Raw genomic sequence first — 72,089 nt, forward strand, 5'->3', positions numbered from 1 at the left:
TGCATGAAAGGGGTAACTTGGGTATCATAGACGATAGTTGTGATTAAGGAGGAGTGTTAAACATAATCACCAACTACCCCATTTACTGCACTTACTCCTCTACTATAGATAGACTTTCTGCCATAACTCACAGTCATTTTTGACCTCACCTTGTCTTCTCACTCAGTATGCATAGGACAAATTTTAATTAAAAATTTTGATTGCAATTCTCTTAAGATCTTTCATGTGGTATATTTTTAAATGCATTATTATTATTCTTTTTACTTTTTTGCTCTTGTCTTTATTTTGTTGGGCAATATACTAGTAGAATAGATAAGTTTTTCTTGTATGAAGAGAAATGTGTTAATTAGAAGATAGAGAAAATAAGTATAGTTGTTACACCAACAGATAAAAGCTAGTTCAATCAAAACAGGTGTTTATTTATTTTTTATTTCATGTGTTGAGAAGTAGGTCTACTTTATATCATTGAACTTTAAATATTTTGAAATACATATATGAAATATAATTATTTTCAGTTATCCCTATTACATTTATGTTATTTTCACTCTATCTTATTCTTTGCTTATCCTCTACCTCTTCCCATCAAATATGAAGAGACAAGGAGAAGAAGAAAGGAATAGCCATGACTGTTGAACTTCACATCCTCAACATTTTCCTTGATCAGACATCTCTAGTTATATTAGAAGAATTGTTTTGAATATTAAATTCACTTTGAGAGCTCATGTAGTACCCTTCCTCGTGTGAACTCGTTAGACTCATATTTTATTATTGTTTGTTTTCAGTGGATACATTACCATGATGTGTTATTTAAATTTATATGACATTATTTCATGCTTTATCTAGATATGAGATGCATAATTTATTTGCACTATTTCAGTACTTGTGAATTAAGGTATTTTATGGATTATTGCTATGTACTCACACTTTACTTTATCTATGCAATGTGTAATTATATGTTGTGTGTTTGTGAGTGTATTGGATGCAAGGGGATGATTTTCCTTCACTCATTTCCGTGAGACAGGGAACGTCGCAATTCTCTCTCATCGGTGTGTATGCCATGTTTTCTATATTGTATATATGCATGTGTGGTTTGGTGATGTAGGATATTGCAGGTACAAGTACCGGGTAGGTATGGGGTATAGTCTCCACGTGGCTTCATAGGTCTGAGCATGCCTTATATTTTTTGATGGAAGTGGAGGATATAGTAGTTGACCCTATTTTACTCATTTACACTCGTGCGAGTGTCATCATTTGGTCATCTTGTCAGTTAGTTTGGCCTTCGTATTTTGTCATTTGATCTTTTTAAGAGTATTTATTTCAGATATGTTTAGTTTGTGTGTTTTAGTGGATTTGATTAATTAATTAAGTTTATGGAGTTATCTCATAGTTTATTTATGTATGCATTGAGATTATAAATTTAATTAATTAAAAGAAGTTATTAAATTAAGTTGCAAGCTGCATGATATTAGAAATATATTTTATTTAAATTTTAGTGAAAAATAAATTAGATGAATTGCATTTATTGTTTCCTAGAATTTTAAATAAATAAAAGAATAAATTAAAAAAATAAAAAAAAGAATAAAACAATAAATAAATAAATGAATAAAATAATTAATTAGAAATTAAAGTATTGCTTTAATTTCTTTATTTAGAAAATTAATTTGCATGAGAAAAGAAAAGAAAGAATAATGATTTTTAATTATTGCATGTTAACTTATCCCTTTGTTAGAAAATTAGAAAAGAAAATAAAATTGCTTTTATTCTAAATTTAGGTTTTTGGAGAAAAAGATATTCAACCTAGAATTTTAGTTTAAAAGAGGAATAGGTCATTATTTTAGGATACACAGGAAACAGGTCAGAGATTTAGGTGAAGAAAATTATTTGGAAGCTTGTTGAAGGATTGGTTCTCTTCTACAAATTTCTTCCAGGAAAGCTATACCAGGTTGGGTGGCTTCTTTTGATTGTTTCTTTTAAAGAAAATATTTTTATTTCTTCTATCTTCTGAATGATGTGTGTTTGTCATATCCTGTCTGATTATTTCTTGTTCTTGGCTAAAGTCCATTCCTGAAGTTAATTTCTAGTTTATGGAAAGAAGTTATTTCCTGGGTCTTTGTAGATTAAATTTTGAGAAAATTGGGAAAAGTTATTATGGCAAATTTTGCCAAGATTTTTGTTGTGCATGGAAACTTGCAAGATTTGGGAGAAATAGGGTTTACCAAAGAAATCATTCCCTCTTGTTTGATTTTGTTTCGATATTTTGCTATGGTTGTTCTATCAATATTTGTACATCTCTGTGTAATTATTTAGTTACTATGGTAATGAATTTAATTTTAATTAAATTTATTAGGTTATTAAAAGTTATGGAGAAATTATTTTATTTTAGTATTTTGGAGAAAATATGTATTAATTAGATTCCATGGAAATAAAATTTAATGTTTTTTTAGGTTATTGGAATTTAAAAATAAAAATAAATAAAATAAAATTAAAAAAAATTAATAATAATAATATTATATATATACATATATATGTATATAGTATTTTCTGTGGTTTTAATTATGTTATTTTGGAAATGAAAGATATTTCAAAATTAAATCTTCTTTTTATTATATATTTTAATGTGGCATAATTATATAATATTATATTCATAGAATATATATATTTATGTAATTATATTATATTATTATATATAATTTAGGATTTGGAATTCAATTCAGATTATTAATATAATCTAATTGGGTTTATTTGTAAAATTAATCATGAACATATAATTAGGGGGTTAATTTTTATATGATTTTATTTAACTTTATTGGACAAATGACATATTGATTTTTTTGTATTAAAATAGTTGTATTTTCTTATTGTCTGGAAAATCTTTAATTGCAAGTTATTTATGTTCTTGGTTGTTTTAAGAAAAGATTACTTGTATTAGGATCTTGTGTAAATGGTGTTTGCAGTCAAGCTTAATTCTGTTGCAATTCAGGTGTTGTTGTATCTCCTTGGTCAGGTGTTGTTGTATCTCCGTCGAAACTCAGTTAAAATACGATAACCTAATAATTGATTAGGGGGTGGGTAGAATAAATATTAATTAAGATAATGTACCTCGTGCATAGGTGTAATGCTTGTACAGGGCTCATAATGCTACGAGAAGGCCTAGAATGGAAAACCTACCACCTTGTCTTCACGAAAGGATTGGTAGGGTCCGCATGAGACTTAGTTGGAGCCAGAAGTCGGGAGAGGCTACCAGGACAGAGAGTCAGGACCTAGGAGGCCTACCATGGTAACCATTAAGCTATGCGATGACACTCTCTCCTTAGAGTCACTAGTGTTGTGTGAGTTGAGTCACATGGATGTTTGCGGAGTCTTGTAGTTCTTTCATACTTGTCATACTTTTCTTGCTTGAGGGTTTTCTATTATCTCCTAGCATGGTGGGGTGGTTCCATTTTGGGATCACATGGTCGGGTGGTAGTGCCACTTCCCATCGGATGTTCTGGATTGTATCTTCAGGCAAGGAAAGGCTTCGTTGGTATTTCTTGGTTCGTGGTTCATGTACCAACTTTTGTTCATGATCATTGTTCAGTTGAGACCTTGTGGTCATTGTATCGAACTTTTATGTAACTTTGATATTGCAACTTTGCAATCCGTGGTATTATTGTAAGCCATGTATTTATGGATATTATAATAGTATGTCAGTGGAATTTACGTTAATTTAGTTGCTTTGATCATGTGTATAAATGATTTATGGAAAATTGAATGCATTGGAATACTTGATTCTTTCGTTATGGAATTTAGATGTATGTGTAGTTTTAAACTTAAGCATTTACTATATCTAATTAAATGGACAATTGGATTAACCATGGTGTTAAAATGATCTACGATTAATATTCATTGGTAACCCTTAGGAAATCATGTGTTAGCCTTCCGTTGTGTTATTATACGTGCAATGGTTGTAGTCAATGCACTTGATCTTTAAAAAAAAATTATTTCACCCTTTAGTTGCCTAGTTGTGTTTTTTTCCTTTAGGGTTCTTGGCGAGGCATTACAGCTCATACTAGTGATCAATTTACTAGCCATGGTTGCATGAAATAAATGTATGGATACTCAGTGATGATACCTCCTAGATTTGACTACATAAATATAATGACCATAGTCGAGGGTAGTGGTCTCATACTTGTGAGTTCAAGAATATTAGTTCTTTCATTACTACTTCATATACAAGTAGATATACCTATAGATCTATCACTACTACTCAACCATATTTTTGGAATAAGAAATCTATAGATCTATCACTACTACTCAACCATATTTCTAGAATAAGAGATCTCTATTGATTGGATCCTTGAAGAGAATATCAGACCAAATATATTATGGAGACTAAAAACTTCACATTCTACATTCCAGAAGTCAAGATTCGCTTTACATAGTAGAATTTATATCAGACCTTTATTTGGCAAATTAGAAGCTACATCATCAATCCTATCATCTTTAATATAAGGAGAATTACATTAATATATAATAGTACCATATTAATACACTCTAATACTCTTCTATGTTACCCTTTAAACAAGAGTTATAACAATTCTAGTTAAATTTATTTTGGTTTACTTAGAGGATTATATAACTTATATCATTCTGATTAGGGTCTTAACACAATATTAACAATTGGCTCCTTTTGTATAAACAAGTTGACAACACATCTCAACCAATCATAGGCAAAAAAACCTAAGAGGATCCATAAGGGTTATTACAAACTGTAAGATGGCACCATTAAACATCCTTCCACTACGAAGGAAACACATAAAGACAAGAGCCATAGTGGCACATAGAAGAAATAAACATCTACACCAGAAAGGGATCCCCTCAAAGCTTCAAGAAAAATGTTTACATTATCATTAACCCCATTTACTAATGATTAAATTAATGAATGTGTTGCATTTTTATATGAGATTTGTAAAGCCTCATAATACAATACAAAAACTAATTTTAAAACAAATTGTAACAACATTCATGTGAATACTCTTGAATAAAAATGATTGATTTATAATTGAATCAATTTCTGAATGCATTGCACATTATAGCATTAGATAAAAGTTCAAAATAAAATGTTAACACTATTATTAACCCCTTATTACTAATGTTTAAGTTATTGAATGTGTTACTATGTTATGTAAATTTTATAGGGATTATAAAAAATGAAAAAGGTAATTTTCAAATGTATTGCAACAACATTCTCACAAATTAGTCTTGGATCCAAATGATAGATCTTCTTTAAACTAACTAATTTATACATTATGAATTGTTGTAGTATACAAGAGTTCAATACAAAATATTTACACTATTATGAACCCCATATTACTAGTTTTCAAAAGAATGAATGTGGTAAATTATTTTATTTTCTTTACAAGGTTTATTTACCATACTCAAATGAATTTCAAACATATTGTAATGACATTTTTGTGAAGCCTCTTGTATATTGATTTTGTAAGTGAATTTACTACTTAAGAACTATGAATTCTTTCATAACTTTAGACTTTTAAATTAAAATATTAAGACCTTGCCCTGAGATTTATACCCTTGTTGTGCAGGAATTTGTTGATTTTCACATCGGAAAAAATCCGGGTTTGGATTGGCCGTATTCTTCAGCAAGGGCTTGGTCGCCCACTTCCGGGGGGAAGTTTAAGTGAGCTCCAGCGCCTCTCATTTTCATGGCGGCTTTGTCGTACGCCATGATGGTATTAAAAGAGTAAACCCGCGTGGATTCATTGGATGTGACCTTCGTTGGACGAGGAACTCTTGCAGGCCAAGCAACTGGAGATATTCAACCGTACTTGATGTACAAAACAACAAAATGCCAGTAAACACATCCCCACTATACCAATAAGGTGGAAAAGCTACATAGGTTATTCTAATCTCTCAGGAGGCACATCTAAATTTTCAAACATTAATTAGTTGGCATTTGTCGCTTGTTCATATAATATTTACTTGGAACATTTGTTGGATGAAACAATGCACAGGAGTATCCTTTTGATAAACTAGGCTATGATTTAAGTGCACAAACCTATGCCACGTTAGTATGTTGTCGAATAAGAAAAGGCGGCACGCTAGGCAATGATAATAATTTTATCCACTTGAAACCAAATTGCTTACCTGTTCCACTTCATTCATCCTGTCTTATAAAAATATCAAGATAAGATAAACCAAACGACGACTTGTAAAAATTCCGAACCATGTACAAGAATACATTCAATAGGTGCCGTAAAATGATCGACCAGATTTCAATTGGGCCACGTAACCGCAAATAATTGAGGTCGATAAAATTGTAAAAGAAAACACTTGAGATCGATAATATTGTAAAAGAAGGAACATACTCCTAATAATAACAGTCTAAACAAATAAGCATTAAGAACTATAAATTTTACGATTGTTTAGATAAATTTAAATATATCTTCTTAAAAGTAAAAATAATAAAAAATATTTTTAATAAGAAATGAATATATTTTTAAAAGTAAAAGTTAAAATTTATATACAAAAGTAATGTAGATATTGTTTTCTATTTTTGGATTTTTTAATGAATACTATAGAACATTCAATAGTGATTGACTTTAAGATTTCTTCTTATTTAAGAAAATTTTATTTATATTATCTATAGATGGTTGACCTAAAGATAGTTTGCCTAAAGTGTCAATTGTTCTTTCATCTATTCTTAAGGACTAACATTGATGTTCTCTAGCCGCAAATGGAAAAGCTTGAGCCTTTCTCTAATCTATTCTTAAGGATCAACCTTGATGTTCTCTAGAGGGAAACCATGCTTTTACTTACAACTATGAATCTTGCACGCTGATTTAGAGGAAGAGGTAAATATGTAATTTCATGTGTACTACATTACAAAGGATAAAAAGATATTAGTTTGTAAGTTGAAATTCATTTACGCTCTCAAATATTATCCTATAACGTACTATGATCTTAAGAAATACTATTCTTCTCTTAATTATGGTGATAGAGCTAACAAAATTTTTTAGTAGTGAGATATTATATGTTGACTTCATTTTACAACATTTGAGCATCATAGATTAGAAATTGATAGAAGTTCTTATTTCAATGCTTACAAAGCTTTTAGTTAAGTAGTATTATTCAAAATTTAGAGAGATGGAGGCATGCATCATGTACCAAATACTAGTGTGTTTGGAAACCTTAGATATGCAATGGTATATACTAGACATCCTATACCAATAATAAATTGGAGGGTTTTGAGCTATTTCATTATTAATGCTTGTGAAAATAACTTCACAATGAAATTCATGTATTAATGGGGTACTATGGATTACTCTATTTACTATAAGAGAGACTGTTGGATTGTCGGGGAGATTGTTGGATTTGGTTATTGTCATTGTTGCTGCTAGGATATGTTGTTGTCATTGATGTCAACATATTCCTATGATTTATTCTGGTGAGTTTGGATAGAGTTTCTGATCCGGTTTTGAAGTTTGGTTTTTCTAATCATTGTTTTGCAGAGTCTGGTATTTCCTCCGGTATATTTCAGTGTGATTAGATCTTGTGTTGATACTTTGGTATATTGTTTGGGATGATCTTGTGTATCTTCATTTCTGATGGTTCATGATTTGGTGCTCTGCAAGTTATCTTTCTTCGTGACAGTTGCCTATTGGTTGTGTTCTTGAACTTTCTAGATGTTGATCAATGAAGATTTGGAAAGTGGTGGTGGTGCAATTGTTTCAGATGGTTCTAACATGCTTGATGGTGTTTCCTATTCGTGTCCCATTTGTTTTGGTGAATTTGTGAACGGATGATGATTTTCGTGTTATGCGGTATTTTTGGTGGCGTAGCATGTTGCGGTTGATCTTGGTGTGTTTTCCGATGGATGTGATCATTTGGGAATTTGAATTAGGTCCATGTTATGTAATGTAAATCATTATTTTGGTTCGGTGACTGATCTTTATATCATGTATTATATTTTTTATAATTATGGGTTGAGGGTTTAGCCGAACTTGTTATCAACATTGATGATTTATATTTATAGATGAGATACTTATGTAATTTAGAGGTTAGTATTGTGTCTGCATTATAAGAGAGAGGTTATTGTGCGAACAAGAGACTTATCATTTAGTGTAGTGTTGAGGTTAGATTGGTGTTGCAGAGCAGACAATTCTGCTTAACCGAAACTGTCATTGAGCATTTGTAGATGCTATCATTGCAGTTCATTTATTTTGGATTGTAGTTCAAATCATATTGTAAGTCAGTGAGACTTTATTGAGGGTTGTAGCCTTCAAAGCATATATCTTTTGAGCAGTGAGCTCTAGGAAGTGTGCCTGAATGCATGTGCATTCCCCAATGTAATATTTTCACATACTATTGCAAAATATCATCTTATTGTGGGTAGGTTACCACCGTGGTTTTTCTCTTAACTGTGTTTTCCACATCAAAATCTTGGTGTTGTGTGTTGTGTTGTTAATTTTCTTATCTAATTCATTGCTACACTTTATCAGTTTATGTTTTGAATTTTAATTTGTTTTGATCCAGTGAAGACCAGTTCACCCACCCACACCCCCCCCTCTCAGTCTTCCTTCTTGATTGCTGATAACAATTGGTATCAGAGATAGATCCTCCGGTAGAAGCTTAATGGCTTGAGGAGATTTGGGATGGTAGCTCAAGGTATTATTTTCAAAAAGGATAGTGTAAGGTTTGATGGAAGTAACTATACTATATGGAAGAGATGGATGGAGGTGCATTTAAAATTTCTTGGAGAAGATTACTGGAAGATAGCTAAGAGTGTCTATGTTGTTCCTCAAAATGGACCATCCACTCCTGATGAGGTTAAGGAAGCAGAATATAACATCATAGCGAAGGAAGCATTGCTTAGTACCCTGAATGATTTTGAAATGATAAATGTTATGGAACTTCAGACCACACATGATATTTGGGAGAAGCTTGAGATCATGTAGGAAGGTGATAGCCAAGTGAAAGTTGCTAAGTTGCAGAGCTTGAAAGGAAAGTATGAGACATTGAAGGTGGGAGATGATGATAACATACATTCATAAATGGCTAAAGTGAATGAACTTGTCCTTGGTATCAGGAATGTTGGTGGAAAGATTGAGGAAGATGAGATTATTGCTAAGGTGTTGAGATATTCACCTCCTTCTTATAAACATAAGGTTGCTGCTATCGATGAGATCCAAAGTATGACTACAGTGACAAGAGATGTGTTGGTTGGAAAACTTGATGCATTTGAGCTAAATGAATTTGGAGAATCACATGGAAAGTTTGAGACTATATTTAGAGCATCAAAATCTGTATTTGGTAAGCAGAAGTATGATCCTGATGAGTGTAGGATATCTAGATATGAAAGAGAAAGTAGAGAGATTGCATAGCAAGAAAAAGAGCTTGATGAGCTCGAAGAACTGATTGCTCAGAGATTGCCTGAAGGTGTCGATAACTATGATGGAAAGTTGCCCGTGAAATGTTTTTCTTGTAATATGATATGAATTTTTCTTCTAGATATCCGAAGAGAATGGCTAAGTATGACAAACATGATAAGTTTGATAAGTATGATAGGAATGATAGATATGAGAAGAATGAAAAGTATGATAAGCCTTACAAGTCTAACTGGAAGTTTGGGAACCTGAAGAACTGTTATTATGTTGCAGATGAAGGTGTTATAGATGATGAATCAGAAGGAGATGAAGTTGTGTTTATTGCCATTAAAGAAGATAGGCCTATACTTGGTGATTCCACAAGCTGTTATGTTATGGAGAAAGCTTTGGCTTCTAAAATAGAAGAAAAGGGTGTATGGGTGATTGACATCGGTTGTTCACATCATATGACAGGTGACAAAAGCAAATTTGTAAGCACGGAAAGATATGATGGAAAAATAGTTAGATTTGGAGATGACAAAGCCTATGTAATCTATGGGAGAGGTTCTATTTCTTTTGATGGTAAGCATAATACTAATGATGTCTTCTATGTTGAAGGTTTGAATCATAATATTTTGAGTGTTGGATAGATGGTTGATAAGGGTTATGATCTACAATTCAAGGATGGTAAATGCAAGATCTTGAATGCCTCTGGTATAGATATTGCATCTGAGATTAAGATTGAAGGTAACATTTTTTATTTGAATACTGGTGAGAAAAGTTGTTTGATTGCTAAGATAGATGAGAGTTGGTTGTAGCTTAGAAGGATGTGTCATGTAAACTTTGATTCAATGATTAAGATAATTTCTACACAAACTATTAGAGATCTACCTAAAATTGTTAAACCTATTAATCTAGTATGTAAGGAGTGTCAATTGGGTAAGAAAACAAGGATTTATTTCAAGAGAAAACCTTATACATCTGATGGATTGCTAGATATTGTGCATAGTCGCCTATGTGGACCTATAAATTTTAGAAGTGTGTAGGGTATAAATACTTTATGCTGCTAATTGATGAATATTCCAAAATGATGTGGGTTGTCTTTTTTAAGGAAAAATTAGAAGCATTTGAGAAATTTAAGATATTCAAAGCTAAAGTTGAAACTAAGTCCAAATTGAAGCTAAAGTGTCTGAGATCTGATAGAGATGGAGAATTTTGTTCTGGTGAATTCAATTCATTTTATGAGATGCATAGAATCAAAAGACAACTATCTGCTCCTAGGACTCCACAACAGGATGGGATTGTTGAAAGGAAGAGTCGTATTGTTTTGGATGCTACAAGAACCGTGTTGATTGAAGATAATGTTCCGAAGGTCTAGTGGAGAGAGGTTATTAGCACTATAGTTTATACATTCCACATAGTTCATATCAAAGGTGATACTGGTAAGACCCATTACGAGCTTTGGTTTGGTCATATGCCTATTGTGAAATATTTTAAAGCTTTTTGGTAGCAAATATTATATTAAGAGAGATGAGGATCTTGGAAATTTTGATGCTAGAAGTGATGAAGGTATCCTTTTGGGATATTCCACAAAGAGTAAAGGCTATCGGTGCTATAACAAGAGACTGAGAAAGATAGTTGAGAGTGCAAATGTGAAGGTGGATGAGAACCTTGTGAAGGAGATCAAAGGTTATGATGATGGTCAACATGTTGTTTTAACTCCTATTCAACCTGAAGAGCCTAAGAAGAATGATCCGGTACAAACTCTTAACCCAAATGTTGTTGTTGTTGGTGATGATGTGCAAGAACCTGAGCATCAGAATAATCAGAAGACTTTGAGGTATGTTAGATTAAATCATTCTGAGAATCAGATTATTGGTGATAAGAGTAAAGGTGTGATGACTAGAAGAAGGTTAGATGCAGAAGAAGTATGTTTGATTTCTAAAGTTGAACCTAAAGATGTCGTTGAAGCCTGTAAAGATGAAAACTGGATAAGAGTCATAGAAGAAGAGTTGGATCTGATTGAAATGAAAAACACTTGGGAACTCGTGCCTAGACCTAAGGATAAAAATTTAATTGGTACTAAGTGGGTTTTTAGGAACAAACTGAATGAAGTTGGTGAAGTAGTCAGAGACAAAGCTAGACTAGTCTGCAAAGGGTATTCATAGCATGAAGGGACTGATTATGAAAACACTTTTGCCCCGGTTACTAGAATTGAAGCTATTAGACTGTTACTTGCTTATGCTACTTATAAAGATTTCAAGGTATATCAAATGGATGTCAAATCTATATTTTTGAATGGTGATCTAGAGGAAGAAGTTTACATTTAGCAACCTGATGGATTTTCTCTATCAGATGATGGAGACATGGTATGTAAGTTTGAATAAAAGCACTTTATGGACTGAAACAAGCTCCTAAAGCCTAATATGCTAGATTAGAAAAATATTTGTTGAAATTGGGATTTACCAAAGGTGTTGCTGACAATAATCTGTACTTTAAAATTAAAAATGATAACATTTTGATTGTTGAAGTCTTTGTTGATGACATTATCTTTGGTGGTTATGATGATATGAGTATGAAGTTTGTCGGTGATATGCAAAAATAATTTGAGATGTCTATGATTGGTGAGATGAAGTTTTTCTTAGGTCTATACATTGAACAGATAGGAAAAGGTATCTTTATATCTCAAACTAAGTATGTGAAGGAACTGTTGAAGAAGTTTGGACTAGATGATTCAAAACTGGTTGGAACTCCTATGGTGACTAGTTGTAAACTGTCCAAAAATGATGAATCTCCTAAAGCTAGTCAGAGTTTGTAGAGATCTATGGTTGGTGGACTGCTATATCTTACTCAGACTAGGCCCGACATTATGCATGTTGTGTGTATGGTTGCTAGATATCAAGTTGATCCAAAGGAGATTCATGTCACTGTTGTTAAGAGGATATTCAAATATCTAAAAGAAACTATGGATTATGGTTTATGGTATCTAAAGAATGATGATTTATGTGCTTAGGGCAAGTGCAAGGTAATGAGTCACAAATTCGCGGAAGTCCATGCATTGGAAAATGCGCTCTTATAAACAGGGGCCCGTTTTAAAAAAACGGGGGCCCGTTTGTGCTTCAGGCTCCCGAGCCGAAAGGTAACGGGGGTCCAAAGCAAAAAAAAATGGGCCCCCGTTTTGTTCTAAAATGGGGGCCCGCTTTTAAACAAAACCGGGGCCCGTTTTTAGAAACGGGCCCCTGTTTCTAAAAAACGGGCCCCCGTTTTGTTTAAAAGCGGGCCCCCATTTCTAAATGGCATTTTTCCTTTTTTTTCCACAAGGCGCCCTTGTTTGAAAACGGGGGCCCGTTTTGTGGAAGTTGATTCCACAACCTGCCACTTGGCTCGGGATTAGGCCCGGGATAGGCCTGGGATGGCCACACCTGAGACATGGACCTGCAAATTCAAATTTCCATGAATGAAAGCACAAATATGAACTTCAGAAATAGTTTATGCGCCTCTAATCAGAGAATTTTTATACGAAATTAAAACCCATTTCAGATTATACTGTCTAGATTCTAAATATGTAAATTTATTTAAAAATTGATTATTTTAACTATTTTTCATTTAATTTATACTAAATCGGGTCCATAAATTTGAAATATTAACTAATTTTGTTAATTTAATAACTTTTTTATTTTAAAGAATTTTGGAAAAAAAATTATATGTCATCAATCTACACAAAATTATTTTGTATTTAAAATAAATAAAAACAAAAAAATGTTAAGTTTACATCAAATTATGTGGGGCGTACATGTCAAATTTTTAAAACAATAATTATGGCCATTAAAAAATTAACTAAAAAAAAAATATTAGAAAAAAAAATACAGAAAAATATGCTCATCAATCTTCAATGTGTTACAAACCATTTCCCAAAACGGTTTGAGAAAATAATTTTAATTGTGTCAAAAAGTGTGGGTCGTACACATGCATGGTATGGTCCTGAAACAGGCATTTTTAAAACATAGTTTTCAGAACTCCATTTAAAAAGTTACTTTTTATTATGTGGGTATTAAAATAAATTATATATTTGGAAAGTACACTCAGAGGGCTATCTTTTATATCACTGACTTTTTCCAAGATTCAATATCTAAGTGTTTCAAAATTTAAGCTCAAATGAGACAAAATCGGAAAATCAGGGAAAACACTTCCACTTTTTGGCCAAAAAGTGGACTCATCTTCTTGCACTGACCCCTTACACTAATGCAAATTGGGCTGGTGATGTTGATCTCTGGAAGAGTACTACCGATGGAGCAATTTTTTAGGTAAGAATTTGGTTTCATGGGCTAGCAAGAAACAAAATTCGGTATCTTTATCTACTGCTAAAGTTGAGTGCATTGTTGTTGCTAGTAATTGCACTCAAATAGTTTGGATGAAGCAAATATTGAAAGATATCAGTTATTCATGATGAGCCTACTATTATATACTGTGATAATTTTAGTGCTATAAACATGTCAAAAGATCCAGTGCAACATTCAAAGTCTAAGAATATATCAATCAAATATAACTACTTGAGAGAGCAAGTCAATGAAGGGAAGATGAAGTTGGAGTATGTATCTACAAAGGGAACAAATTTCTGATATTTTCAATAAACCTTTGCCTATAGATACATTTGTCTATTTGAGAGACAAGTTAGGGGTATCCACCCCTCTTGATGAGAATTAGATGCATTGATTTGCATCGATCTAGTGGAATTAAAAGCCTTATTCTTTTATCTGGATTGATGAGTTGATGCTTCTCCTCTACTGGAGTAGTCTGTTGATTTGGTTGTGTATCCCAGGGGGAGAGAGTCATGATTTTATATTGAGAGAGAGTTTGATTTTTTGTTTTGGAGATATTTGACATTGTTGTCAAAGGAGGAGAGAGATCATGTCAAAAAATGCTTCATCTATTTTGATCTTAGGGGGATTTTGCTGGTGATATATTTTCTTTGCATTGACTATTTTTCACATTCATATGTTGCCATCAATGTCAAAGGGGGATATTGTTGGATTGTTGGGGAGATTGTTGGATTTGGTTGTTGTCATTGCTATTGATAGGATATGTTGTTGTCATTGATGTCAATATATTCCTATGATTTATTTTGGTGAGTTTGGACAGAGTTTTTGATCCGGTTTTGAAGTTTGGTTTTGTTGATCACTATTTTGCAGAATCCGGTATTTCCTCTAGTATATTCTAGTGTGATCAGATCTTGTGCTAAGACTTTGGAATATTGTTTGGGATTATCTTGTGTATCTTCATTTCTGATGGTTTGTGATTTGGTGCTCCACAAGTTATCTTAGATTTGTGACAGTTGCCGATTGTTTGTGTTCTTGAGCTTTCTAGATGTTGATTGATGAAGATTTGAAAAAGTGGTGTTGGTGCAACTATTGTGGATGGTTCTAATATACTTGATGGTGTTTCCTATTCATGTGCTATTTTTTTTTGGTGATCCACATTGATTGGTGTGCGATTTTTTGGTGATTTCTATGAACCGGTGATGATTTTCGTGTTATGTCATATTTCTGGTGGTGTAGTGTGTTGCGGTTGATCTTGGCATTTTTTCCAGTGGATGTGATCATTTGGGATTTTGAATTAGGTCCATGTTATGTAATGTAAATCATTATTGGTTCGATGACCGATCTTTGTATCGTGTAATATAATTTTTAAATTATGGGTTGAGGGTTGAAGGTTTAGTCGACCTTGTTATCAAGGTTGATGATTTGTATTTATAGGTGAGATACTTATATAATTTAGGGGTTGGTATTGTGTCTGCATTATCAAAGAGAGGTGATTGTGCAAACAAGATACTTATCATTCAGTGTAGTGTTGAGGTGAGATTGGTGTTGCGAAGCAGACAATTGTGCTTAACCGATATTTTCATCAGGCATTTGTAGATACTATCATTGCAGTTCATTTCTTCTGGATTGTAGTTCGAATCATATTATAAGTAAGTGAGACTTCCCTAAGGGTTATATCCTTCCAAGCATATATCTTTTGAACAGTGAGCTCGAGGTAGTGTGCCTGAATGCATGTGCATTCCCCATTGTAATATTTTTACATACTACCATAGAGTATTATCTTACTGTGGGTAGGTTCCCACCATACTTTTTCCCTTAACCAGGTTTTCCACATCAAAATCTTGGTGTTGTGTTGTGTTGTTAATTTTCTTATCTGATTCATTGCTACAGTTTATTAGTTTATATTTTGAAGATTAATTTGTTTTGATCTGATGAAGACCGATTCATGCCCCACCCCCCTTCTCAGTCTTCCTTCTTGATTGCTGCTAACAAAGACACTATCGTTAAAAAAAAATGGAATGATAGGGGAGTATTAAATTTTTTTTTGATTCATTTTTGTAAGTGATATTGATAATAGGAGGTTTAACAATGGCTATATGTTTGGTATATTTGATGGTGTAGTTAATTTGATGAGTAAATGATGGATTGGTCTTTCCTTATATAATGTAGAGTTATATAACGTTATATCTTCTTATGGCTATAAGGAGTGAATTTGGTGTAGTGAATCATCCCCCTATTTTGTTCAGGGACATAAATGTGAAAGGACTATTTTTGTGTAGTGAATCATCCCTAAGGGAGAAGTTATCTCAAGATGATAAACCTCCTCCTACCTCCATTTACCTCTAGCCTAAGATCTAATTTGGTTACACTATCCATTTGATGACTCATGGGAGTCTTTAGAGGCTTCATTAGACATAGCAAAGATAGCCCCAAAAGTAAAACTATTTCAACATCCATTCAAACCTTTAAAGGTGTAAATTGTAGCATAGATGACTCCAAAAACACAAGCGCAAAAATGATATATGTGTAGCCATGATAGAATAATGTTAACCAATGATAGACCTGTAGCGTCCTAGATTGCACCCCCTTACAATTTAGAACACATCTGGGGCCCTTACCTTAGGGTTTACATCTCTTTTCTTGACTAAGACCTATTTATCCTTGAATCATACAATTATGGCCTTAATATTGCATTTTACCTTGCATTGCTCCTTTATCCTAGCCCCATATTAGGGTAGGACTAGGGCATGGTGCCTTGGTCCTCATTAGGACCATGGAACCATGCCATGGTCCTCCCTAATTGGGACCCAATTTTAACCCTTCTCCCCATCTAAAATTTGAGTAGGAAACCTTTCTCTATATCAACCTACGTTGGAAAATTAACATGATTTCCTGACGAGAAAGTATATAAGTATGTCTTCCCCTCTCATTCTGATATACAAATACATTCATTCATTCATGATAAGTGAAATTGGGAGCAATCAAGCATAAATCATCAAGCATTTCTAGAGGTCTTCGAGGCTACATATTCTTTATCTATCTATTGTGGAGCAAATTTACATCATTCCTATGCAAGCATGTGGGTGTGTTTAGGGTTTTTTCATGTTCATGCCATTTCATACAACATATGTGATTACATTCAAGAAACAAAGAATCATTATTAGTAATTGCAGATCTAAGGTATATCTTTCCATCATTTATTTCAGTATTTGTAACATTGTATTCAAGGATTTTTCCTCAACCGAGGTTTGACTTAGGCAAACCCCTATTCCCAACCTATTTTCCCTTCCTTTTGTGTGTAGGAAAAATGTATGGAGCTACGATCTTCTAGATAAGCTTTATTTACAAAGAAAAATTAATCCCCCCTCAGTGTGTGGAATTTCAGATCTAAAGTCTTCTCAAATTTGAAATTCTCATATTTTCACATTTTTCCAAATCTTAATTTCAAAATACAAACAAAAAAAAATATTAAAGTAAAAAATTAAAAATATATATTAAAAAAAAAAATACATCAAATTCATGGGTTGTTTGTTTTTCCATTCATAGATCTTATAAATTTACATAAATTAAGAGGTTTAATTTACAAAACTCTAATTTATTTTTGATTAATTTGATTGGACCTAAATTTAAATATTCATCATGGCAATTAATGGATTTGATTTGTTTGCTATTTCACATATGATTACATTGCTTTTTGCCTACATTTATTATAATCATGTGTCATATAATGGCTTCTTTCACTTGATGTTACTTCTTTTCATTCATAGAACCTGGACATATTGCATTTTTAGGCTTTCCAACTTGCTTCCTTTTCATCCATTACATTTCAAAGCCTTAATCTATCATGTATATTGTGTTGTGGTGATGTTTTGGGGAAAATGTATTCCATACGTAAATCACCTAAAAGCTTTTGTAGATCCCAATCCTAGAGATGTTAATGGAAAACCTAACACTTGTACCTCTCCTGAGGTATCTATTGGGATTGACGAGAGAGCTAATAATCTTATCCATGATCTCTGTAATGGAGAGAAAGCATTGAAGACCAAAATAGTCCCACTTCTTCTCATACACATACTCTAGCACAAGGGGGGCAAAATTAAAATATTGACATTTGTATCTCTCTAGATTCTCCTTACTCTTCTAGAGCCTATCTTATTCATCAAAAAAATTGTAGAGAAGATGATTTTATGCATTTAATTCATGATATCTCTCCCCATACAACTTTAATTATAGGACCTGAGGCCTTAGATGATAAGGATCTTCTCTCTCAATCTACCAAAGAGGATATGCATGATGAAAGAAAGGAAAATCCTCCTCCATAAGATATTCCTTCTTCATCTACTAATCCCTTCATTCCTTCTAAAAATCCATACACCACAGACTTGAAATAAATTTATTATAATGCTCCTTCACCTTATCAATTAAAAGATTCTTATACGAGTGACTTTAACATAATATCAAAACAAGGTTTTAGAGGACAAAGACTTTGAAAATTTGAACAAGAAATTAGAGTCCCTATAAAACCTCCTACACAAAATAGTACATAAGGCCTAGGAATTGTTAATAAATATCCTATGGATGATCTCCTTAGGATTCAAGACTTCAAAGATCATCTCACAAGACAACAAGTCATTCGTTCTCGTAAAAGCACTTCTTCAAAAATCCTTTTTGTTCATTTCATAAAACACATGACCATCATGCTAATGATTGTCCTAATTTTTAAAATAAAATGAAAGAGCTTATTGATAGTGGCAAAATTAAAATCATAGATGACAATCCTTCTTCTTCTAATAATAACTCTTGTCCTAAATCTCAAAAGAATAAGCCTACACATATTTATGATCAAGAAAGATTAGCAACTAGAATCTTTTGGAAATTCAAGTATGACAAGAATGTTGTTTTTCCCTTTGTGAAGTTTAGTACTAAGAATAAAGAAGGAATTGGATATTGCCTTTTTCATCATGGTGGTTCTCATTCTTTTGGAAAGTGTAAAGAATTTTTAAGAAATTTGTTCAAGAACAATATGATCGTGCTTGTATTTGTCTTTCAACCAATCTTGATCTCTTTTTAGGTGAAAAGGTAGTTCCTTAGCACTCCTTTCACCCTCATGTTGCTCCTCACCCTTTGAAAAAATTAGTTAACTTTATTGGGGGCTCTTTGTCAATAGAGGTGGTGCTTTTTCAGTTTCAAATGTTTTGGGGTAGCAACATGATTCTCCTCTTTCCTTTAAAGTTTCACCATTTCCTTTCAGGATTGCATTCTTCATCACTTGATGTCCTTTCTTGCATAGAGTTATCCTCCATAAAAGGAATATGTAGGATATAATATGTATACAAACATACATAATACATATATGCATACATAGATATGTACATACATGCATATATATATATACACACATAATTATATAGACACAAAAATTTATATATATGTACATACACACACACACACATTTACCCATATGTATATAGATATATGTGTATTCATATACATAAAAGTATACGTACATATATACACATATACATATACATATACATATACATATACATATACATATACATATACATATATACATACATATACGTATACGTATACACATGTACACATACACATACACATACACATACACATACACCTACATATACACATGCACATACACATATACATACACATACACATACACACACACACATACACATACACATAAACATACACATACACATACACATACAAATACACATACACATACACATACACATACACATACACATACACATACACATACACATGCACATGCACATGCACATGCACATGCACATGCACATGCACATGCACATGCACATGCACATGCACATGCATATACACACACACACATACACATATACATATAAATATAAGCAATAGATTTAAGAAACAACAATTTTTTGTGTTAAAATTATAATATGAATCTCGTAGCATATTTTAGAGGAGATATACAATGAGAAGAAAAAATTGTTTGATTAATAAAAAGCGGTATAAGTGCATACATTTGCATATCCACTAAAAATAACCACCTAGGGTTCATGAGAAGTGCACACCTAGCAAAGAATTCCAAAATAGAAAATAACAAAAGATCACTAAACACAAAAAGGACCAGAGATAGAACTAGTCAAAAAACCTACCTAGAACTAAACTAGATGCAACCAACCACGATTGACACAAAGAGATGGCCTACTAGTTGGTTGCATTACTTTCTTCCTAATCATTACATAAACTAAGGACTTTATCAAAAAAGTGTTCTTTTGTTTGAATCATTAGTAGAGATTGGGGTACCCGGATTAGGAGTATCATTAACCATAGAGATAGGGGAATCCATATAAGTAGAAGGGAAAAGAGCATGTCACTTTTGTTTTACTTTCCTATAATCGATCTCCTCTTATATAGCCTTTAGTGGGGCCAATTTTTTAAGGACTATCTCCTAGCTTTGATTGTACATTTCCTCATTTTTTCCTTTTAGGACCTCTATATTTTCCTTTAAATCCAAAACCATCCTATCCTCATTCTTTTGTAGCACCCTTTATGAGAGCTCCTTTATCTTATCTTCCACCTTCTCCCAATTTTCTATTTTTTTGGTCATATTATTGGCTACTTTCCAAACATGTTCATCTTGTAGGTCCATTAGCCATTTGTCTACTCTAGCCCCATCCTTAGCCATAGCCTTGAGTTTGTTAGTTTTTCTCATAACCACATCAAATTGTGAAGGAAGTCATTTCATAATCAATTCTTTCCATTCTACATTATCTTCTAGATTTAAGACAATGGTCTCCAAATTAATAGGGCTATTTTCATGGTTAGGAAATTCTAGGCTAGGGGGGAAAGGTCTATTTTCATTAGAAACCTCCTTAAAAGCCTTAGGGGACCATTTAGAATTCAAATAATAGAAAGACCGATCCATTCACCTCCTCCTCATCACTCGACTCCACCACCTCCACATTCTTAGAAGGGTGACTAGAGGGATTTTTCTTTGCTTCTCTTTAGGGATTAAAATGGATGGGGATGAAATTTAGTTTAGCAGAGGAACCAAAAAATATATTTTTCACTATGGGATCTCTAGAAATATCAATGACCAAATTTGGGTTTGGTAGAGGGTTAGGAAGAATTGGAAGGGACCCACTAGGAGGGGTTAAGGCAAGGTGGAAAATTTAAAGCATAATAATCAAACCCTGATGAAGGGGTAGAGAGTTTCAAGCCTTAGACCTAGCCATAGATTGAGATAAAGAAGAGAAAACCTAGTAAGTAAAGTTCATTCAGATACCATACCTTAGGTGGTTTTGCAAACAAAAAATGTGGGTGTGAAATATTCTAAATTATATTTCATTAACAGAAGGGCCACAAATTTCCAATTGACAAGGAGCTCCTCATGATTGTATCTACTTTGTAGTCTTGACACTCCTTCACCGGCCTTGAAGAAACATTTGAATTCCTCCTTATATGATCCTTTCAACATCTTAGGGAAGGTTATACCATCCTATGAAATCCTATTAATGGTGCCAATCAAGTCTTGGGTGAATTTGAAGGCAACCTTTCCAATGTTCACTTCTCTTTTTTGACAAGCCCGAGAAAAGATATTTGAAATCTCTGGGTTGAAACCCTGCATACCCTCAACATGGCTATCTAGATTACCTTTAACTATCTTCTAAAAAATATTTATCTTCCTCCTAAACTCTTTGTAGTTATTTGGTTCCATTTGAATTAAATCTCCCTCATTTCAAGCACAAAGAGCTTTGAAGAATAAACTAGGTAGGAAATGCAAAACTTTAAAGCCAGTTGTTTCAAAATAATTGTACTTTTGAGGAAGAAGGATAGTGATACTACTTTTTGAGAAGGACATTTGTCACCTTAGCAATAAATTACTAGTCATAAAGATGACTAAAAAGGTGACAAAGGTTATTTTTAAATTATTCTCCATCATTAACCTTTTTTTTTTCAAAGATTGCCACATAAACCAAATGTGGTAAATCATAGATATTCACTTAAATTTTTAAATCCTTGGAAAATGGACCTATAGATGTTAGCATATTTGCAACCTTGTTGTCCTCCCTTCTTGTGTGACATAGGCTAATGTGATTAATTCCATAAATGAGGAACTTATACTTGGCCACCATGTCTTCACACTTCTTATCCAGCATCGCTTCATTCTTTCAGAATAGAATCATATTCTATGAATCATCTTCTATAATGATACGATTGTACATTTTTTCTTTAATAATGATTAGACCATAGTAGGTGATGTTACTATTTAGTAAGTTGTCATTAGTTTTATGTCCAAAGTCATCCTATATACTCTAGTCGGTTAATACTACCAAAATATTCAGTCGGTAAGTACTAAGGTTGTCGGTTACAAAAGAAAGGCTAGTCACCGAGATGAGTAGTACCGAGCTTCCTACCAAGTAAAGTTCCTATGCCTACCAAGCAACAAAGAAGGTATACCAAGTTAATCTAAACCAAGTGGAAACGTATTACCAGATTCAATGAAACTGGACACATATGTGGAAACGTGTTGCAAGAATCGAGGAACAGGGAACCGTTATTACATAGGAAATTGTATTCAAAGATTTTGTATGATTTTGAGGAAGTTTATCCAATGAAATAATTTCTATGTTCATTCATTCAATAAAACATGTTTGTATGATCGATGTATGAACAAGATCACTGTCTCCGAGATCTATATATACGGAGTAATTTGAGTATCTAAGAGAAGAGGGAAGATTGATGATTTGAAAATGAAAATCATAAGAGAAGAGTGACAGAGATATTCAGAGGTCACCGAGAAGGTTTTTCAGGAAACAATTTAAGGGACGGAGTATACAGAAAAGGTCACTGAGTTGATTTATCAATTACCGAGGGATGCTATGAGCAAGGTAATTTCATATTGAGCCCATAGAGTTTGCTATAACATTTCAGATGTAAAGTTGCAAATATTTTGTAAATATTTTTGATTGAATCATTTGAGTTGTAATAGAAACCTTTAACAGGGTAAAAGACTCTAACAAAGTCTATAAACTATAGAGCCTTTAACCAGGTACAACATTTTGTAAAAGTTTTAGTAAAATCCTTTAGCAAGGTAGATCTAAATATCTTAATACTCCTAACAGGGTAAGCTATCAGAAATAGCTAAACATGTAGCTCTAACCGAGCAACTTTTATTATTGCAGTAGTGAAGTTGTGGGTGAAATCTCCACTGCAGTTTTTCTCTCTAACAAAGAGTTTATGCGTAACCAAAATATTTGTGTTATGGAGTGAGATGTGTATGGATTTTATTTCTATGATTATGTTTTAGCTTTATATATTATGAGATAAGCTTTACACAGTTTATGTTTATTAGTAATATTGTTTTTGAAGAAAAGTTTTGAAGTATTGATTCACCCCTCCCCTCTCAGTACATTCGCTTTCCTAGTTAGGCCTAACAATTGGTATCAGAGCTCTACTCTTGGAAAAGGGTTTTATAGCCTAAAGAGAAAGATCCTATCAATGGAATACTATAAACAATCACACAAAATTATGAATCTTCAAGAAGAATTGGATCATGCTAATCAAGTGATTGTAGACATGTAGAGACAAATGCAAAAATCACTGAAATTTAAAAGAAGATTGTCTGATGATTTACAGGACTCACAAGAGTTGGTGGAACAAATTGAGACATCATCTGAGAATAGCATATTAGAAGAGTTTGAAGAAATAATTATAGAATTGAAAGAAAAAACAAAGCACTAAAGGATCAACTAAAAGCAATGAAAAGGGAACATGAGTACTTCAGCAAACAGATGACTGAAAATGTTTATGCATTGAGAACAACTGAAGATAACATAAGAGATATAGAAAGAGAGAAACAACAACTAGAAGCATTGGTGTCTGAAAAGAATGATGAAATCACAAGGATGACTAGAATTCAACATAATCTGTCTGATCAGTTGGGTTATGCACATCGTGAAGCAAATCTAAAAGAAAATGAGAATCAAGAATTGAAACTTGAATTATCAAGATTGACCAATGAACTTGAAGCAAAAAAGAAATCAAAAGAAACATTGAAGAAAAGTTATGAAGCGTCAAGAATGTTGGATGAGCAACTAAACATAAGATCACCCAACAAATCTGTCAGACTCGGTTACAAAAGAAACAACTCTACCGACAAAGGAATCAACATCATTGAGAAAGGAGGATCGTCAAAGAAGGTTGGAAACAAAGACAAGATGAAAGGCAAGAAGCCTATTTGCAATTACTGTGGAAATAAGGACATACTACCAACATGTGTCGAATCAGAAAAGGTAAGCAGCCAAATGTCACTAGGTCTGATGGTTATTGTTACAATTGCATTAAGTATGGTCACACATCTAATCAATGTAGGACAAAGTCTGTTAGCAATTATTAGAAGGCAAAATTCAAGGGGTTTTGCAAAAACTGCAATAGATATGGACACAATACCAAGAAGTGTTGGTTTAAGCAGAAAAACTATATGTGGTCTCCACACTGAGAAAATTCTAGAAGCTACCGAATTCACATAGATCTTAACCGACAATATACTGCAGTACCATGGGATTACAATACAAGGATATGGTGTGAATGTTGTGGAAGATATGGACATATAAGTGCCAACTGCATGATAAGGTTTGGAATGAACAACCGGAGATCATGGAGAAATCCTGGAATGGCATGTTTTCATTGTCACAAAGTTGGACACTTGGCTAAAGATTACAAAGATCAACCCAGAGAAGATACTGAGGAAATAAGAAGCAAATTACAGAAAATTTGGAAAAAGAAGGAAAATGGGTCAACTAATGAAGAAAGCACCTTACCTACTGAGTTAAGTGCATCTACTTCTAATTAATCATTAAAGGTATGAAGGGACTGCATTTTCTCAAAGTTAAACCTTAACAGTTCCTATTTAATCATGAACATACTTCCAAAATCTGCATACCTAAGATACAATAACATTTTTAAATACTATCTAGTCTTTTAACATACCAGATAAGTCAATAAGTGTAGGAAACCTGTCTAGTCGGTAAAAGTATAGAAGGAAGATAATCGGTTTAGTGGAACTAAGTGCATTTAATGCTTTTCTTACCTAACTACACGAAGCCCGATAAGGTAAAAGGTGTACTTAAAGTTCTCTGTGCAGTCATTTTACACTTACCAGTTTTCAAAGAGCAGAGTTAAGCGAATCAAAGGCAATCAAACATTTCCCAAGCGAATTTCAAGGTATTTTCACAACAATCTTAAACGCATTTTCAAGCAAGTTAACCGGTCAATATCAGTTGTGAATATTTGCATTATATTTACTAAGTTGAAAGCATTTTTTGGTTAAGTTGAAACCCTAAGCTATTTCGTTAGTAGAAATCCAAGTTTGAAATGGCTCCCAAGTTGTAAAAACCTATTGTAGTTGAGACTATTGAGAAGCACTCACTAAAGTATTCCTTACCTCCCAAAGTGGCATCTGAACCCGATGAGAAAATTGCATTTTCTCTTATTCCGGATAGGCTTCTATTGGTTGAAGATGTCAGATTTTATACTAGGTGCCATGTTGAAGAGCTAGATCATACCAAAATTAAGGACATGTATGATGAATTATGCACCGATGGAATCCTAGATAGTAAGTTTGAGCATATCAAAGTTAAGGGATTGACCGAAGCCCTAACCTATCCTTGATTTTTCAAACCCCAATGGGTCAAATTTTTCTTGAGTAGAGTACATGATGACTTTATGTGGTTAGAGGAGCAACCATTCAAAATCACCAAGGAGATTATTCACATAATAACCAGATACCCTATATTCGACCATGCCTGAGCACAGAAGATGATTTCACAGAAGGAATTGATAACTTTAACCCAAGTTGAGTCTGATTGCAGAGGTCTTAAGTTCAATAATTTAATAGATGCTGAGCTAAAATTTGCAATTAGAGTCATTAGTTATTGTTTCTTTCAATCGCAAGAGAAAATAGTGTACTGTGTGCAGATGTAGATTTGGCCTATAAAATTGTGAAAAAGGGTATGAAAGTTGATTTATGTGAAGTACTGTTGAAGAATCTATTTGAAAATCTCAACACAATAAGGAAACCTAAGAAGAATAACACTGCTAACACACTAAAGTTTGGGTCACTCTTAGTGTGTATGTTCTTCTATTTTTAGTTCTTTCCTTTAGTCGGTAACATCATTTGGGAATTATACCGACCAATCACCCATCAAATAAATGACTTTATGAATCAGCTAGGTGATAACTTCAATGAGATAATGGATGATTACTTTAACAAATTTGAGGAAAAGATGCATAATAGGTACAGGATCCCACCTCACTTAGTGGAAAAATATAAGGATGCTATATGTTTTGAAGTGGACACCGACTACTGTTATGTCAATGCAGTAGAACCCAGAACTCAATCTTTACCACCTATGGGTTATGAGATTGATTTTGATATTACTCAACAACAGATAGATGCCTTTTTGGCACTTCCAAGACACTCAACCGAGATCAGGTATGGTACCTATGAAGAGGTAAAAGAAAAAGTAAAATTGAGCATAGTAGTACCAAAGGCTACCAGGAAAGCCACTAAAATGATCAAAGTATTAACTGATAAATTTGGAGAAGGTTCTACCTCCATACCTAATAAGCTAGTAGGTAGGAAAAATGATCAACTTACAATCGAGGAAGAATCTGAAGCTCAAGAAGCAACAATTACACTGAGCGCCGAATTGCCAAAGAGCAAAATCTTGAAAAGAAAGAAATAGGATACTACTAAGGTATCACCGACTCCTCTAGTTAAGAGACCTAACACTGGATCATCTGCAGTGTCACTTGGTAAGAGGCAGAAAAATATTGAATTGCCTAAAGTTACAAAGACTTATAGAAAGTCAACCAGAAGACTCATTTGTAATAAGGAGTCAAGTGACACAGAATCTGAAGATGCAAATAAATTTCAGATTGTTAAAAGCACAAAGGAAGATGTACATAGTGTTGACAATTTTTGTGCAAATGTGAAACAATATGGAGGATTTGGATCATTTAGGTATGTAAAATATGACTCTCGAATAGCAAAAGAGAAGAAGCAAATAGAAGAGTCAGTAGTGTGTACACTTCTCAAATTCTGAGTAGTTCCATTGGAAGTAACTGATTTTCTTCCAAAAGCATTGTACTCTCAAATTGACAACAGATGGAAATATGCTATGGACTTGGAGAAATAGGTAGGAGAAAGAGTTTTGGTACATCTCTTTCCAGACATGTCGGTAGATGATATAAGAAAACATTTGAAGAACTACTAGAAAAATTTTCAAGTAAAGCAAAGGGCCTTGAAAATGATGAATGGTCTTTATCTTGAAGTAGAGAAGGAAACTAAAGAAAAATGGGAAGACATATTCAAAATTTAGACTAAAGAGCCACAAGGTGAAGTGGAAATAGTTGACATCACCGAGCAAGATCCTGCTTCAACTATTCAACTAGATGAGGATGTCATGGACACTAAGGCACAGGAAGAAGAGATGATAGAAGGAAATGCCTATGCCAAACTGATATCAAGTGAATCAATTTTGGAACAGGATAAGTCCTATCCTCCGGTAACTCAACAAGTGTCAACCGAGAAACCTCAGGACACAGAACAAGGCAAAGAGGATCAAAATGCTACACAAGGTGAATCTATCTCTCAGGCCACAGGTGAGAAAACTTCTCAGGCACCTACAAACACTGAAACTGTTGCCACTGAGACCCCAAGCAAGGAAACACCGAAGGATACATCAGAGGCTATAGGAACCGAAAAAAGTGTTGCTTCCACCGAGCAACAAACCGTGGAAGAACAAGCGTCTAAAGAAGTTGTACTCATTCAACCGGTGAAGGCATCATCATCCAAAGAGAAGCAAGTAAAGAAGCACAGATTTAAGATAGATCTGTCAAAGCCTATTTTGTTGCCAAATGTTGACATTTCAAAACTAAAAGGGCAAGCATTTATTGAACTCAGAGAGCTATGTAAAGCCAAAGCAGAACAAGAAAAATAGATAGTTATTTAGAAGAAGAACCGAGTACTTCAGAAGGTCAAAGCCTTATTGACAAACATGCTACCTAAAGCTACCATGAATAAAGATGTTGCCATCCATATGCAACTGGATGAACTAATCACTCAATTAGAAGCATCAGGAGTAGACGCATCAGAATACCTTAGCAAATTAAAAGACAAAGAGCTAACTGCCAAGATGATTGAAGAAGTGCATAAAGCAATTTCTATAGGTAAAGTCAAGCTTGTTGGATTCATTGCTGAGTTCTCCCCTCAACTCAAGAATATTATTTATTTATTCCAGAAGTTATGTACATTTTCATTCTTTATTAAAGATATCAAGCATAAGACCGAAGTCATTGAAAAAAAGATTACAGATCTCTCCAATAACCTGACTACCAAGCCCAATTCTATTCAGCATTTTTATACAAAATTACAAACTCTTATGGCTCAGCAGTTAGAACTTCAGAATGAAGAGCACAAAATAAGGATGGATATCATGACTCTTCAAACATTATTTATTCACCATTTATCATTCGTTCAAGAGCAGATCAACTGAGCTACCTAATTGTCCACTCAAATAGAGGGAAGCACTTTAGATGGTTTGATTTTACTGTTAGCTGATATTATAGCTCAGAATTCTTTAATGGAAATTGTCAAGGATGCACTTACCAATGCTCTCAACGACGCTCTTTCTAAGTATAAATCTATTTTTGACCAGTTGCCCCCATCTAATGGTAACTAGTTTTGATATTTGTCAAAAAGGGGGAGTGTACCGAGTGTACAGAGTTTTATACTATCTACCGAGTGTACAAGTGACATTGACAGGGGGAGCTTGGAACATCAGGAGCATGCAAATCAAGTTATATACAACATATTGATAAGGGGAGTGTGTATTTGAAGTATGTATTTGAACAAATGTATATACTGTCATTTCAGTCAAATTTTGTAAGTATATAAATTTTGTGTTATGACTTTTAAAGGAGTTTTGTCAAACATACCAAACTAATGTCAAAAGGAGAGATTGTTACTATTTACTAAGTTGTCATTATTTTTATGTCCAAAGTCATCCTATATACTCTAGTCGGTTAATACTACCAAAATATTCAATTGGTAAGTACTAAGGTTGTCGGTTATAGAAGAAAGGCTAGTCACCGAGATGAGTAATACCAAGCTGCCTACTGAGTAAAGTTCCTATGCCTACCGAGCAACAAAGAAGGTATACCGAGTTAATCTGAACTGAGTGGAAACGTGTTACCAGATTAAATGAACATGGACACATGTGGAAACGTGTTACAAGAATCGAGGAACAAGGAACCGTTATTACATAGGAAATTGCATTCAAAGATTTTGTATGATTTTGAGGAAGTTTATCCAATGAAATAATTTCTATGTTTATTCATTCGATAAAACATGTTTGTATGATCGATGTATGAACAAGATCATTGTCTCAAAGATCTATATATACGGAGTAATTTGAGTGTCTAAGAGAAGAGGGAAGATTGATGATTTGACAATGAAAATCATAAGAGAAGAGTGACAGAGATATTCAAAGGTCACCGAGAAGGTTTTTTAGGAAACAGTTTAAGGGACAGAGTATATAGAAGAGGTCACTGAGTTGATTTATCAATTATTGAGGGATGCTATGAGCAAGGTAATTTCATATTGAGCACATAGAGTCTACTATAACATTTCAGATGTAAAGTTGCAGATATTTTGTAAAGATTTTTGATTGAATCATTTGAGTTGTAATAGAAACCTTTAATAGGGTAAAAGACTCTAACAAAGTCTATAAACTCTAAAGCCTTTAACTAGGTACAACATTTTGTAAAAGTGTTTGTAAAATCCTTTAGCAAGGTAGATCTAAAGATCTTGATACTCCTAATAGGGTAAGCTATCAGAAATAGCTAAACATGTAGCTCTAACCGAGCAACCTTTATTATTGCAATAGTGAAGTTGTGGGTGCCATCCCCACCGCAGTTTTTCTCTCTAACAAAGAGTTTATGCGTAACCAAAATATTTGTGTTATGGAGTGAAATGTGTATGGATGTTATTTCTATGACTATGTTTTAGCTTTATATATTATGAGATCAGCTATACATAGTTTATGTTTATCAATAAGATTGTTTTTGAAGAAAAGTTTTGAAGTACTGATTAACCCCTCCCCTCTCAGTACATTAGCTTTCCTAGTTGGACCTAATAGATGAATGTCGCTTTCACAAAACTATACATTTGCAAGCCCAAGTTGACCATGCAAGATAACACAAAATTATCTCTATCGTCTCGAACCACACCACTCCCACCCACCCAACCTGGGTTTTCTTTAGGTGAGTTTTCAAATTTTGATTTCAACCAACTAGAATCGAATAGGGGGGTGACAATTTAAGAGCATTGTTAGCTAAATTAATATTTTTCAAAAATTATTGATTTATAATGGACCATAAGATGAATTGATTAAATTATAAAATTATTTAATTAACATTGGAAGAAAGTAGAAAATTGATTGAATAATTAAAAATTATTTAATTAATTAAGAAAATGTTATCTTCATTAAATAATTAAAAAAGATTTAATTATAATGCATAGAAGAATTTATTTGAAGGTGATGAAAAGACAAGATTAAAATGTATTAGCCATTTTCACATGTCTACAATATTATCATTAGGTCCTTCACAAGAAAAACTTATGTATTTAGTATTCACCATTAATATTATTTAAGATCATCTAGTGATGAGAAAGTAGTAACATGTATGGATCAAACTATGATGATCATGCACCTCCATACATTCTAAAAATTGCATGCATTACTACATTAAAATTGTAAATTATCTAGATTTTTTATCTAAATATAGGTCTTAGGCCAAGAAAACAACCTTAGTAAGACCATAAATTGATTTTGTTTCAAGGAAATAGCTACATTTTATAATAAAGCTAAGATATTGAGTAAATATTGTAGAAGAAATTAGATTCTCATGATGAAATTGGCCAAGCTTCACAACCAAATAATAACAAATCACACAAAAGAGAATGTTTTAGCTAAGTAATGAACACCAAATGAGATTAAAATTTTGAATTGAATAATGAATTGATGATTAAACATGTACAAGATGTCATTCTTATGTAGGCAATTGAGATGGAGTAGGTACAACTACCCTCATGATAATATTAAATGCAAGACACTAGATTGAAACTAACATGATGACACCTAAGATAACTAACATGAACAATATTGAATAATTGTTCCATGTGATAAATAAAGATATTCTAAGTAAACTTAACATGTGTGAATAGGTGCTAATAAAAAAGTAGTTAGTAAATGTCCTTATTTACACCAACAAATACCAAAGAAAATCTCTCACCAACTAGTTACATATATCATGAATGTTATTGGTTTACATGATAACATGCTTGTCTATTGCATACCTTTCTAATATTGACATACAAGTAAACTTCCATATATAAGTATTATGATAAAAAATAGTGAAATTCAATCATTATTAAAAAATAATGATCATGCACAACTAAAAATCTAAGATAATTGAATGTCTAATGTGATGGCACACATACTTGGTTATTTGATTTCCTCTCATAATAGAACCAAGTATATAATGTGGAAGGAAATTACATTCGATAAAATATATTGGTAAATTTTGTTTAATAGTAATTAATGAAACATCATCTAAAATAGTAAGTCATATTTAAGAAATAATAATTATTAAACTCACATTATCAAATGGACTAAGATCCCCTAAATTAATTGTAATTCTAATTAGACTATGTAATTTCATAATTGAACCTATAAAAATCTATTGTTTCAAAGACCTATAAAATTGAATGCAACATCATAATTTCTCTATCTATATAGATTAATAGCTCAACAATATTTTCTATTAAACAAAAAGTAAATTTTAAATATAAATATATTAATTTAACATATCATATATATTGTGATGATTTATATTCACATCTTAAATTTAAATAACACATTGAATCATCTCATAAATGCTTTAGTACTTATATATTTCAGTGGATTTCTACATAAAATTAGATATTATAAGTTTATTTTTTAATCTACTAAACCTTTTTACTTTGCTTCAAGTATTTATCTATATGCATTTCTATCTATTTAAATAGGTTATATGTATTCATAAAGGTTGGTTGAATACTTGGTATCTATATTTATATTGTTTTACCATACTTGGATCCCATGCTCATGTTCTCTTGTAGTCTATGAACCATACCATTACATGAACGTTAAGTAACGAAATTACTTTTGCTAGTCCATGCTTATTAGTTACATCTTATGTGGGTGTAGAGTAAATCTTACGTAAGTGTAGAGTAAATTCATTATATCATTTTATTCCACAAGGAGTCACCATCCTTCTCGTATACATGATCATAGTTATATTATCGTCCTAGAGCTATCCTTTTAAATTGCAAGCACATTGCTCCCCTCATTCTTTATTGTTCTTAAAAATATCTATTGTATTCGAGGACATTGTATTCCCTCCGCATATTCCACTATGTACTTAAAAGTCGCATCGGATACACCATAACCTTCCACCCATTATTGACTGTCATTCATCTAAATCCATTTCACCGCTGAAGACTTTTTGTGATACCTTCACTATTGTGTGTTTCGGCTGTCGGATGCTAAAATGATAACATATATCCAACATACTGTCATACGTACTTCTAGATAAATCAAACCCATTGCCTCAGACTAGTTCGACGATATATTAGGTTCGATTCTACACCACGTAGATTAACATAACATGTGTTGCGCATTCGAACTGGTCTTAATTACTCAAAGTTGATTCATGCTTAGATAAACCTCAGAGAAAATATTATCGTCTACAAACCCGGATGCTTGTTATTACGTGGAGCAATTGAAATCGTGTTTGATCATTTTACGGCACTTATAAATGGATTACAGGAACATGGTTTCCACTTTTGACAAGCTATAATATGGTTGACATAAAACGAGTTTAACGAAACGCAACACATGTCTTCATTGCCCAGCGGATCGGTTTTGCTTAATCGAAGAGCAGTCGAACGTGACTAAACATAACAGGTAACTTCATTACAATTCCCTAGGTAAACTTCCTTGGAGTTCGTACATACCATGGGGATTTGTTTAATGACATATTGTTGTTTTGTACCTCAAGTACTGATGAATATCTTTGCTATTGCGTAGCCTGGAAGAGTTCCTTTTCAAGAAAGCTCAAGTTCAATGGATCCACTCGGACCTCGTCTTTAAAAACCATAATCAGCCTCTCCATTGTTCAACAAAAATTATTTATCTAAGAATAAAATCAAATCATGGAAAGCTTGGGATCCTCGTCCATGGCTCTGGAGAACATTTGGGCCACTCTCGCTGCACAGGAAAACCCTTTCCCAGATTCTCAACTTCAAGGCAGAGTATGCCCAGTCCAAGCCTGTAATTCCTCCGTTATGAAAATAAACATACGGTTGCACAATAAAGGTGTAAATTGCAGGACATGGTTTTGATGATGGAGTGAAGATTTTTTAGTGTCTCTCTCTCTATATATATTCTTGAATTAGAAAGTTGGAGCATACAAATTGAGAGTGCATGTTACTTTTAAAAATGATAGGTCATGGGTATTTGTTCTTATCTTGATGATATATTGCTGAGTGCAAATAGAAACATTTCTAAAAGTATATACAGTTTTTTTCATAAACAAATTGTACTCATACTACATGGATGAAGGAAAACTCATGCCTACTATGCTCTTATCTTCAAACCAAATAATTAGAATTACAATAGGTTATACATTTTGAAGGAGGTAGTCGAAATCATTATACAAAGTCTAGAACTTTTTTAATTTGTGCTCTTATCTATAAACCAAACTATTGGAATTATATTGGGCTATACATTTTGATGGAGGTAGTTAAAATGATTATACAAAGTCTAGATGTTTAAGTTCTTGTAGTTTTAAGTTGGGTGTAAAGAAATTAATGATGAAAAAACAAGAAAAATATTAAGAATCAATAAAAGACAAGATTCCAAAACCTTTTTCATCATCTAATAAGTTGTACATGAATGAAATTTCCCACAAAGACCTAAGAAGATAAGATATAAAGAAGTATAATTGTTATAGATTGTATATAGAGAAATTGAAAACTTGATTAAATTTCAAAAGAAATTTTAAAAAACATATTTACAAAAGAATCTAAACCTATGCAATAGTTCTTCACTTGTGACAAGTTTAATTAATCAAATAATATCTTATACAGAAAACTTTACTAATTAGAAGATTGTAGTCAAAATTATTAATCAAATTATATCTTTTATACGAAACTTTACTAATTAGAAGATTGTAGTCAAAAGTTTAAGGCCATTGCATTTGTTCATTGACATTACATTGTTGGTCATAAATTAAAAAAGCATGTCATATAATCATTATAATTTGTACAAACTTATAAAAAAATTTAACTAAATTATGATTGTACAATTCAATATGGTATACATTTGACACGATCATTTCTTATATAATAAAAATTGTAAATTCAATTTTTGAGTTTTATGATCAAATACAATATTTTATCCAAATATAATCACTGAAGTAAAGATTTTAAATATTGTAACTTGTAATAATTTCATTTAATTATTATCATTACTAATAAATAGACATATTAATCAAACATCAATATATTGTTTGGCATAGTTAAAAAATATAAGTAAATGTTTTTCTATATAAAATATGACTTTGTATATTGATATTTTTGTTACAACATAAAATAACAATAAGTTGAGCTTCACAAGAATAATTATGTATTATGAGAAAATATACAAGAAATACTACGAATGTCAAAAGACATATTGATAATTATCTATTTTTGAAAGATCACAAATTGATGCTATTTTAGTTGAATTATGTATGATAAGAAAAGGTGCTCATGAAAAATAAGTTAGAAATTCAGGCATTTAACAATGAATATTTCCTAAAAAATTTGTGACATGGATCAATAAGATAATAACTTTATTCTAGAAGGTTGGTATCTTTAAGGTTAGATTTAGGCATAGAAGGCACATTTCCTAATGAACATGTGTTACTTAGATGATAGAAATAGTTGAATGGCATATCAATTTTTAAGTTTTTGAAAATGGGATGCTAGCACTGACTTATTTTCTAAAGAATCTTTCTCAAATTTGACATGTAGTCTTAGGTTAGTGGATAGAATATAAACATGAAGTAGAAACTTGATAGTCTAGTGAGCAAAAAATATGCTAAGGACAAGCTCAAGTGATTCTTTAAACATATTTATATAATGAATGCCAAAGCACATTAAAAATGTAATTTGAAATAAAAAAGAACTATACAATTGTCTACATTACAATATATTATATAAAAGAACTATTAAAAGTTTAATTAAAATAAAATAGACAATAAAAAAGAATAATTTTATTTAATGAAATATCATGACAGAAAAATGTAAATAAAAAAATAAAAATAAAAATAAAAAAATAGAAAATATAATTTATGATCCCATTAAAAAGGATTATGTACTATATCGTTTTCTCTTTTCCAAAAATAATTCATCATAGTAATTAAATGTAAGACAACAAACAAGAATAGTAGATGTCAAATTTGTATGTAAGACTTAGGTCAATTTATAGGTACGCAACAACAAAGATATTGATCTGCACTTGAGGTACAAAACAACAATATGTCATTGAACAAATCCCCATGGTATGAATCTAAGTCACAAGGTTCGAATTCGAATTCGAATTTGACAGCTATGAAATTCGGATGAAATTCGACAAGGGAAAAATTTGAAAAAAAATTCGGATAAAATTCGCTTTCTATAATTTTGTTTATTTTTAAATATATGTATACTTCTAATAAATTATCAGAATAACGATCCTTGTTGGAGAAAATCCGAGGGAGACCCAGCAGTTGCAAACAGCCATGACCCAATAGATACAAAGCATATACAAAGAATACCCACGACCAGCTGAATTGTGTTTAGAGATGGATATCAATGATTTATAGAAGAAATTCGATTAAATTCGATTAAATTTGAACCTCATCCATGAAAATCGCCGTATCCTGTGACTTATGAATAATGCAGAAAAACTAGCTATGTAGCTTTTTCTTAATCTCTGAAGAGGTGCATCCTGCTAATAATTTAAACGACGATTTAACCCTGCGAACTTCTAGGATCCCAATCTTTCCATTTCTTGCCATTATTTTTCACCGGAGAAATGGAGAAGCTAATGATGGGATTGAAAGATGAGCAAAGTTTTGCTTGCTGAACAGCTGTAAAGATATTCAACCTTACTTGATGTAGTAAAAATCAAAATACTATTAAACATATCCCCACGCTATAATAAAATCTAAAGCCCAATCTCGTATTAGAGATATGCACCCTTTTTGAGCTCCTCCCAACTTACACTAACTCTCAATTTGACTATTTAATCCCAATGACTATGGTGCTCAAGTGTAAATCCAATCACTCAATACGAATGTCACTATCCACTATCGGGCTCTTACATATCTCTTAAAACTGACTAAATATAGTTGGTGAAATCTAGTAAACACAATCCAAACTTTAACCCATAATTAAATGACTTCTCCAACTATCATTTAAGACCATTGGCATATTGTAGATAGTACCAAAAAACAGTATGAAGATTCCCTACATATATTGTGCCCTATAGCATGATGGCCCAACATTTATAATATATTACAAATATGTGATACTTCAACAATATTAGGACTTGGAAGGTTTGAAATATATAAATCCCTAACCTATCATACTTATTTATTTTTACATAATGCTTATTCTTAGCTTATGATTAATTATGTAATGTGATACAACCAAATAGGAGAATTTATAATTTCTACATTAAACAAAGATTTAGATGACTTGATCAACTTAAATGGCATTATGAAATTACTGTATCATGTTCTGTAGCCTTAGAATAAGGTACGACATCCTAATTTTAGGTGCCATAGTTTGAATGGTGTGACTCAATTTATTATCAACACAACATGTTTGTGTCCTTTATTCTTGTCACTAAGAACTGGTTGTGTCGAAAATATGAATAGATCCAATTTTATAGGTGTGTGCATACATACACCAATACACATATGTATGTATATACATAAATAAATAAGTAAAAAATTACCTTGACTTGATTTTTAGTGAGTATAAATTTAATTCAAAATGAAGACTCTCATCTTATATAAGATATAGTAGATGTATTTTGGAAGGCTTTTGTCACTAGAGACTGTAACTTTTATATACTCTATAATGAATGTAAAAAAATAATTTTTTAAAATCTAAAAAATTTCTCTCTCTCTCTCTCTCTCTCTCTCTCTCTCTCTCTCTCTCTCTCTCTCTCTCTCTCTCTCTCTCTCTCTCTCTCTCTCTCTCTCTCTCTCTCTCTCTCTCTCTCTCTCTCTCTCTCTCTCTCTCTCTCTCTCTCTCTCTCTCTCTCTCTCTCTCTCTCTCTCTCCATATTGTTGGTTGACAGGATTTTCTACCTAACTCTATATTCCAGAAGTAACAATTTGACCAACAGTTGAAATAGGTATGAGGTCCTTCTATACCCACACTTTGCTTCTTTTACAAGGTGTGGCTACCTTCTAATGATCAACAATGAATTTAAAAATTATGAATTCTTTTGAACAAAAAGAAAATAAGGTAGAGCTTTTAACTAGAAATATTTTAAAGGTAGAAAAACGTAATAAAAATAAGAAAGAGAATGCAAAGATGGTCTTTTTATGTGGCAAATTACTAAACATATCACTGCATTACTATATCATTTGTTCAAAGCCAACTTTTACACAATAATATACATGGCTTCATCATAAAAACTTTAAATAGATATAAATAATAATCATTCAAGAGGCAATGTATCTGCCATAAGAAGACTAAAAATCCATTAATCAGAGCACAAAGTCTTCGATTCATAGAATTGCATCCAAATAATCTTATTCACGTCTACCAAAAACTTGTTGAATTCCTTCTAAAACCAAGTTCCTTTTAAAGCCTCTAACAAAAAGCCACTATCACTATTGATTTTATAAAATATATAAATACTTGATGATAATTGTCTCAAAAAATAACGATTTCTTAAAAATGACTATTTTTACAAAGAAAATTGAAACATAACACATCATAGCACATGTGGCCCACCAAAAACAATAATTCAAGATGTCAAAGACTCTTAAGCCTAGGCTACTTACACTAGCTCTGAATTAATAATATCAATTATTAAGGGGTGATGGATCTCCTTTGGATTCAAGTACCAGTTGGGGTTGTGCATTAAGTAATTATTCTTTTCCCTCTTTCGCTAGCATAGAGTCACTCTCATATACTTGACAAAGCTCATTTTACATTTCCATGCTATAATTGTTAACCTAGAGAGGATTTCTTCTTGTGGAGCTTTTGTGAATTTGATGCTAGGTTGAACTACTAGAGCAATACCATCCCTTTATAGCACCATCCTTGAACTTTATTTCCATAGAAGAATATACTCTATCTCAATAATATACCATCGAATAGACACTAAAGTGAATTGCCTCAAGTTGGGTTTCTTGTTGTGATAATCTTTTCTTGTAGATGTTGGCAACAATAATGAAGGAAAACTGAGAGGGGGGGGGGGTGAATTAGTTTGCTACCGAATCCATAAACTCAACCACAAATACAATCTGATAAACTGCAGAGATGACAAAGATAAGAAAATTGATAACACAACATACAACATCAATATTTTGATGTGGAAAACCCGGTTAAGGGGAAAACCACGGTGGGAACCTACCCACAATAAGATGATACTCTGCAGTAGTATGTGAAAATATTACAATGGGGAATGCACATACATTCAGGCACACTGCCTAGAGCTCGTTGCTCAAAAGATAATGACCTGGAAGGATACAACCCTTAGGGAAGTCTCACTAACATACAAAAAAATTTGGATTACAATCCAGAAGGAGTGAAATGAAAGAATAGCATTTACAAATACCTAATGAAAGTCCTGGTTAAGCACAATTGTCTGCTCTACAACTCCAATCTCCACTCAATCACAATGCCAAAGGATGAATCACTTGTCCGCACATACACCACTCTTTGATAATGCAAACACAACCTTGATACCCAAATTACATGACAATATCACCTATTTATACAATTCATCAAACTTGACAACAAGATCGGCTAGACTCTCAACTCACAATTACAAAATTACATCAAACGATAAAAAGATCAACCATCGAACCAATATAATGATATACATGATATAAAATAAACTTGAATCAAATCTCTAAACACTCAACACCATTGGAAATCACGCCAAGATGAACCGCAACATGCTACACCACTAGGAAAACTGCATAACATAAAGAACATCAACTGATCATGAAAATCACCAAAAACACAAACAAAAATCAATGCAGATCGTAAAAAAAAATAGGACACAATAAGGAAACATCAGCAAGCACATTAGAATCATCAATAATAGCTACACCAACACCACTTATCAAATCTTCATCGATCAACATCTGAACCTCAAGAATAATAAAACAACAACAACTATCACGAATAAAGATATCTTGTGGAGCACCAAATCATGAGCCATCTGTAATGAAGATACATAGGATCATCACCAACAATCTCCCAAAATCTCAACTCAAGATCTAATCACACAAGAATATACCAGAGGAAATGTTGAACTCTGCAGAGCCCTGATTAGAAAAACAAACTGTAAACCAGATCTATAAATTCAACCACACATACAAATCTAATAAACCACAATAAGATGATACTCTGGAGTAGTATGTGAAAATGATTATAATGGGGAATGCACATGCATTTAGGCACACTACCTAGAGCTCACTGCTCAAAAGATAATGATCTGAAAGGCTACAACCCTTAGGGAAGTCTTGCTGACTTATAACAAGATTCAGGCTACAATCTGGAAGGAATGAACTACAATAATAGCATCTCCAAATGCCTAATGACATTTTTGGTTAAGCACAATTGCCTACTCTGCAATGCCAATATCTGCTCAATGACAATGTTGAAGAATGAATCACTTGTTCGCACAACTCTCTGATAATGCAGACACAACCTTGATACCCAACTTACATGATAATATCACTTATTTATACAATCCATCAACCCTGATAAGAAGGTCGACTAAACCCTCAACTCACGATTATAAAATTACATCACATGATATAAAGATCGACCAGCGAACCAATCTAATGATATGCATGACATAAAATGGACCTAAATCAAATTTCCAAATGCTCATCTCCACCAAAAATCGCACCAAGATCAACCACAACATGCTACACCACCAAGAAAACCACATAACATGAAGAACATCAATGAATCAACAAAATCACCAAAAACTTGCACAACAATCAATGTGGATCATCAAAACAAATAGGACACAATTAGGAAACACTATCAAGCACGTTAGAATCATCAGTAATAGTTGCACCAACACCACTTATCAAATCTTCATCTGTCAACGTCTAAACCTCAAGAATTCTCAAACAACAACAACTGTCACGAAGAAAGATAACTTGTAGGGAATATAATCATGCACCGTCTGCAATGAAGATACAAAAGACCATCCCAAACAATCTCTCAAAATATCAGCTCAATATCTAAGCACACCGGAATATACCGGAGGAAATACTGAACTCTGTAAAGCACTGATCAGAAAACAAACTGCAAAACCAGATCATATGATATGATCAATTAAGCTTTCTAGACCACCAAAACCATTATAGATAGATGTAATAATATTAGAAATACTCCATACACCAAACCAAAATCCCAATTAACTAATCTGCAATTATCGGAGCAAGAATATGTTGACATCAATGGCAACAACATATCCTAGTAGCAACAATGTCCAACAATCTCCCCCTTTGGCATTGATGGCAACATATAAATGTGAAAAACAATCAATGCAAATAAATAAAACATCTGTAATAGGCTCCCCCTAAGATCAAGCAGATAAAACAGTTTTTCACATGCCTCTCTCCCCTTTGACAACAATGCCAAAGATCTCAAAATAGAAAGCAAACTTCCTCTCCCCCTTAGATAAGCAATCACGATTCTCTCCATCATAACAGATAACCAAACTAATCCACTAGAGGAGAAGCACCAACTCATAAATATAGATAAAGAGATGAGACTGTGAAGTCCACCGGATTGATGCACCTCAATGAATCTACTTCTTATCAGAAGGGGTGGATAACCCTAATTTGTCTCTCAAATAGACAAATGTATCTGCAGGCAAAGCCTTAGTGAAAATATCAGCAATTTGTTTGTTTGTAGATACATACTCCAACTTCACTTCCTCTTCACTGACTTTCTCTCTCAAGAAATAAGATTTGATTGACACATTTTTAGTCTTTGAATGTTGCACCATATTCTTTTACATATTAATAGCATTGGAATTATCATAATATATGACAGTAGGCTCATCGTAGATAACTTTGATATCCTTCAACATTTGCTTCATCCAAACTACCTGAGTGTAGCTACTAGCAACAATAATGTACTCAACTTTAGCAGTAGATTAGGACACTGAATCTTGTTTCTCACTAGCCCATGAAACCAATTTCTTACCTAAAAAGAATGCACCACCAAAGGTACTCTTCTGGTCATCAACATCACCAGTCCAATCAACATCAATGTAAGCACATAACATGAAATCATCATTCCTCAGATACCAATTAGGAAACACCAAAAAGCACATTAGAATCATCAATAATAGCTACACCAACATCATTTATCAAATCTTCATCTATCAATGTCTGAACATCAAGAATCCTCAAACAAAAACAACTGTCATGAAGAAAGACAACTTGTAGGGCACCAAATCATGAACCATCTATAATGAAGATACACAAAACTATCCCTCTTAAATAAACAAATAATGATTCTCATAATAGATAACCAATCCAACCGACTACTCCACCAAGGAGAAGAACCAACTCATCAATCCGTATAAAGAAATAAGTGTGAAGTCCATTGGATTGATGCACCTCAATGCATGTAGTTCTCATTAGGAAGGGCGGATACCCCCAATTTGTCATTCAAATAGACAAATGTATCTGCAGGAAAAGGCTTAGTGAAAATATCAACATTCTATTCCTTTGTAGATACATACTCCAACTTTACTTCCCCTTCACTAACTTTCTCTCTCAGGAAATGATATTTGATTGACACATGTTTAGTCATTGAACGTTGCACCAGAATCTTTGATGTATTAATAGCATTGGAATTAACACAATATATTGTAGTGGGCTCATCATACATAACTCTAATATCCTTCAATATTTGCTTCATCCAAACTACTTGAGTGCAACTACCAGCAACAACAATGTACTCGGCTTCAACAATATATAAGGACACTGAATCTTATTTCTTACTAGCCCATGAAACCAATTTCTTACCTAAAAAGAATGCACCACCAGAGGTACTCTTTTGGTCATCAATATCACCAACCCAATCAGCATGAGTGTAAGCACATAACATGAAGCCATCATTCCTCGGATACCAATTAGGAAACACCAACAAGCACATTAGAATCATCAACAATAGTTGAACCAACACCACTTATCAAATCTTCATTTATCAACATCTGAACATCAAGAATACTCAAATAACAACAACTGTCATGAAGAAAGATAACTTGCGGGGCACCAAATCATGAACCATCTACAATGAAGATACATAAGACCATCCCCCTTAGATAAACAAACTATGTATCTTATAACCGATAACCAATCCAATAGAGTACTCCACCAGAGGAGCAACACCAACTCGTCAATCCGGATAAAGAAATAATATTGTGAATTCCACTAGATTGATGCACCTCAATGCATCTAGTTCTAATTAGGAGGGGTGGATACTGCTAATTTGTCTCTCAAATAGATAAATGTATCTGCAGGCAAAGGTTTAGTGAAAATATCAGCAATCTGTTCCTTTGTAGACACATAATCCAACTTTACTTTCTCTTCACTAACTTTTTCTCTCAAGAAATGATATTTGATTGACACATGTTTAATCTTTGAATGTTTCACAAGGTTCTTTGATATGTTAATAGCATTGAAATTATCACAATATATGATAGTAGGCTCATCTTAGATAACTCTGATACCCTTCAACATTTGCTTCATCCAAACTACCTGAGTGCAGTTACCAGTAGCTGCAATGTACTCAACTTTAGCAGTAGATAAGGACACCAAATCTTATTTCTTACTAGACCATGAAACCAAGTTATTCCCTAAAAAGAATGGACCATCAGAGGTACTCTTTCAGTCATCAACATCACCAGCCCAATGAGCATTTGTGTAAGCACATAACTGGAAATCATCATTCCTCGGATACCACAAGCCATAATTCATAGGTTCCCTTCAAGTATCTGAATATCCTCTTCACAGTAGTGACATGACTCTCTTTCAGATGAACTTGATATCTAGCAGCCATGCACACAACATGCATGATGTCTAGTCTAGTCTGAGTAAGATATAGCAGTCCACCAACCATAGATTTGTACAAAGACTGATTAGGTTTTGAAGATTCATTATTTTTAGACAATTTGCAACCAATCACCATAAGAGTTCCAATCAGTTTTGAGTCATCTAACCCAAAATTCTTCAACAATTCCTTCACATATTTAGTTTGAGATACTAAAATACCTTTTCCAGTCTATGAAATCTGCAAACCTAAGAAAAATTTCATCTCTCCTATCATAGACATCTCAAATTCTTTCTTCATATCACCGACAAAATTCATTCTCAAGTTATCATCTCCTCCAATGATAATATCATCAACAAAGACTTCATCAATCAAGATGTTATCATTCTCAATCTTAAAATACAGATTACTATCAATAGTACCTTTATTAAAGCCTAATTTTAGTAAATACTTATGCAATCTAGCATACTAGGCTCTAGGTGCTTGTTTCAATCCTTAAAGAGATTTCTTCAATTTACATACCATGTCTTCGTCATCTGATAATGAAAATCCATCAGGTTTCTTAATGTAGACTTCTTCCTCAAGATCATCATTTAGAAAAATAGACTTGACATCCATCAGATATACCTTGAAATCTTTATAAGAAGCATTTGCAAGCAATAGTCTAACAACTTCAAGTCTGGCTACCTGAGGAAAAATCTCCTCATAATCAATTCCTTCTTTATGTGAATATCCTTTGCATACCAATCTTTCTTTATTTTTTCCTACTTCATCGACTTCATTTAATTTTTTTCTGAATACCCATTTAGTACCAATCACATTCCTATCTTTAGGGCTAGGCACAAGCTCCCATGTGTTATTCTTTTCAATTTGATTCTTGACTCTTCTTCCATATCTCTCATCCAATTTTCATCTTTGCAAGCTTCAACAATATTTTTTAGGTTCAATTTTAGAAATTAAACATACCTCTTCAGCAGTTAGCTTTCTTCTAGTCATCACACCTTTATTTTTATATCCAATAATCTAATTTTCAAAATGATTCAATCTTACATACCTCAGATTTTTCTGATTGCTCTAATTTTCAGATTCCTACACCTCTCCACTATCAAGAGAAACATCTAGATTAACAGTCTTTACCAGATCATTCTTCTTCAATTCTTCACATTCAATAGGATTTAGAACAATGTGTTGACCATCATCATATCTGCATGCTCTGATATCTTTTTCATAGTTCTCATCAACCTTCGCATTTGCACTTTCCATTATCTTTCTCAATCTCTTATTGTAGCACCGGTAGGATTTTCTCTTTGTTGAATATCCCAAGAAAATTCCTTCATCAATTCTTCCATCAAACTTTCCTATATCCTCATCCCTCTTGATATAACACTTGCTACCAAAAATTCTATAATATCTCACAGTAGGAACATGACCAAGCCATAGCTCACAAGGATTCTTAGCAGTATCACTTTTAATATGTACTTGGTTGAATGTGTAAACAACAGTGCTAATAGATTCTCTCCAATAGATCTTCAGAGCATTCCCTTCAATCAACATGGTCCTTGTAGCATCCAAAATAGTTTTCTTCTTCCTTTCAACAACTTCATTCTACTTTTCAACAACTTCATTCTACTAATGGGTTCTAGGAGCAAATAGTTGTCTTCTAATCCCATGCCTCTCACAAAATGAATCAAACTCACAAGAACAAAATTCTCCTCCTCTGTCAAATCTCAAACATTTCACCTTCAATTAGGTCTTAGACTCAACCTTTTCGTTGAATATCTTGAATTTATCTAATGCTTCTGATTTCTCCTTCAAAAAGACAACCCACATCATCCTAGAATAATCATCAATTAACAATATAAATTATCTATAACCCTACACACTTCTAACATTTGTAGGTCAACACAAATCAATATGCACAAGATCTAGCAATCCATTAGATGTTTATTGTTTTCTTTTGAAAGAAATCCTTGCTTGTTTACCCAAATGACATTCTTTACATACCATATTAGCAGGCTTAATAATTTTAGGCAAATCTCTAATAGATTGAATATAACTAATCTTAATCATTCAATCAAAGTTAACATGACACATTCTCCTATGTCACAACCAACTCTCATCAATTTGCGCAATCAAACAACTTTTCTCACTAGCATTTAAATGAAATATATTACCTTCAATCTTAGTTCTAGATGCAATCTCTATACTGAAGGCATTTAAGATTTTGCATTTACCATTCTTGAATTGCAATTCATAACTTTTTTCAACCATCTATCCAACACTCAAAAGATTATGCTTCAAACCCTCAACATACAAAACATCATCAATATTATGCTTACCATCAAAGGAAATAGAACCTCTACCACAGATCACACAGGATTTGTCATCTCCAAATCTTACTATTCCACCATCATACCTTTCCATATTCACAATTTTTCTTTTATCATCGGTCATATGATGTGAACAATTGTTGTCAATCACCCATTCATCTTTTTCTTCAACTTTAGCAGCTAAAGATTTCTCCTCAATATTGTAGCTTGTGGAATCAACAAGTACTACTCCATCTTCTTTGATAGCAATAAACACAACTTCATCTCCTTCTGATTCTTCATTTGTAACACCTTCATCAGCATCATAGTAATAGTTCATCTGATAATGAGGAATCTGTGAACCACTCCTTTTTGGGGGATGTTTTTTCAAATGTGGGGGATGAATTGGGTTTTCCAGGAGGAGATGCAGAATTCTTTCAGAAGCTGGCATTATTCCACCAATAACATCACCAAAAGAAATATTTGGAAGTTCTCTTTTACCCATATCCTCTGGGGGAAATGGAAAGAGAGAAATAATAGAATATTCTAGAATGATATTAACACCTCTAAAGTGGTTTGGGTCAAGATAAAAAATAACTATGTTGAGAATGTGATGGCCAGGGGAGTGCATTGTTGTAGCAATAAGGAGGACTTTGATGTTCTCAAAAGATGGAATATCACAGCCTCTTTGGGCTCTAACATCAACCAAATCAATAGAAGTTTGTGTTGTTGGTCCTTTCCCCCAATGAGTGGTTCAAGACCAACTTTGATTGGGCGGCAAAAGGAAATCCAGATCCGGCTAGTTGCGGTGGTGTCATCCGAAATGGGGCTAGCTTTTGCACTGGAGCGGTGGCCTATCCCTTAGGAATTCAAACCAATCATATGGCGAAAGCTATGGGTGTACTTCAATATATTAAACTTGCCTCTAATTTAGGGGTCAAAATGCTTTGGTTGGAAGGTGACTCTAAAAACATTATTAATTGCCTTCTCGGTAATCATCAAACTTCGTGGACTATCAAGAACATCATTGAGTCAGCTAGAGAGCTGCTTCATGGGTTTAAAAAACTCCACATCACACATCTCTACAGAGAGGCTAACTGAAGTGTTGATTGGGCTGCCAATTTGGCGGTACGGAGTGAGATAATTATTACCTAGAATGGCAAAGGGGAGCTACCATGTGTGTCACATGATATCTTAATCTATGAAAGATTGCATGGTAAGCAGGGACAATTTGATATCATTTCCCGAAGTGTAAGGAGATGTCGTGGCAATAGGTGCTAGTTCTATAGGCTCTCGAGAAGGAGGTACAACAATCATTGCAGGTTAACTTCACATACTTTATGGGCATTTTTATCCCTCTTCAACAATAGAATCAGAAACTCCTATAGAATTTGAACTACTCATCACAGAGAGTCTGTTGTGAAGAAAGGAATCAGGTGGGAGCTACAGATTATTGATATCAATAGGATCATGGGTGGTAAATGAAAGAGAATGGAGGCTACTACCATTAAGAAACGGAAAAGTCATCCACAGGTCTGGGCAATCCTTCAAGCTGCCAAGATGACAGATTTCATGAAAAATATGCAGGAGAAACGACTTGAAATCATGAGAATATTCAAGAAGGGTTGGAATGAAGGGACATTAACCATTGGAAATAGGAAGGTCAAGGTGACCGAAACTATGATTGCGAAGGCAACAAGTCTTCTGATGGAGGGCATCAATTTTTATAGGGACAAATATTTTAGACGTTGTCGTGAAGAAATTTTTGAAGAATGAGGATGAAAGGGATAGACTGGTGAAGGGAAGCCATACCTAATTTTTGCCAAAGGTAATTAAGTTAATTTGGGGAAGGTTTTTGCTTATTATTATGGAGTTTACCATGCTTGATGGTAGATACACTAGGTTTTACAGCTACCACTTTGTTTTACTTGATCATTTTAGGTACAAAGATAAAATTTATTTTCCCTATTATCATTTTTGTGCCCTTAATGCGGGGATCAAGGATGCAATTTCCAACCCTGGTATCAACCTTGCAATGCACGAAGGTTTGATGGTGATTCTGTATAATCACATCAAGAACATGACTGTCCAGTTGAATATAGATGAGATTTTCAAATCAAATGAGGATTTCGGTGACTCTGATGAGGAGGAAGGTGAATGCTATGATACAGAAGCAGAGACAAAGGACGACCCCCAAATTGTTGGGTCAAGTAGAAGAAATAAAAAATAGAGTAGGGGAAACAAAACAAAGGATTTTCCAAAAAAAAGCAGAGAGGGGATGACAATAGATGGTATGAGGAGGAGTATGGGACTGATAATGACATGGACACTGAAAGTGAGGAGGTCCAAACCCTTGTGAGCCCGAAGCAGAAAAAGAAGACTTCTAAAAGTAAGGAGGTGGGCACCAAGGACCGGTCACCTCTCAGGAGTGATTTAAAGGATAAGGGATTGATGGGGGAGGATACGGCAACAAAAGAAGCTCAGAGCTCTGAGGATAGGGAGGTTGGCCTGGAAGTTAATCTTAATACTACTAGTGATAAGAACACATAATAGAATCACTTGGATATTGACCTCTACATCAATAATGGTATGGAAAGATTCAAACAGTTGCTCAGTTGTATGCATAAATAAATTGAAGGCATTAAAACCAAGCAAGCCCAGGAATTAGGGAAAATCAAGACTTTACAAGGTTTAGGCTTGGGAAAGTTCAATTCTCTCCTTGACTGTCTTAGTGAGCTCACCAAAGCGATTGGTAACACTGAGGAGATTATCAATGCTAACCACAATAGATTTATTAGCTTGGAAAATAGAGCAGGTGTGAATGAAACGAGACTTGATGGAGTTGAGCACACACTCAAAAAAATAGGTGAGAAAAGCCACAAGATTTTGAAGGCTGCCTTGGCCAACATGAAAGCCCTTATCTTCAAGTTGGAGAACTACCAAGGGGATAAGGTCGCGGCAGGCATTATTGATGTTAAGGATGACACCCTAGATGATAAGGACATAGGGCTTCGGAGAATAACAAGAGCAAGCACTAAAAGGATGCAAATCCACAGTAAGGAAATTGAGGATATTAAGCGGGCAGTGGACAATATGGAATAGATGAAGCTGGAAGCGATGGAAATGCTTCAGAAATTAACCTAAGCATGGGCCTATGCCGGTCTTTTTTGGTCTATAATCTACGTTCTCTTGTTTGTTGGTGTTTTGTTCACCAGTTGTCTTTCCTTTGTTTGCTATCTTTTTGTTTAGCTACGTTGTAATGTTTATCTTTTGATCTTCTGACTGTATTGGGTTTCAGGGGCCCATCAAAACCTATTTTCACATATTCAAAAACAATTCTTCTGATGCTTATACTTCTGGTTAGACTTGTAAGACTTATCATACTTCTCATGCTTCTCATATCTATCATTTCTATCATGCTTATCAACTTTATCATGCCTATCATACTTATCCATTCTCTCTGGGCATCTAGAAGAAAAAAGTCCTACCTTATTGCAAGAGAAACATTTCAAGGGCAATTTTTCATCATACTTACCAGTTCCCTTAGGAAATCTTTGGGCAATCAATTCTTCAAGCTCATCCAGTTCTCTTTCTTTCTCTTCCATCTCTCTTCTCTCTATTTCATATCTGGATATTCTGCATTCATTAGGATCATACTTCTTCTTTCTGGATATAGATGCTCTAAATTTTGTCTCAGACTTTCCATGTGATTCACTGAAGCAGTCACCAGTTAGGAGGGACCTCAAATAGATCAATTTGTACTAGTCAGCAAGAGTAACACACCGGAAACACAAAGATATGATGGAGGAAATGTAAAACAAATTGATTTATTTCATGAAAAATTGATTACAACTAGTTCCGGCAACAACCGAATTACAACATAACTAGCTCAGAGGCCTGGTAGAAAATATAGAATAGGTCACAATCGGGACCTTGAGTTTTAAGATCTATCTTCTATGCTCAGTATCACTACTTGACTCTTCGATCGATTACATTCTAATGTGCAATTACAATTATATATACGATCCAAAGGATCCGGTCAGCCCAAAAGGGATCAAAACCCAAAGAACACGAACTAACATGTAAAACCAACAAGGTTGACCTCCGCCAAGATATTCCTCCGAAAAATCCAAAGGATAAAGTGTAGATTGTGGGAAAAGGTCAGCCACACACAAAGGAACAATGGAATCAATGCCCAAGACTCCACAAGCTTCGGAAGGGGTTCTAATAGATCACCAAAATAGGTCCAAGCAACTGGTAACAAGAACTATCAACCGGTAACAGGAAACTATCAAAGAAACCGATAGCGATATCTTGTCAGAAAATGATCCAAATGTGATGCGGTTTGGAAATAAGAAAGATGATCAAGTCTTAAAGTAGAATCCAACTCCATACGATCTGGTGAGCCAAAACTGGGACACAAAGAAAAAAATGTTGAAACTACAAACAGAAAGGAAAACAAAAAGGAACATGTTTTTGGTTGATGCAAGATTTCTATGAACCCAGGATGCTCCTATATCATTCACCAAACTCACTCAGTTCAAATGCAGAAATCTTTCAAACCAACGTATATCTTGTTATAGTAGTCACACTTTAGATCTCATCAATAGTAGCTACCTTGTGTTTGTAAGCAGGAGGCAAAGATCTCAACACCTTAGCAACAATTTCATCTTCTTTAAAGGTTCCACTAGCACATCTGATATCTAGAACAAGTTCATTCACCTTGGCCATGAAAGTGTTTATGTTCTCATGTTCTCCCATCTTTAGCATCTCATACTTCCCTTTCAAACTCTACAACTTAGAAACTTTAACTTGTTTATCTACTTCATATTGGGTTTCAAGATTCTCCCATATCTCATGTGTAGACTGAAGTCCCATTACATTAGTTGTAATGCCCCTCCCCTGATCAAACTCTTTTTAACCTAGTTTGTCCGTGGTTGACTTTTTAGTGATTTTGTGGATACCCTTGGTAGTGATGTTTTATTCAAATATTATGATATGATGGATTATGCTTTGATGTGTGACTCATTGAATGTTGAATATGCATTATCTCCTGATGGATGATTAGATGTTAATTTTTCTTATGCAGTATATCTTTGTAGATGATGAAATGTTAATTTTGAATTATGGGTTATTGACCATGGACTAACACATTTACTTTATATATGAGTTGCACTATGAATGTCTTCATGTATGTGTGTGGAATCTATATGGGGTGCGAGGAGATGATTTTTTGTCACTCACTTCAGTGAGACATGAAACATCATGATTCTCCTTCACTAGTGTGTCTATCATGTTTGAAGATATATATATATATATATATATATATATATATATATATATATATATATATATATATATATATATATATATATATATATATATATATATATATATATGTATGTGTGGTTCGGTGATGTAGGAATTGTAGGTACATGTACCATGTAGGTACAAGGTACTGAGTCCACCTGGCTCCGCAGGTCTGAACATTCCTAGTTAATTTGATGGAAGTGGAGGAGATAGTCTTAAGGCCCTAATGTCATCCCTAGTCATGCTCATTAGTGAGTGTTGTGAGTATTCTGTCAACCCTGCCAATGTTGATATGTGGGTCGTGTCTTTATTTTGTTTAATTAAGTGTGTGTGTTTTTCGCTTTGTGATTTGTTATATCCTTCTAGTGTATTATATGTGAAATTAATTATTAATCCTTAGGGTAATTTTGGGTTAAAGTGTATTATCATGAATAAATTAATTAGGGATAAATTGAAAAGGACCCTTATAGTATTAAAATAAATAACTCAATTTCACCAATCTTATCAAATAAATTAGTTGTCAATATATATAAATCATATGGTGATTTAATTTGTTGTTATGTGTGTTTTTTTAGAAAAAGGTAAATTAAATGTTTGAAAATAAAATATCATCATGTTGACTTTTTGTATGTGAGGAAATTAGATTTATTTGAAATTTAAAAGTATTCAACTTTGTATGAAAGTGATTTGAATTTTCATTTTTTGAAAAGTATTATTTGGAGAAAAGGAAATTTTGACCTAAGAAGAATTTAAGGAAAAACTCTTTTTATTTTGGGAGTTTTGTCGGATATGAAAGTGTTGGCATTTTGGAGAAAACTAGTTCTTTGTTGAAGAAATTCTTGTTTTGGGAAGGATTTGGTTTCTCTCCATCAAAATTATCTTCCAGAAAAGCAAATTCAAGTTGGTTTTCAAAACTATGGATTAGTTTATTTTCATGTTCCTGTGATTGTGTGAGAATATTGGTTTCTTTCTTTGTCTGGTTGAAGAAATTGTTGTTAGTGAAAAATTCCTTATAGCTGGGTTTTAAATGTTATCAATTTAAGTTTGAAGAAAATTTATTCAACTCATTCTCTTTCAATTTGTGAATTTGGGTTTTGGAGTTCATTTCAATTTTGAAAAAAAAAATTGTTTGATGAAATTTGGATGAATTGGAGATTTCTTCAAAATTGGTGTGAGAATCTCAATTTCAATGGCTTGTTTGCATGATTTGTGTGTTTTGCTTTCAATTTTGATATCATATTCTGAGGAGAAAAAAAAAATTTAATTGTTGGCTAGGAGATCTCTTATTCAGATTTGGCTCTGTTCTAAAAAAGAAATTAAATTAAAATTTTAAAAAAATTAAACTGTGAGTGTGTGGGGGAGTCGTAAGCTCAACCCCACATACCCACTATGTGGGCTGCAAACCCACTACATGGGCCGCAGTTCCCACTTCGTGGGCTTTTGCACACCCATGCCCCCTTCAAAAAAATGCCCAACCAAACAAAAACAAAAAGTGCAATTCGTTGCCAGTAAAAAAAAACACAGAAACATTAACCAAAATTTATATTAGGTAAAAAAAAGAATAAAGTTATATGTGTGTGTGTGTGTGTGTGTGTGTGTGTGTGTGTGTGTAATTGTTTTTTTTTAATGGAAAGATAATGATTGGTGAAATTCTATGTTCGAAATGATTTTTTGATTTTATCTAAAAATTAACAAATATATATGTTGCTTTATATATATTAATTTTAATTGGATATTTTGTAAAATGGAGTCTTATTAGTAAACATGGGCTAAAATTTAGTCCAATTGGCTTTAATTGAAAAGATCCATATTTGTATTATATAATGATTTTATTTTCCATTATATGGTTGTGGTATTCGTTTTTGATTAATTATAAATTTTGTTGCAAGTGAACCCGTTTTTTTTTAGCCATTTTTGGGTTGGAAAAAGTAATGGCTTAATTTTGTGTAAAAAGGGAAAAATTTCTTATGTATATGCGTATGGTTTTGAAATTCAAGTCATTTGTGCAAGTCAAGTTGGATTTGGGTTGACTATGATTTTTTGCTCTTTCCCTCTTTGTGAGCTTGTCTTAATTTGTTTTTGAAAGTAAGTAAACTTGATGGGATATTCTTTTACTCCATTGGAGTATTCTGGTCTTTTTATGAAAAGGGACATTATCCTCGTGTTTGTGTTGGAATATGGTTGAATGCAAGTTATTTGGTTAAGTGGTTTATGGTGGCTTTTCTTGCTTGTCCCTTCATGTGGTCACGCCATGGGAGTGACCACATTGTGTTGTATTACCTCAAGTTGGTTACACCTTGGTAGAGGAATTACGTAACCTGATTGTTTGTTCAGTTGTGCTTAAACTCTGCGTGTTGTTGCTTGGCTTTTGTATTTTTCCTTGGAGTTCTTTGAAGGTTGTGTAGTGTCATATGGGAGAGTGGCTTTTGAGTGGAGGTCAGGGCCCAAAGTGGCTACCAGGATAACTCGTCAGATGTTTAATAATTAAGTGATAACATAATAATATACTAAGGGGTTTGGATTTCAAACATTAAATAAGATTAATTGTGCCCCGCTCACTTAGGATGCAGTGGGAAGGCCTGGAATGGAAAACCAACTACCTTGTCTTCATGAAAGGTTTTTTAGGTCTACATGACTCATGGATGGGGGTCAGGGATTTGGGAGAGGCTACTAGGATAACCAAGGATGGGGGTCAGGGCCTATGGAGGCCTACCAGGATAACCCATACAAGCTCTGCGATGACACTCTTCCCTTACATTCACTAGTGTGTAGTCTTTTGTTGATTTTCACTTGGAGCACTCTTTTGGGAGTCATATCTGTATGTTTATTCCTTTTGTGTATATCCGATGTACATGTTAGACCATGCGATGCTTTATAGTGGTTTATTTGAGGGCCTTAATTCTATCTCCTAGCAGGAAGGGGTGGTTCCTTTTTGGGGCCACATGGTCAGGTGGTAGTGCCACTTTCCATCGGAGTTTTGTTCATTCCCTTCTTGCGAAGGATTAGCTTTTTAGGTTCTCCAGTTGCCTTTTGGGGATTTGCTCATCTCGTTGTACCAGTGGATCCTCTTTTGTTCTTCTTGGATTATTCTCGTATCTCTTGGACCTCATGTGGTCAAATGTATCTTTTGGTTATGTATGCCTTCATGGAAAGATGTAATTTTTATTTAAACATTATGTGTTCTTATGAGGCTTTGTGATTATGTGCAATGTAATATTATCTAAACCTTGAAATGTAAATCAGATGTAATGATGAGTATTAGATGGTTAAATGTATATAGTTTACTAGAATCACTGATGTAATGTAATGAACATAGTCATCATGAATGAAACATAAACATGTTAATGTTATCACATGCAATTGTATGAAACAATGTTATCACATGCAATTGTATGAAACAATCATTGTATAGTGTAATTGAGTATTTAGGATTAAATCATCTTAAGTGAATTAATTAATGTAAATGAATGTTTAGTTTAAATATGTAAACCATGTTGGGAAACCCTTTAGGAGTTTAAGTTAATGTAAGTCTTCTGTTGTGTAAATTAAATTTTAATGTTATCTTAATGCATCATTTAGTTTATTAAATTTTTTAAAAAAATTATTTACTCACTTTTATAGTGTTTAGTTTAATCCCTTCGAGGTTTCCTGGTGGGGCATTACATTAGTCATCTCTGAATCAGTCAAGGCACTCGACAATGCTTCCTTTGTTGTAATATTATTTTCAGCTTCCTTAATCTCATCAGCAGTAACCAGTCCATTCTGAGCAAGAAAATAGACATTCTTTGTAGTCTTCCAGCAATCTTCTCCAAGACACCTCAAGTGCACCTCCATCTGGTTCTTCCATATAGCATAGTTACTTCCATCAAATCTTATACTCTCCTTTTAAAATTTAACACCTCCAGTTGTCATCCAGGATCTCCACAAGTGATTAAGCTTCTTCTGGAGGATCTAGCTCTGATACCAATTGTTGGCAACAACAATGAAGAAAAACTGAGAGGGGGGGGTGAACCAGTTTTCTACAGGATCTATAAACAAAACCACAAATACAAATCTGATAAACTACTACAACAACAAAGATAAGAAAATTGATAACACAACACACAACACCAATATTTTGATGTGGAAAACCCGGTTAAGGGAAAAACCATGGTGGGAACCTACCCACAATAAGATGATACTCTAGAGTACTATGCCAAAATATTACAATGGGGAATGCACATGCATTCAGGAACATTACCTAGAGATCACTTCTTAAAAGATAATGACCCAGAAGGCTACAACTCTCAGGGGAGTCTCCTTGACTTACAACAAGATTTGGATTACAATCTAGAAGGAGTAAAGTGAGAAAATAGCATCTACAAATGCCTAATGACAGTCTCAATTAAGCACAATCGTCTGCTCTGCAACTCCAATCTCTTCTCAATCATCATATCAAAGGATGAATCACTTGTTTGCGCATACACAACTCTTTGCTAATGCAAATACAACCTTGATACCCAAATTACAAGACAATATCACCTATTTAGGGAATTCATCAACCTTGACAACAAGGTCAGCTAAACCCTAAACTAATAATTACAAAATTACATAAAGCGATACAAAGATCAACCACCAGTCTAATATAATGATATATATGACATAACATGGGGCTAAATCAAATCTCCAAACATGCAACGCCATTGGAAATCATGCCAAGATCAACCACAACATGCTACACCACCAGGAAAACTACATAACATGAAGAACATCACCAGATCATGAAAATCACCAAAAAAACACACAACGATCAATGTGGATCGTAAAAAAAAATAGGACACAATTAGGAAATGTCAGCAAGCACATTAGAGTCATCAGTAATAGCTGCACCAACACCAATTATCAAATCTTCATCGATCAACATTTGAGCCTCAAGAATACTCAAACAATAGAAACTGTCACAAAGAAAGATAACTTGCAAAGCACCAAATCATGAACCATCTGCAATGAAGATACACAGGATCATCCCCAACAATCTCCCAAAATTTTAGCTCAAGATCTGATCACACCAGAATATACAAGAGGAAATACTAAACTCTCCAAAGCACTGATCAAAAAAACAAACTACAAAACCGGATCATATGATATGATCAATTATGCTTTCCAGATCACCAAAACCAATATAGAAGAATATAATGATACTAGAGATACTCCATACACCAAACCATGACCATAATAAATCACAGGAATATGTTGACATCAATGACAATAACGTATCCTAGCAGCAACGATGTCCAACAGTAGAAACTGATTATGATTTTCTGCTCATCTTTCTTCTTTACTAAAGTATGAATTTCCATCCTGTATTTTGAAAAATCACTTCTTTCCTTCCAAGCTAATGTTCTTAATTTGGAAATGATGTCACTCTATTCACTTTGAGGATAATTTAAATTAGGTTTAATCATAGGAAATTGGTCTTCATGGGGCAACACCATTTTGATTCAAAGCAGGGAAATAATCCATATTCAAATCTTGGCTAAAATGGGAATACAAGGACTGACAATTCTATATCTACTTCGAGCAAGCACTAATACATTTCTTTGGCCAACTTTGGAAAGTAATAATGAGTCTACAAATATTACTATTTCTTATTTATGGAGTAGGTTTCAAACACATTAAATTTTGTCTCTTTGGAAGAAATACCACCTGTTTTAAAAATAGTGCCACCTATACTTTCCATTTTTTCCTAAAGATTATGCCTTGGGATATGTAAGTCTTAATAAAGTCAGGCGATTGACACTCTTATGTACTAAGAAGTGTGTTGGGCAAGAGTTCAAAATCATCTGACATACCAACTTTAGGCATTGACTGATACACTTTGGTCTAGATGATGTGTGATCTTTGAAGAGTAGTCGGGTTATCAGTGAGCTTAGGAATAGGTCGACTTTGAGTGCATATTTAAGGATGAGATTGCTTGAAGGGTAAAATTAGTAGTTCAAAGGAAATAATGAAAAATTAGGGTAACACACACACGCATATGCATATATTTACATGCAAACATACACACACACACATATACATATATTTACATACATACAAACAAACAAGCACACACACACACATGCATGTGTGTATATATGCATATATATACACACATAATTGTGTGAATGTCCATATATACACACATACACTGAATATATAAATATTCATATAGATGTATAGACATATCTATATGCATATCAATTTAGAGAGAAATGACTATAATGTATCCCATTTTGACATTTTGAGGCCACTAAAATAATATATTTCTAACATAAATCACATTCTATGAATTATAACAAAAAAAAAGGGTCAATAATTTAAATGATGTAATTTAATATTTTTTTGCCATTTTTATGTACATCAAACTTATATTTTTATTAAGACTATAAGTTATATAGATGCAGTAAACTATATGAATTTTTAAAATCATGGAATAAATTATTAATATTAGGTTATATAGATTTAATTCAAAACAAAGAACCTCATCCTATATAAGATATAGCAGATGTATTTTCAAAGGTTTTTGTCACTAGACACTAGATATACATATATATGCATTCATATATACATACACATATACATACATACACACATACATACATACATATATATATATATGTGTGTGTGTGTGTGTGTGTGTGTGTGTGTACATATATATGTATATACACACATATACACATAATTATATACATAAATACACACATATATGTATGTATGTATGCATGCATGTATGTATGTATCTATGAATGTATGTACATATATATCTATATATATGTATATATGTATGTATACATACATATATATATATATATGTGTGTGTGTGTGTGTACATACACACACACATACACACATACATACATACATATATATGTATATATATATATATATACATATATACATATATATACATACATATACATACATACACAGATATATATATATATATATATATATATATATATATATATATATATATTGTTGAACACAAGATGTCACTGAGAGGGGAGGTGAATCAGTGGTTTCCAAATATTTTCTCTTTGCTATACTATGTGTATATACTTGTTAATTGATCTATCATTAAGCAGGCATACCAGTTAGATGAGAGAATGACACAAATGCATCCACACATAAAAGGGACATCACATAACATCAGATGTATGAGGAAAACACAAGATCGGAAAAGCCTCGATGAGAAGTATTGTTGGAGACTACTGCTCCAATCCAGCCTCACAATTTAAACCTCGGTTACAACATTTAGGGCACCAACCCAAGGAGTACCACTCTTTCTTTAGGGCACCAACCCACAGAGCACCAACCCCTGCTTTAGAGTACCAACCCCTAAAGGGCACCTACGCAAGGAGCACCAAGCTCCAACTTGGTGATATATATGAACATATATTAGATACAAAAGTAATATCCTTGTTACAAAAGAACTTTGTAACTCTTATGCAAATATCTCCACCAGTTATCCTCTCTCCAATTCTTTGTCGGTTCTCTACTACAACCTTATCTCCCGCTGCAACTCACTCTATATTGCACCCTTACTGATTCAGCCTCTTCTTCTTCTTTGTCGGCTCTGCTCTTTGTCGGTTCTCCTTCCTCTCTGTCATAATGTTACTAGCCACCACTGATTTCCTTCACTCAATCAAATGTCTACTATCTAATTACAGTTGGTTCACAACTTATTGGTACTTCATTGCAATCTTCTCTGCAATCTTCTGTGGCTCTTCTCTGTCAGTTCAAATACCACCAGTGTACTCATTTGTCAGACCTAATGGCAAGCTACTGGTTGTCTCACTCTCACCGGTTGAACTCTTTAGATTGGTTCTCTCTCACACACTCAGTCTCTTCTCTGATTGAGGTTGAGCACTTGACTGATTGGCTCTCTTCACTAGCCTCACTTTCTCATGAAGAAGCAATAGATCTGGTCTTTGATCTACATATTTATACTATGCCTTCCCACCAAAATGACATTCAAACTTTTGGCGCACTAGGGTTCCTTCATCGACCCCAAGGTAAACCAAATCCAATTAGACCACCTGGAACTGATCACCTATCACCGCCAATCATGTTGTATCCAGAACACGTTTACCATATTTGGCAAACACGACACCTCAATTCGGTCTGCACTTGTCAAACACCTATGAAATGATCATGCTGATAGCTTCACCTACCCTAATCACCACTTGGACGCTTGGCCTTGATCATGAAGTCACTGAATCAGATCTCTGTCCTCTGATCATTCTCGAGCCGCACCATTCTGCACTTGACCCATTAAACATGCTATCAACTTTAATGTCGACCAATCACCACCTACCTCACCGACAACTCTTAACTGGCCACCATATGCATGACACATTTCTCTTATGTGTTATTATAGTCGGCATCCACCTCTACTAAGTCTTTTGTGTCTATCCAGATGATATCACCAACCAACCACACAACTGGGTTCATGTACCGGTTCACAAACCCTGTCGATTATACCCTAACAGATTTGTCTTCAACCTTACACCTTGCTTCTCTTCCAGTGCTAAACTGGTCAGCACACTAGCCAAACTACCTCATGCACATCTTCAATAGATGGGATCCTTCCACTTCTGCACCTTGTCAACTTTACCGATGGACATACTTATTGGTAACTACCTTGATGACACCATGTCATCAAACTTCACCAAACTTCATTTGTCTGTATTTGTGGCAATTCCTCTCTCCATCTTCAATCTGGTTGCACTCTCTGTCTGTAACTACTCAACCTTTCCTTATTCATCATTTGATTGGTTCTCTTATCAACTGATTTATCAAAGTGAAAAAAATATCCTTCCTTCTCTGTACCAGCAACTCATCATGTCTACCTGTCAGATCTAGTGCATATCTCTAATCTCATGTACTTAAGACAACTTAGTGTTTCACTAGTTGATTCGGTGTGAGCCTTCAATCACTTGTCTTTAATTATTTTGTCTTATCTCAGAGAGATATGCTACATTCCATGCATATTGGGAGATAAGCTCAGTATTACCACTTATCGGTGGAGGTGGATCCTTGTCATCTTATTCTGCTTCTGGCATTGCACTAACATGCCTTAGCTAACATTGATCATATACATCTACAATTAGACACACATGATCTGATTGATCACACTCACTGTCAGACTTCTCTTAATCTAGTGGGAGTCCTATAGATTGCCATCCAATAGCATACCGATGGCCTGCACATACATCCCCTCCAATGTTGATGTGATTTTTGTAACATTTTGTCTCTTGATCACAATCAAAATCCCAACATATTTCACTCTTACAGATGTCATCACTTTTCCTTCTTCAACAATCAACATGTCACTTACTGGTTGTTATACCATACCGGTCTCCAGTCTATTTCTTCAACACAAGTCAACACTAACTTGTGTACAGGTGACTCCAATGATCATTATGTTGGATGGCATTAATGATACCATTTCTGGTATGCATCAATAACAACACTCCTCATCAATCTCCTATACCAGTTGCCACCTTATACTGATTGACATCAACGACAACACAACGCCAAAAATCTCCCCTTTAGCATTAATGTCAACACATTTAGTATTTGGCATACTACATATTCTCTCTATCCCCCTTTGTGTGTTCCATGGATTCTCACAAATGTAGTATGCGAAATACTACAAAATCTCTCTCCCCCTTTGACAACAATGGCAAAGGGCACTAACAGGGTTTCTCTCTTCCTTGTGTCTATCAGGTGCTTCTCCTCCTTTTACCTTCATACATTTCATTCCCTTAAGTCACAACACTTGAGATGGAGGGCTAAACCACCAACTTTTGGTCAGACTACATCATCTCCCCAATTTGCTGATATCAAGTGTTGAATCTGACACTGATACCAATTGTATCTTCTTCGATACCAACAGTATGTTCTCTAGTGCAGGCAACTCTCTTGGTGGTCTAATTGTGATTTCAATTGGATAGACATTGAAATATCTCACAACCATACCGATACAACCATAGACACAAGCACTCTCCCTATGTCCACCACATGTGATAATAATCAAAAGGTATGGTTATCAACTCCCCTTGAGTCATAGATCTCAGTTCCTCATTACCTGTCAGGTTCTAAACTAGAGCTCCAAGATGTACCATATATCACTTGAGCTATGCATATGTGATCAACTGATGATCTTTCAATTCCATTATATCCACCAGAACATATGACATGATCCTAGATGTACACAATGTTATACTATATCATTATCATGCAATATATCAAATTGGTTATCCCACAAAGGATGCATGCATACAAGATCAACTACTAGGCCAAAATATGTCATTCAAGACTTCTTGAGTACCACATGAGACGTAAACACCTCAATCCATGCTACCATAGTTATTACAATGATCCCATATCTCATTGTCTTACTTATCCTACACTGCCGGTTAGTATTCATACTGGTACCATACTACAGATACCGGTTTCCTGCACTGGTCCATCATCTCTACTAGAGCACCTTCCTCTAACTCTTGTCTTCTTGTGTCAATATGCTTCTGATCCCAATTGCAAATTTTACATCCATTGACACATGCAATAGTGATCCATCTCTCATTTGTAGGTGTACTACACACACTCCTATCTTATCTTTTTCTTCTTACCGACAATAACCTATCTTCTCCTTTGTCCTTATCAAGCATGGGGGTGAATGATATGGTCAATGTACTACTCCCCCTAAGGTACTGCATCTCCTTTAAACCTTAGGAGATGTCAGTTGTGCATTTAATGCACAATGTCGGTCCATGTTCCTACTCTCTTCCTTTTTCTTCCATACCTGCTTGGTCTCATTCTTCTTCCCATTTTCAGTCTTGGGAGCAGGTCTTATATTCTTTTCTTGACTGGTCCTTTCTCTACTAGATTTTGCATTACTACCAAAAGCATTTTTAAGAAGCAAATAGTGTTCATGACAACCGCATGATTGGGGGACCTTTTGTCCAACCAATTAGATCATCTTCTTTTGGTCATGCTATTGTAATCGGCTAACAGAACCGATGGACCACTTGATCTTGTAGGAACAAAACCTCTTCTCCTTTTGTTACACAACATTTTGTCTTTGACTTCCATATGCTCTATATCTGTTTCTATGTTGAGCATAGCTACTATACCGGTTGTCATATGATTGCAAGTTCATCCTTCTGCAATTATGACTTTTATGGCCAAAACCATTATCTCTTTGTAAGATAACATTATTATTTCTAGGAAGAACATAATGTCTATTCCTAGACTTATTTTTGCATTCAATTACCCTATGTACATAATTCTTGCACGGGAGGCAGTAACTGGTAGAGGATGGCATATGACTTACAAATTTTTTCTACCATGCATGAGGAGATCTTATCGGTTTAGTATCTCCATTTCCACTTCTCCAGGGATGGACCTTGGATTGTCCATGCTCTGCAGCTCTTCCATCCGGTCTTTTATTTTCCCACACTTTCTTTGTCTTGTGGGTGGTAGCATTTCCTTGTCTTCTATCGGTAGGAGGTCTTCTATGTTGTCTTCTTCTATTCTTGCTTTCGGTAAATCTGTCATCTCCCATTTTTCCTATTCCTTTGGGATCTGCATTGTTTCTTCTTCTTGTACTACCGGTCTTCATCCTTGACTTCATGTCTTCACTAGTTGAGGTTAGATCAACCTTCTTCTAGGGAGTATTTCGAACAGTGAAGGTATGTCCCTTGTTATCTCCATTTGAGGAGATAAATAGAATGTTATTGTGGGGGACATTCCTACTGGTGGAGCATTCACTGGCACCACTTCCTAACCCTCTAGTGTCCTTGGAATTCTTTTGTTTATTTAGCATTTTATTCAAGGCATCACTGCTCCTATCAAATCGGATTCTCACCTTGAGCTCATCCAGACATTTATCAAGGTCATTTCAGAGATTCTCTATTTCTCCTTCTAGTTGCTGATACTTTTTATCCTTGGCCTCTACCTCAAATGCTATATCATTACACCAACACTCCTTGGTGTCTTCTTGTTGAGTCTTCAACTCAGAGATACATTTCTCAGATTAATCAAGGCATTTGATCAACTGGTTTTGTTCCAGAACTATAGCATTCTTGAATAACTTGTATTCATTCCTCACTCTACTAAGTTCTTCTAGTGCACTTACAATTTCTCCTTCAAGATCAACTTTTTCTTCATATTCTTCTTCACCTTAACTATGATAGCCAAACACATCTTGCCATTAGGAGTGATCTGCATGATCATTCTCAGATGTGTGTCTCTCATCTTCTAATTCTTGAGCCATGAAGAGGTGGGTTCCTTCTTCATCATTTTTGCGGCTGCTAACAGATCTTCCTTCATCGTATGCAGACACATAAGCTGCATTTCTCATCTTGTCTTCACAAAATGGTTTTGTAGTGGTAGGATTATTTCCATAGATCTTCTTCAATTTGTCCCATAGGCTTTTTACCGATCTGCATCTATCCACTTGTGAAGAAACATCATCTGATAACCCATAAAGTATAGCCTTCATTGCTATATCATTACATTAGTATATTCTTTCTACTTCTAAATCAATGGGAGGACTATATTTACTAGAGCAGCCATTAATAACCAACATCCACACATCAGACCCTAAAGAGGATAGGTAGACTTCTATCCTACAACTCCAAATAGAAAAGATTGAACCATCAAATACAGGAGTAGGGATTGACACTAAACAAACCATTGTGCTCAAATACCAGAATCTACCCAAGCTAGAGAAATCTTATCAATGGGGAACCCAGGCTCTGATACTAATTGTTGAATATAAGATGTCACTAAGAGGGGGGTGAATCAGTGGTTTCCAAATATTTTCCCTTTTCTATTCTATGTATATACCTGCTAACTGATCTATCGTAAAGCAGACATACTGGTTAGATGGGAGAATGAGACAAATGCATCCACAAATAAAAGGGACATCACATAACATTAGATGTATGAGGAAAACCCAAGATGGGGAAAACCTTGGTGAGAAGTGTTGTTGGATACTACTGCTCCAATCTAGCCTCATAATCAGAACCTCGGTTACAACATTTAGGGCACCAACCCGAGGAGCACCAACCCCTAATTTAGGGCACCTACCCAAGGATCACCAACCCCTGCACCAAGCTCCAACTCAGTGATCTATATGAACATATATTAGATACAAAAATAATATCCTTGTTACAAAAGAACTTTGTAACTCTTATGCAAATCTTTCCACCGGTTCTCCTCTCTCCAATTCTATGTTGGTTCTCTACTCACCTTCTCTGCTATGACCTTATCTCCTGGTGCAACTCACTCTCTATTGCACCCTTACTGGTTTAGCCTATTCTTCTTCTATGTTGGTTCTTCTCTGTGTGGGTCTCCTTACTCGGTCATAATGCTGCTAGCCACCACCAGTTTCATTCACTTAGTCAGATGTCTACTATTTGATTGTTGTCGATTCACAACTTACCAGTACTTCACTACAATATTATGTGGTTCTTCTCTACCGGTGTACTCCTTTGTTAGACTTAATAGCAGCCTACCAGTTAAATCACTCTCACTGGTTGAGCTCTGTAGAATGGTTCTCTCTCACACACTCAGTCTCTTCTCTGATTGACGTTGAGCACATGACTGATTGACCCTCTTCACTAGCCTCACTCTTTCATGTAGCAGCAATAGATCTAGTCTTTGATCTACATATATATAGTATTCCTTCCCGCGAAAATGACATTAAAACTTCTGGTGTGCTAGGGTTCCTTCATCGACCCCAAGCAAAACCAAATCCAATTAGATCTCCTTTGACAGTTTGACCACCTGCAATTGATCACCTATCACCACCAATCACTCTATGTCTAGAACACATTTGCCATATTTGGCAAACACAAAACCTCTTTTGGTTTGCACTTGTCAAACACCTATGAAGTGATCATGCAAATAGATTCACCTACCCTGATCAACATGTGGACACTAGAACTCAATCATGGAGCCACTAAATCTGATCTCTTTCCTTTGATCAGTCTCAAGCCACACCCTTCCACACGTGACCCGTGAAACATGATATCAACTTCAATGTAGACTAGTCACCACCTACCTCACCGACAACTCTTCATCGACCACTGTACGCATGACACCTTTCTCTTGAGTGTCATCATAGTCGCCATCCACCTCTACTAAGTCTTTTGTGTGGGGCCAAAAGATATCACCGACCAACCACACAACCGGTTTCATCTACTAGCTCACAAACCTTGTCGGTTATACCCTAACCAGTCTGTCTTCAACCTTGTACCTTGCTTCTCTTCAGGTGGAACACCTAAACCGGTCAGCACACTAGCCAACCTACCTCATGCACATCTTCAATAGATGGGAGCCTTCCACTTCTTCACCTTGTCAACATTATCGATGGACATACTTACTGATAACCACCTTGATGATATCATGTCATCAACCTTCAACAAACTCCATTTGTCTGCATCTATGGAAACACCTTTCTCCATCTTCAATCTGGTTGCACTCTTTATCTACAACTACTCAACCTTTCCTTCTTCAACATTTGACCAGTTCTCTTTTCAACTGATTTGTTAAAGTGACAAACATATCCTTCCTTCTTTGTACCAGCAACTCATCATGTCTACCCGGTAGATCCGGTGCATATCTCTAATCTCATGCACCTAAGACAACTTAGAGTTTCACTGGTTGATCTGGTGTGAGCCTTCAATCAATTATCTTTAATTCTTCTATCTTATCTTAGAGAGCTATACAACATTCCATGCATATTGGGAGATAAGCTCAGTATTACCACTTACCGGTGGGAGTGGATCCTTGTCATCTCATTCTGCTTCTGGCATTGCATTGACATGACTTAGTTGACATTGATCATATGCATCTAAAATTAAACACACATGATCTGATTGAGCACACTCACTATCAGACTTCTCTTAATCCGGTGGGAGTCATGTAGATTGACATCCAATACCATACCGGTGGCCTGCACATACATCCCCTCCAGTGTTGATGTGATTTTTGTAACATTTCATCTCTTCATCACAATCAATATCCCAGTATCTTTCTCTCTTACAGATGTCATCATTTTGCCTTCTTCAACAATCACCATGTCACTTATCAGTTGTCATACCATACCGGTCTCCAGTCCATGTCTTCAACACAAGTCAACAATAACTTGTGTACCGATGACTCCAATGATAATTATGTTGGATGATACTAAAGACACCATTTACGGTATGCATCAATGACAACACTGCTCATCAATCTCCCATACTGGTTGCCACCTTATACCGATTGATATCAATGACAACACAATACCAACATGTGTGTGGGTGTGTGTGTGTGTGTGTGTGTGTGTGTGTGTGTGTGTGTGTGTTAGGGTTCCCACAGATACTGAGAGGGGGGGTGAATAAGTATCTAACCGGTAATAAGAATTTATTAAGTTAAAACATGCAGAACATAATATAATAGTGTATCGATTTGCAAGAAATAATGCAATAAATAGAATCAAGAATATTCACATGAAAAGTACACCATAACACAAGATGTTTAATGAGGAAAGCCAGTGTGGGAAAAACCTCGGTGGGATTTGTGACCCACAATATTCACTCACTGGCCAATAAGAGAATATTACTTACAATAGGGGCCTGCACATGCAGGAAGGCCAACTGCCTAGAGCTCGCTACTCAATGGGAAGTCACACTGACTTACAATAAGGATTATACTAATCCAATGACTTGTACTGCTTTACAATAGCATCTCCAATGCTAAATTCAGTACCGGTTCTTGCTTTGTTCTTTACATATACCTTTGACCTATAATTCGCATATTAGGTCTGCTTAATAATTTTCTTTTTGCTTCTACCATCACTTATACAAATGTCTACAATGATCTCCTTTATATACAAGAGTCATTTTACAATTTGCCAAGTTGGCTTACAATAATAAACAAAAATATTACATAACAAAAATCTTGTCGGCCTCTGTGCTGGTATACATCTTTTTTTCTATGTCGGTGCCAATGTAGAGTGATCTATTGATGTTGGTGCATTGTCTTGCCTATGTAATGATTTGCCAGTATAATGTCTTGTCAGTGCCATAGGATTGCAAGGTTGCCATCAATGACAAAACCTTCAATCACATACAATGTCTCTTTGGAGTGTCCATATGCCAACAATCTCCCACTTTGGCATTGATGGCAACACTCATGAGAAATTTCAAAAAGTATCCAAAATGTGTAGTCCAAAAAAAGTTACCAAAAATGTTTGCCAAAAAATATGAGAGCTCCCCCTGAGCATATGATTCCTATATTTTGAACTTTCTCATCCCACTACTCCCCCTTTGGCATCAATGACAAAGGATGTCAAGATGTCAGTAGAGTTTGTAGTTTCATCTATCCATATCCTCAACCCTGTAGCTAGGTAGTTATTATCTGAAAAAGATCTCCCAAAATTAAGTTTATACTATCCATAAAAATTTTACTATCTTTTATTGTTGTTTCAGTCCTCTTTACTATACCAGTGAGATGCTGCAAATGCTCTGCCAGTGTTTTGCTGCCTTGTGTTAGTGCCTCTAAAATTTCCTTCTGCAAAGATGCTAAATAGTCCAATCTTGGACTCAGTTTAGATCTCAAATGCTTTGCCTTGTTTATTATTCTCTCTTTCTCTCTTTCCAGTTTGAGTAATTCTTCCTCAAAATTTGCTATCTTCTCTTCAAAAACTGATAATGAATCCGGTGAGTTGACAAAATTGTCTACAAGTTTATTTATCTCATCCTGTGCCTTGCTTATTTTCTTGTCAATATCTACAGTCAAAAAGTTTGTTTTACATGTATCTTTATACAGATTTTTGTATTCTTTCAACAAACTACATAGTTCTAGTAGAAGTGTGTCAAAATTTTTGTCACACTTCTTTATTTCCTCATCAAAGAATTTATGTTTCTCTTTTTCTACCTTGTCCTTTACTGATTCTTCCTTTATTTTCTCAATGTTTTTAGAAATATATTTACACAATGTATCCAATTGTCCTAAAGAATCTATGTTACAGTTTGGAGCTATTACCTTCAAAATTGGTATAGAATCATCTATTGCTTTATAAGCCTGTGAACTGCAGTCAATTATTTTCTTAATGGAGTCAAGTAGTACCTTAGTCACATTTGTTGACTTAAATGTTGATGATGTCCCAACAATCTGAGTACCAGTGGAAGTAACCATGCTTGTATTGACCTCTAGTAGGTCAATTTGTGTCTGCATTTCTTTTAGCACTGGTTTTCCCACTTCACTACTTACCGGTGGCACTGTTTCCTTGTGAACCTGTTCTGAAGCCTTTAGCTCTGTTGGTTTCTCTGTATGTTGTGTTGTCTCTGTCTGTGCCTCAGTCTCTTCCTTTTTCTCTGTGTCCTCTGTCGATTTCTCTGTTTCCCCTACTACCAGAGGCTCTTTAGCCATATCTGACTTGTCAGTTGTATCTTTATCAACTATTATGTTGATCTTTTGGGTATCAACATTTATAGTATACAGAACTTCAGTATTACGATTGCTATCTTCTGTATCCATACTTTATGCTGTTGGTTGATCTTTAGTAGTTGTAATTTTCATAGGTGGGGGTAGGTTGTCTTTAACTTTTATGCTTGGTGGTCCACCAATTTTGCCTTTCCCCTTGTCCCTATCCTTCTAATATACTTTTATAGGCTTAGGTTTCCTGTATTCTTCTTGTTTTTCCTTGTCAACCAGGAATATGTCCCAACCATCTTCTATTTCCTCTATTACTTTAGTAACTCTTCCTTCCATCAGTGAAATGTGTCGATGTGCAGTAGAGAATACTGACCAATTTTCCTGAGCAATTAAATCATCAATTTCCTTGGGAGATTTTACTGGATATACAACAAGTAGTTTCTCTATTTTTATATTCTTATCTAATTCTATCACTACTTCTCTTCTGGCCTCATGTCTTTTGTACAAATCATCAGGAATTTCATTTGCTACTTCCATCAAAAATTTCTTGTACATGTCCATATGCAGTATCACACTTTCCTCAACTTGCTCTTTCTCATCAGCAGATAGAGTGTCATAAATTTTTCCTATGTTTTTCAGTTTTCCTTCCTCTGTGATTTCATTTAACAATATATCTAGAGGTGCCAAGTCACTATTTGTCCTTTTCTTTTTCTTTGGTGTTAGCTTCTTCTTGGGCGTGACCTTTCTAACTAGAGATCTCACTGCTTGTTGCTTTTGCCTCATCCTTCTAGGTGAAGGAGTGGTTGCCGGTGAGGGATCTCTTTTTCTAACAACTCTTTAAAAAGTTGTTGGCATGTCACTTTCTGAAGAAGTACCTATCGGTGATAGATAAGCTTCAGGTTGTGAAGCTACCAACTCATCTTCTGTTATGTCAGTTTTCTTTAGTACATCTTCCTTAATGGCCTTTGCTTGCCTAGATCCTTTCCTCACAAATGCCTCAACCTTTTTTACTCTTTTCTTTGATTGTATTTGGCTTTCTATGGTCTCAGCACTACCAAATACTTCTTCCTTAGGTTCATTTGGGGCTTCCAGAAGTGCTTTAGCATAAGTTTCAATTATGTGATCATCTATCTCATAGCCCATCTCGGTTACCCAAATTGTCCTTGGGATGACTGCTTCCATCCAAATTTCATCTTTCTTAATAGCAAAGCATATATCATCTTTGTATTTGTCTACTGTTTTCTGGGATAACCTTATTCTTTGCTTCATTTTGGTCTTGAATGCTTGGAAAAAGTCATGAATATTGTTCTCCTTGTTTTCACCCATGGTATTGAACAGTTCTGTCAATTGTTTTCCTACCGGTATGTCATATCCAAGTTCTTTATAACTTATACCGAGAACCTATTTTGTTATGTGTAACATTAGACATACCAACAGATTTCCAAATCTGAAAGTTCCTTTCTTGTCCTTCTTTATCTTTCCAAGGTTGTCTATTAATTCATCCTTTAAACACTCACAGATATCAATTTTTGCATTGTCTGTTACCATATCATAAGCACTCTTAATGTATAAACTTGAAACTGAGTTAAGTCTATTGGCATGAGTGGCTTCGTAACCTAATATCATACTTATGAATCTCACATTGATATCTTTTACATCATTAACCCTTAGAGATTTCTTATCGAATGTTGCTGTATATGGTGAAAATGGATAACAATAATAATGATATTGAAAGGCTAAATGAATTCAACCACAAAACCCTAGCCTAACAACAACAAAGATCCACCATAACATATGAAGATTACCTAAGACAATGCAAATCAAATGAAATCACAAAGATTATACCATCACATGTCCAATAGGGTTTGGATCTCCATTCTTCCTATCTCCATTGATCTTGCTTGATATATTTGCTCTCAGATTTTATGTGCACAAGAGCTCAACAAAGAATAGAAATGTGGTTGCAAGTAAGATCACATATGCTCAAAAGCGTAGTGTAGTCAATTGATCAAGTAGTTAGGGTTTGATAATGAAGGAAGCATCTCCTTATATAGAAGACAGTATATGAAATGGAGGGATAAGATTGAGAGGTGTAAAAAGAGGTCAGCTATGATTAGAGGGTAGGTAAAAGAAATAATAAAATAATGAAAGGGGTAGGTAGTGTATGAATTAAGAGATGAATGACATGTGTCATGGGTAGCAAAGGTTAATGAATTAATTAAATAAATAAAGATTTATTTAATTAATAGAGGAAGTGGGATCAATTAAATAAATAAGATATTTATTTAATTTAGGAAAAAGATAATTTAAATAAATAAATGTATTTATTTAAATGAGAAATAAGGCTAGAAGAGGATAAATGAATTAATTAAATAAATAAAATATTTATTTAATTAGACTGGACAATTTTGGGTGTCTACATTTTGCCCCTCTTTGAGACAATGCGGCTTGTCACGTTGTTTCAAAGAAGATAATATGAACTGATACAGATTTGCCCCAAGATGGGAATGATATGCCCCCTCGAGAGATTGGATGAAAATGTCTGAAAAGACTGTAGACAATCTCTTGATAAGAAAGAGAGGCTAGAATGAATGGACTGAGTAAAGTGACAAAGTCACGGGATAATGAAGACTGATTTGGGAAACGAGGACTAGGGCAGTCTATAAGATAGACCATGGGGGAAAATACATCCTCATTGTCATCTACACATCCACGAGAGCAGAGTGCAGAGCGAAAATAGAGTAGCAGCAGTCAACAGCGATGGCTTTCATTCACAGATTCGACTGCGTTCTCCGATTCCAGAGGCCAGTAGAGGCAGGAGAGCCGGTAAGTACTGCTAAACCTCCTCGTACTTCGATGCATTTAGTATTGTCATTAATGAATGGTAGATAGGGCAATAAATGTGCTTAGAATAGGGTCCAAAAAATGTCCAAAAACATCCAGGCGCGTCTACATTGGTGCCAGGCGCGTCTATGCTCGCAAGGCGTGTCTGTGTCTATGCCAGGTGCGTCTACGTTTGAAACCGCGTCTGTGTCAAATGCGGCCGCATTTGTGATGTTTAGGCGCGTCTGTGCCAAGAAGGCATGTCTATGTCGCCCAGGTGTGTCTATGCAAAGCATAGGCACATCTGTGTTTTTCAGGCATGTCTGTGCAGTCTTTAAGCGCATTTATGTCAGGAAAGCATGTTTGTGTTTAAAAAATGTGAATTTTTGTCTTTTAGGTCAAATCGGTAGTTCTGTGATGAACATACGCTGTCGATTGGATAAGCTGCTGAGAGGATACACTCAAATCGGTCCTCTAGGGAAGACTAGGAGAGATCAAGGCACTTTGTGATGAACAGTGAGTACCAAGATAGAGTATTTTGTGATGAACGGGGAGTACTAAAATATGAACAGCACTTTGTGATGAACAGTGAGTGCAAATGTGAGTAACACTTTGTGATGAACAAGGAGTGCCACACACGTAGTACTTTGTGATGAACAGGGAGTACCACTAGGATAAATAGCAACACTTTGTGATGAATAGTGAGTGTCACTAGGATAGAATGCCATATGCACTTAGATAAAAAGTAGCATTTTGTGATGAACAATGAATGCCATGATGACTGACATGATTGATTTGCTTGACTGCAGGAGTATTTGCCTATGTTGGAGTCATGGGAGAGATTCCCATCGACTCAGAGATTGCGACCTGAGCTGACAGTTGAGGAGCGAGCTGCTATCAAGGCTATGGGATTGAGACATCTTCTATATGTGCCTGAGTTTCGGGCGAACATGAGACTATTGACTGCGCTGGTGGAGAGATGGCACTCCGAGACATGTACTTTTCATTTGCCGAT

The sequence above is a fragment of the Cryptomeria japonica genome, chromosome 8, assembly GCF_030272615.1.
Source record: "Cryptomeria japonica chromosome 8, Sugi_1.0, whole genome shotgun sequence".
NCBI lineage: Eukaryota > Viridiplantae > Streptophyta > Pinopsida > Cupressales > Cupressaceae > Cryptomeria > Cryptomeria japonica.